Genomic DNA, 72,089 nt, shown 5'->3' on the forward strand with positions numbered 1-72,089 from the left:
TCCTTACACTTATTGCTTATGTACATGGAATAGAAATAATAGTAGATATGCTAGGACTAGCTATGAAAACTAATATTGTACTTACTAAAGGAATATTTACATAAATACCTAAAGAATCCAAAAGTGATGTTCTCAAAATTGAATTAGCCAACTTGATAAAAGAAGGAAGAGTCTCTAGCTCAGTAGATGAAGTGGATGTCACTTCTATCAATGATGTGTTGAAATGAGTGGGAGAAAAGAGTGATTGGATGCTTGGGTTGGAACTAGTGGTCACAATCAAACTTGCTAGGGCTAGCTCCATAATTGATGTTATCACTGTTTTTCTTGGAGAGTGAGGAAATGAGGCAATAATTATTACAACTATCTTAACTAGATCAGTTTCCTCATCATCTTGCTTTGCTTCCTTGGTAGCCTCTTGTCCTTATTCCTCTTCATCTTCTTCATTTGTCAAAATGAGTTGCTTCTTCAATATTCTCTTCTCCATCTTTCTACTTATCCTCTTCATCAGAATCATCATCATCATCACCTTTAACATCAACTAGAAAATCACTTGGTTTATGTAATAGATAGATATTCTTCCAAGTGTTTGTTGCATTCCTTACAACATGTTCAATATCCTTTATAAAAATCATATAGGTATTTAATTCTAGAGTCAAATTTTCTTCATTTTTCTTTAGTGACTTTTTACCTCTACATCTGATATGCTCAGTATAAGCTGCCTCAATATTTTCTCATTTATATCTTTGACAATTTGTGTGGAAAAATGCCATCTTGGCTTGGTTTTCTCCAATAAATTATTTGCAAGCTGAGAAGAAAGATGGTTTGATGAGTATTTCCATTTTCCCATTTTATCCATCATGAGGTCTTCAATTTGCTTCTACTCCTCTATGATTGTGATTTCACACTTTGGTGATTTAATGTTCGTTATTCTAGCTCCTGCTTTCATATCTTTCAATCTATCCTGGAAGGTGGGTGGTCATTTTCAAAATACAATATCTCCTCCTTCCTTGTTAGATTTTTTCCTTGAAGATCTCATTGTAAATACTATAGTGGATGGATTTTGTGGCTTGGTGATAATCAAATTTCCCTTTTTCCTTAATGGCTCTTCTTCCTCAGATTCTACCTCATCACCATATTTTCCCTTGGTCAACAAAAGGGTTGAAATGGATTTTAGTTTAGCAATTCTTTTCTTTCCTCTTTTTACTGCCTAAGGCAGCTTTATTTCAAGTTCAATCCTAGATTTTGCTTCATCATATATGCCAAAATATGTAGCCTTAGGATCAACTAGCTCATTCACAAGAGCTTCAATGATATCTCTAGTTTCATCAATATTAACCTCATAACCAAGAGGCTTTACCCATGTTACTCTAGGCTTAACTATCTAAATCTAAACTTTGTCACTATTCACCATGAAACATACATCATCCTTATAATCTTCAATAAGTTTCTTGGGGATTTGGTATCTATTGTTCATTTTCTCTTTGAATGTATCAAAATAATTGTCCATAATACTATTATAGTTTTCACCCATTTCAATAGTAAACTCATTTATCTAATATAGCATAGGCACATCTTTTCTCTAAACAATAGTACCTTTTGACAGGAAGAATTTATGAACATAAAAGAATATACAAGTTAATAAGGGACTGAACTTATATGGGTTATTCTTTGATGTCCTTATGCTTTCCATATTTTTGTTGAACTATATCAATAGAAGCTTGGCATGGTTGAATGATAAATTGTTCTTTACTACTTTGTATGCCAAGTCCACAACTTCACATGACACATTGTTCAACCTACTAGAGCTATAAATCTTATGCACAATGATGTCAATACCAAACTTCAATTCTATATTTGAAACACTACCAATTTTTATTCCTTTGCCATCCCATTCTGCTAGGGGTTTCTTTTCAAGTTTTGCAAGACCTAGGGTTTTTGTTGTTTTGGCTTTGGCTAGCATTAGGAGACCAATGATTTGATGAATCATCTTCTTTATGATCAATACTAGTTGTTCCAACCATAACTACCCATTATGCACCTAACTAAGGATAAACCTAATCCATTTAACTTGAAACTCACAAGGGATGTGAGGGATGTGAGTTAACCCTTTGGTTTCTAGATGTTGGTCATCAAGTTTCAAAACTCCATTCACACATAGCTTATCTAGGGCATCTTCCATTTCCAAAGTACCAATCTCTTGAATAACACATTTGAAATGAGTGTGAATATCATTGATCAGAATTACCTTTGGAGGGATTTGTGACTGTACTCCACTCAAATCTAGGGTTTCAATGATCACAAGAGTGAGCTTGAAATTTGTTGCTTTCCATTCCACTCCACAAATCAACATATCAGATCCTCGCTTAACCTTGCCATTTTTGGATGTCATCTTCACTTGGTACAGTTTGAGAGAATTCAAAAACTTTTGCTAAATTTTTTCTCAAATTGATTGAAAGCTTTGAAGATAGCACTTTCCAATAGCACTCAAAATCTCATTGTAAAAATGACTTCAATTTCATGTGTTTTTGTCAAAATTTCACCATGACTGCTTAGCATGAAGGGTAGGCTGAATGACATTATATTGATAGATTGTCATCTACTACTTCGCATTGAACACTCAGTAAAGTATTCATGACTCTGTAACCATATGCATCTTTATTACTCCCGACCTAACTCCATAAATTCTATGACTCAACCTTACTCAATAGAGAAGATAAGTTGGTAGACACTAATCCATTTGTATCCTAAATACATATTTGGATCATTTTGTTCTTTCATTTTGGAACTATTTTGGATGTCTTCTTTGATAGCATAGTTCCAGTTGCTCCCTTAAGAACTTAAGTAGAAATTGTAGAGTCACCCAATTCTTGAGTGACTTGATCACCATTTCTTGGCCTTGTATCCTTGGTAGTCTTTGGAACCCAAAGCCATCTCATCTATTTTTAGATGTTATCAGCCTTTTCCTTCTTCTCATCTTTAATTCTACCATTATTCATGTAGTTCTTGGCAATATGACCAAGTTCTATACAAATGAAACATCTTTTAGTAGTATCTCTTTTTCTCAAATGATGCTTTACACAATTCATTCCAATGTGTCCAAATTATCCAGAATAATGACATTGCACTAGGTGCTATAGTCCCAACCAAATATTGCTTTCACAATTTTCTCTACTAGATTTAGTATCTTGGTTTTGCATTATGATGACTTGTGTCCATGTTTCTTGCATTTGTGACATTTTCTTTCAAATCTTGGTTTCTCTTTGCATTCATTAGCCTTATGTCCATGTTGATTGCAATTATAACACTTTCCATTAAATTTTTCTTTTCCATTGCTCAAACATTTGTTTTATTTATGACCTATCTTACCACATTGATTGCAAGTAGGTCTTTGGTTCTTTTGAGCTCCTTTCTTAGATTATTCTCCTTCTTCTATATATCCAATTCCTACTTTGCCTTTTTGTCTATAGAGTTTTTTCTCATTCAATTGATTCATGTCTGCTTGTGATTTTATCATTCTTTCAGTGATTTACCTTTTAGAGTTTAGATCATTTTGTAATCTTTCATTAATTTGCCTTTCAGAATTTAGATAATTTCTTATTCTTTCATTTTCAAATCTTAGGCTCATGATTTCTTCATATTCATTAGACAGTTGATCAATAAGGTCTACTTGCTGAAGGGATTGGTTATGGATTTCATTGTTCCTTCCATCTATCTCTTCTTTTATCTTGTTCTTCTACTTTATGACTTCACATAGCCTTACTGATTAAATTTCTTGCTCTCTTCTTAGTTTTAATACTTCTTCTTGCAAGGAACCATTCTTTTCTAGGAGTTCTTTGATTACTTCATTAGCTTTATCTAAATTTCTTAATTGAAGGTCTTTAATGTAGAGATGATCATTCATTTGAATTACAAGTTCTTTTCTTCTTTTTAGGGATTGAGAGAGTTGCTCCATTTCTTTCTTGAGTTGGGAAATAGCCATTTCCAAATCTCACTTCTCATTGTCAATAGCTTTGTCAAGTCTGAATATCTCCATGGCCTTGATCTATGCTCAAGTTGTTAAACTTTCTCTTGAGAACCATAATGCTCTAATACCAATTGTTGGGAATATTATAGACTATGCTAAGTTACTAAGAGGGGAGGGATAAATCAGTAAGTTATAAAAATTTGACAATTTTAACTCTTAGCCCAACACATATAATTTGAACTAATTACATGCATAAGAAACTAAAAACATGAAAGCATTCATAACACTATGACACAGAGTTTTGGTGACCCAAAAACCTTCCAAATAGAAAGTAAAACTGGGGTGGGGATGATACTCACAAGTTTTAGTACTATAGTATAAAGTTAGCCTATTAAAGCTTACATTGATCACTTTTCATGATTAGCCCTCTTAGGAGAAATATGGACTGCTAGGTCCACCTTATGAAAGGAATTACAAACATACAATGAAGTATGCACTCAATAAAGAGATTTATAAAATACTGTTGTGTCTACATTATTAAAGGATTTGACTAATCCACTGTTTAGGATGAAACAATAGATGATCTTTGATCTACAACTTGGTTTTCTGAATGAGATTCCTTTATGTACAAATCACCTTGATATGATAGATATGACTTTTCTACTCCTTATACTATTGTAGCCTTTGTAACTCACTCTTTCTGCTCTTCTTTGATTAATTTCATGCATACACACCTTTATCATCATGCATGTATATGATATGATACATTACACATATATACCAATCCAATTATACAAACTACAAAGTTGGCCACAATACAAGTTAACACAAATATTGCAAAGTCGGCCCAAATGAAGACACTCAAGTTCTGAAGACTGACTTGATGAGGTTTTGACACTTAACATCGACTATTAATGCTTAGCATCATCATGCACTTAGTAGACATAGAAGCTTGGTCCATACTGATCACTTCCAAGTAGTCTTGAACTCAATCTACACTAGTGACTTGGTAGATATTGTGAAACCAATCATATAAACTAAATCACTTGTTTACCATGGCAAGACTCGGTAAAAAATATCACCTCAAGATTAGTATAAACTAAGTCACCTGGCTAACACTAAGTAGCTTGGTTAACATTAGAATCGCATCACATAAACTACAAACTTGGTGAACACTACATAGCTCGCTTGCACTAGTAAACTTGGCATATACTGAGATGCACAGTTTACACTACTAATCTTCACTGTAACTGTAACTACTTGCTAACCACTAGGATTTGTTCAAAGGACTCAGTAGAAACTCTAGAACTTGGTAATAATTGAAATGCTTGGGAAACACTGTGAATTGTAAAATAAGCTTGGTAGCTATATAAAATTTGAATAAGTGTGTGTCACTAATAACAAACTTGACCGATACATCAACATCTACATTTTCAAGGTAAACTACATTGGTCAGAGTGATAGATAATGCAGAGTTAGGGTTTCCATCATTAGATTTTATGGAAACTATCTTAAACTTAGGTTTTTCCTCATTCCCAACACTATGTACTAATGACATATCCATGATCTTTATCAATATAAACATTTAACAAACAAATTTTGTGGAAAAATGATAAAATACCTCTTTCCAAAAATAGGGTTTGCTTCAAAATTGCTATGACAAGTCACTTTTGAATGATCTTTGCTTCAAGTGTGTTTGCAATGAAGCAAAATCAATTATGTACTCCATTTATCCCTCAACATGAACTTGTATTAATTATCTACTTTCACAAATATGAAAAATCCATTACTTGCATTCTACAATTAGTTAACTACTCAAGATCATCTATTCGATCTTTGGATGTCACTCAAGGTTTACTATAGCCTCCTTTCATCATGAAAAATATCCTCAAGACTTTGCATCACAAAATTCTCTACAAAAATATACTTTTCATCTCTAGCTATAGAATTAATCTTTAGTGTAATATGAGAAACTCTACATTCCATTATAACTTCTTTAGATGAGCTCCAAATTACAAGCTAGCTTAGGTACCATATAAACATAACAAGATACATCTTTGCCCAAATTTGCCACTTCTAATTTGATTCTGACTGAAATTCTCAAACTCTGATGCTATGAACAAGCTCAATTCAACTTAATTCAATCAAACTCAATGATTGACTTTGATCTTCCTATTTCATTATTTTCTATCTTTTCTTTTGAGATATCTATTCCTTTCATGAATGCTTCATTAATTTTTTCTCAAAGTTCACTAATGATGTCTCTCTGTTCTTCATTGTCTTTGCTAGTTCTAGTGTTCCTTTCATGGTTCTTTCTATCATTCCTTCTATTTCCAAGGTTTCTTCTATCTCTAAATTTTCTATCCATTCTACAGTACTTTGTTGTGTGTTCAAAGTTGTTGCATAACTGACATATATGTGCTTTGCTTCTAGGATTTTTTTGATTATCAAGTGCATGAAAATTCTAAGCAATATATCCTAAGTTTTTATACTTATAATACATGATCTTTCTTCTATCTTCATAAGATCTTCCTTCTCTCAACATCCTTTCTTCTTCTATTTGAAGGGTTAGTATATTTAGACATTCTACTATTTCTCCTATAATTATCATACTTATGTTTCCTACAATCAATTGCATTGTGACCCATGCCATGACAATTATGACAATAAAAGTCCTTAACATGATTAAATGACTTATTAGTACAATCTCATTCCATATGACCTATTTCATTACATAAAAAAACACTTACCTCTAAATTCATACCCGGTTTCATTAGGAGTTTCCATATTCTTAGGTTCATCCAAGATTTCAACTTCCTTGTTTTGCTCAACTTCTTTTGGTTTTTTAGAAGATTGACTGGATTTAATCTTGTCATCAGATTTGTCTTTTTCTTTTAGATCTGATCTAATCTTAGGTTTATTTGTAGACATTTTAATTAGATAGCCAAGACTAGTCTTTTCATAACAAGGTCTCTATATAGACATTGAATCATCAAGCTTGTCTCTACTAAAATAAAGTTCTCAAGCTATTGTTTACACTTTGTTAATTCTCCTTTCACAATAGTATTGTACTTAAGGAGTTCTTCATGATCTTCTTTCAATGATTCAAACTCAAATGTTTTCTTTGCTAGGGTTACTCTTAGATCTTCATTTTCAGTCTTCAAATCAAATTCAATTTTGCTAGGATCATTTCTCAAAGTCAACTTCAGATTTGAAATCTTCAACTCATATTTCAAGATCTTGTATTTTGTCTTCAATTTTGAATAGTCATCAATAGTAGTTCCAGATTCAGTAGATTTAGGCTTGGATTTTAAATGTTCTATCTTTTCCTTCAATTGACCAATGTATACTTTGGAATATTCATATCTATCCTTTAGCTTATCTCTTTTTTCAGTAAGGAGATCAATTTGTTCAAGACCTTCTTTGAGGTTCTTCATCAACTGTTCCATATCCATAGGGATCTTACTTAAGCTATTAAGCCTTTTCAAAGTAACTATGCTCTAAAACCAATTGTTAGAAATAGGGATTACTGAAGGGGAGGGGGGGTGAATTAGTAATCTATGAACCTTAGTTTCCAACTAGATATTATTAATTACTTCAAACTATGCATAACAAAGCAATAAATTAATGTTGAACAGTAACAATAGCAATGCACAAAGATAGCTCATAGCACCATATTTTGTTAACTAGGGAAACTCTAGTGGGGATGATACCCACTAGATAATATAATATAATATAAGTTCCTTGTTAGAAGCTAGACCCTATTAGTATTCAATAAGGAAATTTAGTATAAGTAGTCCCGGATAGGAGACTTTGAATCCCTTTTAGAAGATTCCAATCTTGTTAGGAGTTGTAGTACAATGTATGCAAGAAGAGCCTACTACCCAAACATGTAATTTCAACTATAAGAAGAGCTCACTACTCAAACAAATAGTTTACTATTATTTTCTTCTTTCCTTGACTGATCTTTGATCATTAGCTCGATCTCAAATCACCAGATAGCTCATATGAAACTTCACATATAGTCATAATTCGTAATTCACAATTGCACTTCACTTCTAGATAATATCAAGATAGCACACTTCATATTGCATGAAGTCTTTTGCATAACTACCCTCTCTTTACAAAAAATACTACTGGGTTAGCTAAGACCACGATCCACTTTTACAAGTTAGAGTAAACATCCAGGATCTTAGTCCTAATTGGACAAGTAGTTGTTTTATAAACAAAACAATTATTTCTCTCAATTCCATTTTCATACTTCATCAAAACATGATTATCTCTATTCCATACAATCTGTACAAAATTTTGAGATTATACACATCATCACCAATGTGTATATTATCTCCATGTTGAAATCTAATTGAAAAGATCATTATTGAAGAAGGGAGATTTTTGATCAAGAATGTTTTCAATCATTGTTTTGTCACTAATGTCAAACTTGCTATTTTTTGGAATGAAAATTGCTTATAAGATCCAAGTACTATCACTTAGTTGATTGATGAAGAGGATTTAATCAATAAGATGTAACAAAATAACCTAAGGGAAAGGTTAAGTTATGGTTTTGTAATGAAGTAAAAGGATCAGTTAAGATAATGGTAAAATGATGTATTGATAATACACTTGAAGATATAGAGGATGGCTATACTTAGAAACTCTAGAAGAGTAACTTGTAATAAAGCTATTTGCAAAGCTTGACTAAATTCATTAGTGGGTGTCGAGAAAGTTAGTTCATGCCAAGCAAATTATCAGTAAGCATTGAGAAAATACAAAATCTATTGTGTGCCAAGTGAAACACAAGGTGCCAAGCATGTTTAGGTACTGAGCTAGACAAAATGTAATAGGTGTTGAGTATCAGTAAAACTTAGTTGATACTAAGTGAATCCACAGTAGGTGTCGAGTAACATAGTATGTTCCAAGCATTAGAAAGTCAATAGTTCCAAGCTACTACATTATTTGAAAAGTCAATGATATGCTAGATCTAAGTTGATAAGTTTGTTACATTGAATTTTGTGAACTAGATGGAAGACAAGGATGTTGAGCTAGTGGCAAAGAATTCTAGGTAAACCATTTTTAGAAAAATATAGGAGGATTCTAGAAGACATTTCTAGAAGAAACAAGATAAGGGGTAGATACATTATATCTTACCTAATCCATTTGAAACCAAAGTAAGAGCAAAAAATTAGAGTGGAAAAGTATTCCAAACTTCTATTTAAGGAGTTACAGGTCAAGAAGCAAGATTGTTTTGAGAGTGTGTGGTGTTGAAGATAAGGCATCGAAAGGAAAGAATAGAATATAGAGACTCTTCTTCATTAGGTGACCATAGAGGAGATTGTATTGGCACAATGAGCATGGAGACTCAAGGAGACAAAGCTTGAAAGGTGGGCAAGCTATTAGAGCTGCAAAGACTGAAACCTAAGAAAATTTGTGAACTGAGTTGAGATCTAAAATCTACAAGTTATGTTGTGAGTTATATCAGATCAAAAGCCCTTATTGTTACTCTTTAGCAATTGTATTAGTTAGGAAAATTCCTATGGACTTAGGTTGGTTTAACAATCATTTTATAAATCTTTTAACAAGGTGGCATTCCAAGTTGATGTTCTAAAGTTCTTTAACTAGGCCCACTTCTAATAGGGTGCTTGAAATCCCGTAATTGAGTCGCATTTAATAGTTTGTTTTGTAGCCTTTAATAAGGTAGGCCTTTCATAGTGCATCACTTCAAAAGAGTGAGAAAGGAGTAGCATGTTATTGGTGGCTTTTCCTAAATTGGGTTTTCATAGAAACCAATGTGTTATGTGTTGATCTTTCATGTCTTATTCTTACATGTTAATTTATTAGTAACTTGCTAAGAATAATGTTTAGCTTGGATGCATGGTTAGTTTAATGAGCTCACTATACTTAGTGAAAAATTTTTATCAGGACATTTGGACCAGTTGTATCAGAGCCATCTACTAATTTGGTTTAAAGGTACTAGAAGAAAAAAGATCAAGATGTCTAAGAGAGAAGTTTCCAAGCTCAAAAAAGGTAACTTTGTTGTGTGGAAAAATTTAATAAAGCTACAATTAGGATCAATAGGCGATCATGCACAAACCTCAATCAAAGTGGAACATGTTGATCCAATAGGTGTCCCTACTACAAAAGATATGAATACAAAGGAGGACAATCTGGCAATGTTGGAGATTGCCTATGCTCTTAGTTATGTAGAATTTGATGACATTAAGGGGTGTACCTTTGCATTCCAGATGCAGAAATCCTTGTCAGATATTTATGGAAGAGAACAAAATTTCTAAAGAGAAAAAAGAGAAATCCTCAAAGGAAAGTTTGATGACATGAGAATGGAGGAAGGTGAGAATATTGCTCAATATGTCTCTAGAATAAAGGAAATAGTAAGTGCAATAAGAAGTGCAACTGGTCATTTAGATGATGAAACTATTATTAGCAAAGTCTTAAGAACCTTCCTTCCCATCTATGCTATTAGAGTATCAACCATCCAAGAGTTGAGATGCTTACTAGGAAACAAACTAACTCTTGAAGGAATAGTTGGAAGACTTATTACACTTGAGTTATCCAACTTTGATAACTATAGACCTAAGAATCTTGAAACTACTTCCAAGGCCAAGTTGTTGTTGAAAGATACTGCAGAGGTGAAACTAAAGGAGAAGAAAAGGAAGATAAAATATGCATCCAGCGATAGCAACACATATAAAGAAGATGTGGAACAATTGGAAGCATCGCTGACCAGAAGATTTCATAGAGGCAAAGGTAAATTCAAAGGTAAGGTACCTATCATTTTTTTTAATTACAATGAAGTAGAACATATTACTACAAGGTGCACACAAAAAAAGAACTATAGAGAAGGAAACACGCACAAGAAAAGAAGAGAAGATGGTGAAAAAGATTACAAAGACAAAGGTAGAAAGTGCTTCATTGTTGAAGAAGAGAATTTTGATGAAAAAGATGAAGAGGTAGTCTATGTAGCTATGAAGGATGAGTGAGATGAAGATGAGGCAATAACACTAGTAACCTATGTAAACAAGAATGATAGGTGGATCATAAACAATGGATGCTCACATCACATGACAAGAGACAAAAGTAAGTTTTTTACCCTAACTTAGTATGATGGAAATAGTGTTAGATTTAGAAATGATGCTCCATGTTTGATCAAAGGAAAAGGTTCCATTAAGCTTACAGAGAAAATTTCATGTGACAATGCACATTATGTTGAAGGATTGAACTACAACCTATTGAGTGTGTCATAGTTAGGCAATGTTGCATGCAAAGTAGAATTTGGAAACAAAACTACCAAAATCTATGACTTTGATGGAAATCTAATAGGAAAAGGAGACCAAACTAGGAGTAATCTATTTTACCTAGATATGAAGGATGATATCTATCTTATTGTAAGATTTGATGATGTGTGGCTATGGCATAAAAGGCTATGTCATGTCAACTTTGATAATTTGATTAGCATCAAAAAAATGAAGATAGTCAGAGGTTTTCCTAAACTGAAGAAGCCTGACAATATAATGTGCAAATAGTGCCAGCTAGGAAAGATGACCAAGTCGAGTTTCAAAAGCAAAACATATACTTCAAAAGAAGTACTAGAGTTTGTCCATACTAATTTATGTGGCCAAATAGAAGTACAAAGCTAAAAAGGAGACATATATATATATATATATATATATATATATATATATATATATATATATATATATATATATATATATATATATATATATATATATATATATATATATATATATATATATATATATATATATATATATATATATATATATATATATATATATATATATATATAATGTTGTTTGTCAATGATTACTCTAGGATGATGACTATCATGTTCTTAAAGAAAAGATTTGATGCATTTCAAATATTTAAGTGGTATTTGCTAGGGTTAAGAAAGAAACAAGAAAGATTCTTAAGTGCCTAAGATTAGATAGAGGAGAAGAGTTTACATTAGAAGAATTTGAGACATTTTGCAATGATAAAGGAATTAAGAGATAAACATAAACACCTAGGACTCCCCCTAGAATGAAATTGTAGAGAGAAAGAATAGATCATTGATGGACTATGCCAGAACATTAATGATGGAGAAGAATGTTGCTCTAAAGTACTAGAGAGAAGTTGTAAGTACTACTGTCTATACCTTGAATCAAGTACAAATGCAAGACCTTTTGAATTATGGTATGGTCACTATGTTCACTCACCCAATGTTAAACATTTTAAAGTGTTTGGTTGTAAGTACTATATTCTTAAAGACTCTAGAAATGGAAAGTTTGATGCAAAGAGTGATGAATGTATATTCCTTAGATACTCCACTAGAAGTAAATCATATAAGTGTTTAAATACTAACACTAACAAAAATGTGGAGAGTGCCAATGTAAACTTTGATGAGCATGTAGAAGTTCAAGTTGATGAATCCATCAAGAAACCATAAGAATACATAGCCTTTGTAAATTTCTATGAAGGAATGCCTACTAAAGAAGAAGTTACCAATCAAGTTGGGAATCTAGAACAAGTTTTAGTATCTGCCAAGTCACAATTAGTAAATGTTGAGTTACATTCAGAAACTGAGTTGTAGAATGCAGAAAATGCACATTTTGATTCTGAAACCAGTACACATGAAAGAGATGATTAGCTATCTAAAAGAGAGGTGCATAGTGACTCTAAAGCTAAAAGACCAAACATGAAAATAAGGAAAGAACTAAGGCTATCCAAGTATGTGAGAAGAAATCACCCTACTAAACAAATCATTGGTGATAAGGAAGCCAGACCAATGACAAGAAATAGACTAAGAAATGAATCATGTCTACTAAGCAAGATTAAACCCAAAATAGTGAAAGATGCACTCCAAGATGATGATTGGTGTAAAGCTATGGAAGAGGAGATTGAGCAAATAAAAAAAGAACAAAACTTGGACCTTAGTTCTAAGACCAGTTGATAAGAATGTGATTGGTACCAAGTGGGTATTAAAGAACAAGCTAGATGAGAATGGTGAGATCACAAGAAATAAAGCCAGACTAGTCTATAAAGGTTATGCACAAGAAGAAGGGTTTGACTATGGGGAAAGATTTTCCCTTGTTGTACGGATGGAAGGAGTAAGAACTCTACTTGCATATGCTTCTTACAAAGGTTTTAAAGTCTATCAAATGGATGTAGAGTCTATTTTTGAATGGTATACTAGAAGAAGAAGTCTACATAGAACAACTAGAGGGATTTTTTGATGAAAATAACAAGGATATGGTTTGCAAACTACATAAAGCACTCTATTGGTTTGAAACAAGCAACTAGAGAATGGTATGAGAGGCTTCACAAATATCTTGTAAATATAGGATTTGAGAGAATAGATGACAAAATCAACCTATAAATCAAGACAAAAAAAGGTAAAGATATTCTGATATCAAAAATCCTTGTTGATGATATAATATTTGGAGGAAAGATGCACTATGCAAAGATTTTGTTGATTAGATGAAACATGAGTTTGAAATGTCAATGTTTGGGGAAATCAAATTCTTTTTTGGATTGTAGGTATATCAATTAAAACATGGCATATTTGTGACCCAACCAAAATATATCAAGGATATACTCAAAATATTTGGCTTAGAAGATTTCAAACTAGTCACTACACCAATGGTAACATGACACAAGTTATCCAAGAATGATGAGTTAATAGAAGTAAATCAGATAATGTATAGATCAATGATTGAAAATTTATGGTATGTTGTACACAGTAGACCAGACATTCCATTATTTGTTGGAATAGTGGCAAGATTTTTTGCAAATCCAAGAGAAAATCATCTTATGACAGTAAAAAGAATAATAAGGTACCTAAAAGATGTTAGGAATAAGGTGTCTCAACCTTTTCTAATTCCTATTCTTATTATTTGTTTTGTAAAATGTATTTCTTGCAAATAATGTTGATGTGTCGACATCTTGAATTGTGTGTAAGGAGATCATGACTAAAATGGTTATGATGGATTCCTATGACACGTAAGAGCTATGTTAGGAAGATTCAATGATAGGTGAAGACATGTGGAAACTAAGATATTTGAGTATTGTACACTCTACCCTAATACAGTTTACCTTTGGGAGTAGCCCTAAAGTGAAGCGCATGTTATAAGCATTTTTAGGGTTGCAAAGAGATGCGATGCAAAAAAGGTGTATTGTTGGTACTGCGAGTAGCTAATGGAGTCTTCTGTTGTTGATGTTGAACTTGCATTGCAAGTGTATTGTAACCTCATGTTGAAGATAATACATTGTGCAGATTCTGAAGGGGTGGCATTGTTTTACCGAAAGGTTTTTCCCCACCAAAAAATCCTTGTGTTATGTGTTCCTTTCTCTGTCTATTTTATGTATGCATGTTTGGCTGCAATATTGTTGCTTACATGATATTGAATCTGTAAGTGTAGAAGATTTTAATAGGATTTGCATCATACTTTCCTTATGAGATTAGTGTAGGAAGCTATTTTTGAACCTAAGTTTCCTTACAAGTGGTATCAGAGCTTGATCAACTTTTGATCCTAGTTGTAGGGTAGGGTTTTTTGAGGTAATCTCAAGTTGAGTGGGAGTCTTGTGTAGAGTATTCTAAATCTTATTTGCAGATTGAGATGTCGAGTTCATCATATGGATGAATGGAGGTGGAGAAATTTAATGGCACTAATTTTGTGTTGTGGAAACTCAAGATGGAAGACATGTTGGAAGATCATGACCTATGGGAAGTGACTAAAAGTGCTACAAGACCAGCAACTATAGCTCAAGCAGATTGGGATATCAAAGACTGTAAAGCTAAGAGTCTCATAAGACTCTATTTAATCGATGCAGTCCTTCTGAATGTTCTAGATGAGAAAACTGCATATAGTTTGTGGGAGAGACTTGGGGCCATGTATCAAGCCAAATATTTGGTGAACAAGTTGTTCCTAAGGAAGAAGTTGTATTCTTTGCGAATGGAGGAAGGTGGATCCTTAACGGATCATTTAAATGCATTTAATCTATTGGTTGCACAGTTGACATCAACTGGTGTCAAGTTAGAGGAGGAGGATCGTTTCTACACACTTTTGTGTTCTTTACCAGATTCATGGGACCATCTTGTCATGGCTCTCGGAAGCACATTAGTCACCTTCAAAATGGATGATGTGGTGTCTTCGCTGCTATCAGAGGAGATGCAAAGAAATGCTTCCATTTCAGAAAAAGAATCCCTTGCTATTCGTGGGAGATCCATGGAAAGAGGAAAGAAAAATGACAATAAGTCTGACAATAAGGGTAGATCCAAATCCTGTCGAAAGTCAAAGACTTCAAATAAGTCCAAGCGAAAATGTTAGAACTGTGTTAAGACTGGGCACTTCTGTAAAGATTGTAAAGATCCTAAGAAGAAGAAGAAAGCCTCAGACTCTAGTTCTGAAAAATCTCAAGAAGATGGCGATGCATTCATCGTAGCTTTGGCAGCCCATGTATCTGATGATGTGTGGTTGGTTGACTCGGGTGCATCTTTTCACATGACCTCTCATCAAAATTGGTTCTCAAAATATGAAGAGTTTGATGGTGGAAAGGTGTACTTGGGTGATGATTCTCACCTAAAGATAGTTGGATGCAGAAGGGTCACTATCAAATTTATTGATGGAGAGTAAAGGGAATCAATGGAGTTATGCACATTCTAGGTTTGGCATGAAACTTATTATCTATAAGTATGCTGAATGATGTAGGTGTGCAAGTTGTTTTTTCTAAAGATGGATGTAAGATGATGAGAGGAGCTATGGTGCTTGCTAAGGGTACTAGGAGAGGTACTTTGTTTAAGCTTGATGCACACATTTCTCAGTGTAATAGTTCTTCTGTTTCAAAGAAGAGAGAAGCTATCACTTCATCCCCACCATCTGAACTAGGAGTAAAGAAGACTATGGTTAGTGGTTCTGATGGTAGTGCAACAAGTGTACCTAAGGGTGAAAACACTTTGGAAGGAAAGCTTCCTATAGAAAAGACAATGTTGTGGCATTTGAGATTTGGTCACATTGGTGAGAAGGGTCTCAGAACCCTAAAAAATAAAAATTTTGTTGAGGGGTTCAATGATTGCAATCTTGAGTTCGACTTCTGTGAACACTATGTATATGGTAAACAAAATCGTGTTCAGTTTTACTCTAGTTCTCACAAATCTTCTGATGTTTTGGATCTTATTCATTTTTATGTATTTGGTCCTGTAAAAGTTCCTTCAGTCTCCAAGTCTGTATTTTTTGTATCTTTCATAGATGATTACAGTAGGACATGGATTTATTTCCTTAAAAGTAAGACACAAGTCTTTAGTCAATTCAAGGAATTTAAAGCCCTTGTAGAGAATCAGACTAGTAAGAAGATTAAGTGTGTGAGAACTGACAATGGTAGTGAGTTTTTCTCAACAGAGTTTGAATAGTTCTGTAAAGAACAAGGTATCGAGAGGCATAAGACAACTCCATATACCCCACAACAAAATGGAGTTGTAGAGAGAATGAATAGGACATTGATGGAGAAGGCTAGGAGTATGCTTAGTGGAGCTTGTTTAGAACAAAGGTTTTGGGCCAAAGCTATGGCCACTGCTTGCTATCTAGTTAGCAGATCTCCTACATCAGCCCTTTTTGGTAAGACACCCATGGAGGTGTGGTCTGGTAAGAAGCCTTCAATTAGACATCTTCGTGTTTTTGGTTGTGAAGCTTATGCACATGTTCCAATGGAGAAAAGATCTAAGTTGGAAAACAAAGCTATTAAATGTATTTTCATCGAGTACAGTGCTGGTGTGAAAGGATACAAGCTTTGGGATCCTGTGACTAGTAAGGTGTTGTATAGTAGAAATGTTATTTTTAGAGAGCTAACATCTTCTCCTATTGTGCTACAACTAGATGAAAAAGAAAATGAAAAAGATGTTGTTAAATTGCCTCCTACCCCTGAGAAGATTTAATAGAGAGACCATGTTGGATCTAATGATGAGGAGAGCTCTTGTAGCTCTGATAGTTCAGAAGAAGAGGAAGAAAAACCTCAACCTCAGCCCTTGAGGAGATCCACGAGAGAAAGAAAGCAACCAGAAAGGTTTGTTTATTCTATGTTAGATTCTAGTTGTGCTTTTGCTTTGATTACTAACATTGATGAGCCTAGATCTGTGAAAGAGGCTTTGGGCATGGAAGATGCAGGTTCCTAGATTGAGGCTATGGATGATGAGATGGCTTCTTTAGAGAAAAATAAAACTTGGGACCTTGTACCTTTGCCTAAAGTGAGAAAATTTGTTGGCTATAAATGGGTGTTCAAGAAGAAATTTTGTGCAGATGGAAATGTTGAAAGCTACAAAGCTAGATTGGTTGCAAAGGTGTATTCATAGGTAGAGGGAATAGATTATGGTGAAATATTCTCTCCTGTTGCAAATTTGACATCCATTAGATTTCTATTATCTCTTGCTGCATCATATGATTTAGAGATAGAACAGATGGATGTGAAGACAACTTTCCTTCATGGTGATTTGGAGGAAGAGATTTATATGTCATAGCCTAAGCACTACATTGTTAAAGGTAAAGAATCCTCAGTTTGCAGATTAAAGAAATCTCTATATGGTTTGAAGCAATCTCCTAGGATGTGGTACCTTAAGTTTGATGCCTTTCTGTTGTCAATTGGATTTGTAAGATCGAAATCAGATCATTGTGTTTATTTCAGAATTGAAAATGATCACCTTCTGATTGTTGCATTATATGCTGATGATATGTTCCTGTTTGGAAAGGGTAAGGGTATGATTTCTGATTTTAAATCTCAGTTGTCAGCACAGTTTGAGATGAAAGATCTTCGGGCAGCTAGGTACATCTTGGGTATGGAAATCAGTAGAGACAGGTCTAATAGAAAACTTTGGTTGAGTCAGAGTAAGTATGTGAAGTTTGTGTTGGACAGGTTCAGCATGGCAGATTATAGACCACTATGTGTTCCTATTCCTGTAGGAACAAAGTTATATGTAGATGATTTTTCAAAATCTCCTAGTGAGGTGGAGGACATGAGTAGAGTACCTAATGCTAGTGCAGTTGGCAGTCTTATGTATGCTATGGTCTATACTAGACTAGACATTTCCCAAGCAGTGGGAGTCTTGAGTCAATTTATGGCTAATCCTGGATGGATACATTGGGATGCAGTTAAGCGAGTATTCAAATATTTGAGGGGTACATCAAATTACTCCATATGTTATCGTGGTAACTCTTTTGGATCTCACCATTTAGTTTGTATTCATGGGTTTGTGGATTCAGATTGGGCAGGTGATATTTGTTGGCGCTCAAAATTGTAGCCCACATTTTGAGCACCATTTAGAATTTGAGGCCTATAAATGCTTTGTGAAGCCTATGTACTCGACTGTACCTTTGAACCCTATGAGGTGTTTTATGCTTCTAGCACCTTTCATTCAGCATGCCTAAGTGTTTCGTGAAGTTAAATTGAGTTTTTGAGTCATTTGACGAAGTCATGTTTCAAGCATTTGTCAAATTTGCAATTCTGCTCGTGTCAAATAGCGACATGAGGCTATGTTTGCCATTAAATATCTCAAACCCAGAAATGCGTCATGACTTTTCACTTTGAGATTATCTAGTGTCCATACCCAAGAACCTACGTTTCAAATTTTGAGTCATTTTGAGTTCGTCTAACTAGGTTTTGAATCCCTTGAATTTGGTCAGTTACTGTTTTCATGCTTTTGCACTTTGTACCTAATTTCGGGAAGCCCTATTTGACGTGCTATAACTTTGGCCCAATTGAGTGAAATGCTAAATTTCCTTTTGCATTGCATGGTAGATGTCAGAGACTTCCTATTTTTAAATTTTTAAGTCCTGACGAATCTGTTTGATCAATTTTCAAACGTGATTCCAAATGCAATTTATGACTTTTTACTGGTATCAGCACTTGTAGATTTATCAGTATCGCTGTTCGTGATGTTATAACTTGAAATTCATGATTGGCAAGATTGAACGGTTTGTTCCCCTACATTGTCCATTGAAAATACTACAAGTGTGCTAGTTTTTAGAACTTGATGAATCCATATGCATGCTTTTCCAGGTCAATTCCATTCACAAAAAATGCCTTTTGTCAGCATGTCCAGTTGCAAAATTTTGAGTAGCCTACTTTGAACGTTCGCCATTTTTGCCCACTTATTCATCATGAGCCTAAATCATAGATCTATAATGTCCTCATGATAGAGAACTAATGTCTCAATTTTTGTTTCCCCATGTGCTCATTTGCCCATTTTTCAAGGCCAAATTCGAACCCAGTTTGTTGTTTTCTAACGTGTTTACTTGCAGGTAAATCTAAGAAGGCAACTTTGACAGTGAATATCTTTTGATCATGGATTCGTCATGAGATGAGATTTGACAGGGTACAAGATTGTGGAACAAAGAATCAATGTGTTTAGTTTCAGAGCCTGGTCAGGTGTTCAGGTCAATTTTTATGGGCAGTCAACAAACCTTCTAGCACCAAATTGAAAATTTGCAGAACAGTGATAAAATGATTTTTTAACAATCAGTCAGTGATCAAAATTGACTCTAATCAATCTGAGAGGGTCAGTGGATCAGTTTGAAAGTTTAGTTGTTTGGGAACGAAATTTTTTTTGGCCGGACCCACTTTTGGGCCCAACTAATTCTATCAGATTGATAAGCTATTGGGAAGTGAAATAATTTAGAGAATGTTCTGATCACTATAATCATTAAATGATTATGATAGGAAGTTGGATAAAATGGATCAAATTATTTGAAGTAATAAGGAGAAAATGGCTCTATAGGCATATGAACTATGAGTTACAATCTTATGCACAAAAGGGTTGTCAATTTGGAGGATCATTGTAAACGATCGAAAGAATAAAAAGATTGACAAGTTTAGGGATTTGTGACAAAGTTTTGTTTTGAAAAGAAGCATGAAGGACAGTTATCAGCACACAGATCCCAAGCTATTAGCAATGCTACCCTTCATCGTTTAGCTATTTTTCGTGACTTACCGAAATACATTCAAGATGAACCATTTGATGGTTGTTGATGGGTTGCTCCTGGTATGATATGCCAGAAATCATAATAATCTTGTAATCAATGAAAATCCTTCTATTCAGAAAGAAGAAAAAATGGTCAGAATTAGGAAAACTTATGATGAAGGACATTGATAGATGTGCTCTAAGACAATATCAGATGTTGTGGAGTCTCTTATAGGTGCATATTTAGTTGGAGGTGGTCCAGTGGCTGCTCTTGAGTTTATGAAGTGGATGAATATGGAAGTTGAATTTGAAGCTAAACTACTAGATACAACCTTAGATCATGCTTTTTTTTATCCTTGTGTGCTAAGGAGTACAAATTTGCATGGCTTGGAAATGTTTTTGATAAGGTAAACAGGTTTTAAGGGGCCCTGAAACCCATAAGTTTAACAACAAGAAAGGCTGAAAATAAGCGAAAAAATGCCCAGCGAAAACATAATCCTTACGGCTGAAAATAAGCCCAAAAGCCCAGCCCGAAACAACTGCCCACAAAAAAGGCCAGAGAACCAACCAGAAAAACAGAGACCAGACAAAAAGCCAAAGCCAGGAGAAACAAAAACCAAAGGACAGAGACCCAACCTAGCAGACTACTTCTCCATCTCGAGTATGGTCTGGGAAGCTTCGGCGCACTCTTGTTGCTCTTCTTCCTTATGATCCTGGGCATTCGTCAAATCCTGCTCCATAGTGTTGTCCTTGGCTTTATCCACATCCAGCCTATCTTTGTCTCTGTTCTATTTATCATCTTGCTCCATCTGGTTCCTGTCTTTGAGATTTTCCAAGAGAGAGAGGATGTTGTCGTTGATCGAAGTGAGGAGGGAGATCATTTGACTTGACAGGTTGTGATTGTAGTTCTCAATATTTTTTACTCTCCTCTCCATCAGAGTCTCCCAGCTGTTCCGGTCACCTTGGCTTTCTGCACCTGTCTTGCTCTTGATTTTTTCCATTTGGGAAACCCTATCTCTGACATCCTCAAGCTCATGGAAAAGCCATTTAATTGATCTGAAGTTGTCGATCATGCTATTGCGGGCATTGTTCAACAGATTCATGCCCGTTTCTCTTACATTATCAGAAATAGCCACCATAGCCGGGTCAATTATCTCATTGAGTCTAGGCTTCTCGAGGTCATCCACCAGGAGTTGGGGGTTCATCGCCTCTCTGTAGATTCCCATAGTGGCCGTTCTCACATTGAAGTTCTTCCAAGCCTTCCTTCTGTTATTAACTTGCACTTCCCCCTCAATCTGTCCAGAGTTATCATTTTCCTCCAAAGGAGGCTGAGGATGTATAGGGGAGAGGGGAATGGGCAGAGAATCCTTTCCCTAACTACTGGAGTGCTCCATGCTCTCTCCCTCCCTCTTCTGTCTTTTTCTCAGTTTCTCCTCATCCAGCTCCTCCTTCGAAACCTTGTCAGAATCATCAGTATCCATTTCCTCCTCCACCTTAGCAGAGCCAGTTTTAGCTGGGGTATGACCTCTAGGGCTCTTTCTGCTGGGTAATTTGATAGAGGGGTAATCCTTCTTATGGCTTGGAAATGTTATTAAAATATGAATTCAGGAATAAGGCCCTTCTAGTAGAGGCTCTAACGCATGCATCACAACAAGATCCTGAAGGAGGTTGTTGTTACTAGCGCTTAGAATTCCTTGGCGATTCTCTACTTGATTTTCTCATTACATGGCATCTCTATTCTACATACCCAAGACTGTCACCTAGAATTTTAACAAATCTGTGCTCAGCAGCTATTAACAATCATAATTTTGCTCGGGTTTCTATGAAACATAATATTCAAAAATATCTTCATCATGAGTCAAGTGCTCTTTTAAATCAAATAAAAAAGTTTGTCAAGGCTATTGGAAAATGTAAGGTAGGCCAACACTGATTCATTTCATTTGAAGGAGAATACCGTGCCAAGGAAATTCAAAGTGCAGTTAATGCCCAGGGAGCTCGCATCAAAGCACAGAGACTCACGCTGGGAAATGCAGCTCGTAGCAGGTAACGTTGGAGGAGACCAAGGCAAGATAAAAGGCCCCCACATCTCAAGCATAGGATATCTCCATGCCCATTAGTCCATACAATGTGGAGGTAGCTCACGCTTAGAGACAGAAAAGCCGCAGTCAAGTGCTAAACGATGGGCATGACAACAAACTTATATAATAGTTGTAGCTTGCAAACTTAAGAGCATCCCATGCTCAATAGGAAGGGTAGCCCATGCAAGCTGCTCAGTAGAAAGATGCCTACAAAGCAAAGCCACTCAGGTTAAAAATTATCAACCCCAATGCATTAAAAGCATGGAAAGAGCAGAAGTTCATGCCAACACAACAGAAAATTGAACACACGCATTGATAGAAAGAAGGCATTTTTTATTGAAATTGTAGCAGGGGCATGTAAAAGAAAAAGACCATGCCACATATCAACAAAATCTACAGTCAAAGCCATGACTTATGGTGAAATCTGTCCATAAAGAGTAGCAACATACGATTAGTATGTAAAGGCAAGGGATGTGTCAGTCGAGGCTGAGGACTATTGCAAAAAAAATTTGATGCCATGACATAAAAAATACAACAAAGAAAGAACACAGTCAATAAAAGAGATGACAATGTAGTAAGAAATCATGTGAGATGGTGGGAAACAACTCTAGATGTATTAGAAGATGCATGTAGCAGCACAATGGTATGTTCCCCACCTATGGATGCACCCTCAGATTGATGGAGTTCATGTAGCAGAAATGCCTTATATCCCACATTCTTTGTGGAAATTCTTTCTGAGTTGTTTAAATATGATACAACACTAAAAATAGTGTGAAATGGAATCAGAGGCTTTTAAAAGCCGCAAGCTGGGGTTGCGATAGGGTCCCATGAGTGATGTTAGCGTAATGCAAGCATTATTTTGAATGATATTAAGTAGGAGCTGATGTGGCACCAAAGGACAGAGATTGAATGAGAATGTGACATGTGGATGGTCGTCGCCATTTCACCAAATAGGACTTGCATGATGATTCACCATAGTGAGGTGGCGAGGGTTGTTGAGTTCGTGCCACGTGGCATGTCATCACTATCTCGCCAAGTGAAAGTTGCAGGGAAGATAATATAGCAAGTTAGTGAGAAAAGGACATGTGGCATCCATTGTACAGGGCTGGACTAATCATAGTACGTCACATGGCATTGGTCAAACCTAGAGTTGACTCAAATTTGGAGGGGCTAGGAAAAATAAAATGATTTTAAAATTTTCATTTTAAAATTATTTTTCCAACAAACTGACATGTAGGGCCTTTTAAATTGAAAATTTGATTTCCTAAAGTTTAAAGTTTAAACTTTTTAAAATTATTTTAATACAGACCTGAACACTCTTAGCAGAGGAGTGATTTTCAAAATGTGATTCAAGGTGTTTTCGAAAAGAAAAATACATGATGTTATATATCGCCGGAATCAACAAGAGATGAACTTTTCGATTCTGAAGTTTGTTTCTACACAGAATGCCACTGGTTCAAGCTATAATGGGATTTGTCTCAGGTACCTGAATTGCAACTGTATTTAGACTAGGAAGTTCAGATTTGATTTTTGACATGATATTGATTTGAATATGGTTAAAAAATAGTTGAAAAGTAGTATGGGTTAAAATTTGAGCAATTTCATTCAGTGAAAACTCATTTTCACTGGCTTTTCAATGGGTAAATCAGATATTTTGGTGACTCGGCAAGTTTTCATCATTCAGAAACGGACATTTGCAAATTAGTTACAAAAAATGATGAAACAAGATCAGATCAAGATGAGTAAAGAAATGAAAGAAGCTTTCAGTTGCAAGAGATTGAATTCCTAGTGGACAAATGTCGGTGTCAGATTCAGATCCGAGAATTCACCCTTGTCTATATCATTCTTTCTTTCTATCATTTGAGGGGTTCTAGTCTTTGGAGAAAAACCAGTCACTACGGAGATACCAAATTTTGGATCCAATTTTGATATGTTCCCATACTGTGATACCACATATTTCTTCAGCAATTTCTTTCTTGTATTGAACAACATTTTGAGTTTTATGCAAATAGTTCATGTCTGTTAGGTGATTTATGAAGTATTATGTACATCTTTCATGTATTTGATTTCAAAGAAAGCAAATAAAGAGCGGCAATGGTTTCAAATTCAGCCTGAATCTTATCTCCTGTTTGTGGTTCTATAATCTTTTCTAGTTTATGATCAAAGACCATAGATTAGGTTGCATCTCATTTAGTGATGTATGTGATTGAAATACCTTGCTTATGGAACCAAGAGCCATGTAACTGCTTGGTGTTTATCATAGGGTTTACTGATTTCATGATGGGATATTTTGAGTATGAGATTCATTTTGATGCAGATGTCATTTCACAAAGTGAAAGATAGATCAAAGATCTAGATGTAGTAATATGTTTGAGATTTCCAGGAGATGTATGGTTATAATTCATTTAATTTCCCAACAGATAAGGCACTGATCACAGATAGGATCATTAAATTTTGTTGCTCATACCTAGGTCTTGTTGTTATCAATCTATTAAATTGTTTTCATTTTATGTTGAAAGGTATTCAAAGTATAACTCGCACTTAGCTTTCTAGTTTCATGAGTCATGTCCTTAGCTATTTCATGCTTGTGATCTCCTGGTTAAGCATAGAAAAATTAGGGGTTTTTATCTGCTTTTATAGATCCTGAATATGGTTATTTCACTGGTCACATAGTCAGATCTAAAGAGGCTCACCCACCTAGGTTTTGCAGAGCTTGAAGTACAGAAGGAGTATAGCCTTATAGTTGGCCTGGTGTCTGAATGGGCATGTTGAAAATGGGAGTTAGCTGCCCCTAGATGTTCTTTGTTCTCATTAGGGTAATTGGAAATGGGTAACATTTTCAAACACCAACAATATTGACTACAGGAGATCCACCAGTGCTTATGTGTTCACTGTGTTTGGTGGTGCCATCAGTTGGATGAGCAAGCAACAACCTATGGTTGCTTTGTCCACTACAGAAGCTTAGTACATGACTACTACTCATGCTTGTAAGGAAGCCATTTGTCTTAAGAGATTGTGTTCTGATGTTGGTGTTGATGCAAAATAGATTACTATTTGGTGTGACAGTTAGAGTTCTATTTGCCTTGCAAAGAATCCAACTTTCCATGCCAGAACGAAGCACATTGATGTGCAGTATCACTTTGTGAGAGATATGGTGGAAGATGGAAAGGTAAATTTGGAAAAGGTAGATACTATGAAGAATGTTGCAGATGCATTAACGAAACCAGTGGGCACTGAGAAGTTCAGATGGTGTTTAGAGTCTATGGGCCTTTCGGCCTATAGCGGTTAGTTCCTGTTATGTTCCTGTTGCTCTTACAAGGTGTTTGACAAGTGGGAGAATGTTAGGAATAAGATGTCTCAACCTTGTATAATTCCTATTCTTATTATTTGTTTTGTAAAATGTATTTCTTGCAAATAATGTTGATGTGTCGACATCTTGAATTGTGTGTAAGGAGATCATGACTAAAACAGTTATGACAGATTCCTATGACATGTAAGAGCTATGTTAGGAAGATTCAATGACAAGTGAAGACATGTGGCAACTAAGATATTTGAGTACCTTTTGGAGTAGCCCTAAAATGAAGTGCATGTTATAAGCATTTTTAGGGTTGCAAAGAGATGTGATGCAAAAAAGGTGTATTGTTAGTACTGCAAGTAGCTACTGGAGTCTTCTATTGTTGATGTTGAACTTGCATTGCAAGTGTATTGTAACCTTGTGTTGAAGATAATACATTCTGCAGGTTCTGAAGGGGTGGGGTTGTTTTACCGAAAGGTTTTTCCCCATCGAAAAATCCTTGTGTTATGTGTTCCTTTCTCTGTCTATTTTCTATATGCATGTTTGGCTGTAATATTATTGTTTACATGATATTGAATCTATAAGTGTAGAAGATTTTAATAGGATTTGCATCATACTTTCCTTATGAGATTAGTGTAGGAAGTTGTTTCGGCACCTGAGTTTCCTTACAAAAGAAACAGATGACTTTGGCTTATACTACAAGAGGACTAAAAAGTCTGAGTTGAAAACCTACACCAATGCAAATTGGGGAGGTAATATAGATGAAAGAAAAAGTAGCAATGTAGGAGCACTCTTCTTAGGTAAAAGATTAGTCACTTGGACTAGAAAATAGAAAAGTTGTACCTCATAGTCCACAGTTAAAGCTGAGTATGTTGTTGTTTCCATCAACTACACCAATAATGTATGGATTAAGCATCTTTTGAAGGGTATGAAAGAAGAGACAACTGAACTTTTGATACTCTATTGTGATAACACAAGTGCCATCAACATATCAAAGAATCCTATGATGCATGCCAAAACAAAGCACATTGCAATTAAGTATCACTATGTAAGAGAACTAGTGGAAGACAAACAAGTGAAGATGGAATATGTCAACTCAAAGGAACAAATTGTTGACATCTTCAAAAATCCATTACCTAAAGATGCATTTGAGTATCTTAGAGGTAAGTTAGGGGTGATACCCCTATCCAAGGTTGTTTAAAGTAACAATAAGACTACTCTGCATCAAATGAATTGATTGTTGAAATGATATAAACTAATGTAGAGGATACTTACTTTGGGTTTTTCCTAAAGTAATGAACATACTAAAATTCCAAACAAGTCACAGACAAGGTGAAAGAGGGAGAAATTGGAGTTCGTACAAATGCTACACTTGCATGATAAGATGCTAAAATAATATGTCTTTGGCATTGTTGTCAAAGAGGGAGAAATAGTAGAAATTGATCAAATCAATAGGATCAAATGTGTAAAGGCAAAAATATTAACTAAGAGAAGAGAAAGTAGCAGAAGTAGAAATAAATTAGGATGACAAGATCAAAGAGGAAGTAGAACAAAAAAAATAGAAGATAGTGTATCAGCAAAAGGGATATCCCTAATACTTTGAAAGAGGGAGTTACAGAATTTAGATGGAGTCATAAGAAATTCAAAGTTGCTGATAGAATGAATAATTTTGGATACAAAGTTTTCTTCTTGGCATTTGACTTACTATTTTAACCTAGTTAGCATTTTGATAACTTGGTTGATCAGTTTGGCTTGCCATCAATGCCAAAAAGGAAGATTGTTGAAATATGATTGAAAAGATCATTATTGAAGAAGGGAGATTGTTGATAAAGAATGTTTTTAATCATTTTTTTGTCACTAATGTCAAACATACTATTTACTAGAATGATAATTTCTTATAAGATTCAAATACTATCACTTAGTTGATTGATGAAGAGGATTTAATCAATAAGATGTAACAAAAACACCTAAGGGAAGGGAAAGGTTGAGTTATGGTTTTGTAATGAAGTATAAGGATTAGTTAAGAAAATGGTAAAATGATGTATTTATAATACACTTGAAGATATAGAGGATGTCTACACTTAGAAACTGTAGAAGAATAAGTTGTAACAAAGTTGTCTACAAAGCTTGACTAAATTCATTAGTGGGTGCCGAGCAAGTTCAAGTGCTGAGCTAGATAAAATGTAATAGGTGTTGAGCATCAATAAAATATAGTTAATGCTGACTATATCCATATTAGGTTCCAAGTAACATAGTATGTGCCAAGCATCAGAAAGTCAATAGTGTCAAGCTACTACATTGTTTGAAAAGTAAAAGATTCATAAGATCTAAGTTGATAAGTTTATTACCTTGAATTTTGTGAGCCAGATGGAAGATAAGAATGTTGAGCTGGTGGCATAGAATTCTAGGTAAACCATTTTTAGGAAAATACATGAGGATTCTACAAAATGTTTCTAGAAGAAACAAGATAAGGGGTAGATACATCCTATCTTACCTAATCCATTTGAACCCAAAATAAGAGTAGTAAGTTAGAGCGGAAAAGTATTCCAAACTTCTATTTAAGGAGTTATAGGTCAAGAAGCAAGATTGGTTGGAAAGCACGTGTGGTGTCAAAGATAAGGCATCAAAAGGAAATAACATAGTATAGAGACTTTGCTTTGATATGTGACCATAGAGGAGATTGCATTGGCACAACAAGCATGGAGACTCAAGGAGACAAAGCTTGAAAGATGGACAAGTTGTCAGAGCTGTAGAGACTGAAAGCTAGGAAAATTTGTGAACTAAATTGAGATCTAATATATATAAGTTATAGAGTGGATGAAGTAGATAGTGATAAAATGTCCAAAATGACAAAGGTAATGATGTATTTTGGAGTTGTAGTTATTGAAAAATATTTAAAAAAATTCCTTGACTTCAATGCCAAGTTTGAACAAATACTTAAAGCATATGATGAAAGAGGAAACAAGATACATTAGCTAGAAGCTCAAGTGGCCTAGATGGACAAACAATTTTGAAAGAGAAAGTAGGAGAATATAGTTGACCTAGGATTGCTTATCCTCATCCTCCAGTTGAGCCATTTAAGTCAACTCCTATTACAGAATTACTAGATACCCCACAAAGGCTAGAATTTAATATTGCTGAGGAATTTGAAAAAGAAAATAATAAACTCTAGGCCTTACATGTAGAGTTAAATGATTTATATGAAGATAAAATCAAGAAAAAAATCTTATAACTGGTAGATAAGATTGAATGGCCAACATTATATGAAAAATTAATAAAAATAATGAATATGTAGAATGAAATAAAAGATGGTGAGGATACTCTAAAGCTCATTATGAGTAAATGGGGAAGTAGAGATAAGGATGTCAACCTTTTGTGTGTTTCAATTATTAGTCTATCTTGTGAGCAGATAGAAAATACATTTGATATGACTAGTAATTTATTTTAGTTTGATGATAAGAGGGTTGGAATGCAAAAAATGATGATAATTTGTTTTTCAAAATATCTTGCACTTAGGAAAATAGATAAACTAAAAGAAAAGGAGGAATGGGGCAAAGAATTAGATGACTTATTGTGTCTTAGAATAAATGGTGTTATAAGTGAAAAAGGGCATGTGGTATGGGCAGCAACAACTGAGGAAGTTGTTAAAGTGCAATAATTCTATAATTCCATTAGAGAACAATTTGTTGAAATCAATATGTTAGGAGATTTTTTGATCAAGAAACAGTAGGAAGTTTTGATTTTTGAAACTAAAGAAGATGAGGTGGACCAAGATGAGAGGCAAGAAACTAATACATTAGTTTAATAGAAAGAAGACAAAGAGAAAACAATCAACTATAGTGACGAGAACAAAGGTCCAAACTAATGGTGCAATAGTAGGAGAACTAGATGTAACTCTTGTTTTGACAGTACATGATGATGCATGTGGAGATCCTCAAGTTGAAGTGAGTCTAAACAAATCAAAATTAGGTCTATCACAAGAAACTCTATTTGTTACACCTTCTTAGGATCAACAACAGCATCAAAGACAATCATGTAAGCCTTAGTAGTGGAAATTGTTGCAGAAGTGGTCCCACAAAAGAATATTCATAATGTAAAATCATTCTATTGCACTAAATTTTAGCTTTTTTTGTGACATTAAGCTTGTAAATATTTTTTTGTCTAAAGGATAGATGTTGGTACTCTCTAGACTTGAATCTTGTTGCATCTCACACTATATAAGTGAGATTCCAAGGCTAGGGAAAGGGTTTGATTATTGTATAACTTTTAGTTTTGCTTGTTTATTTTGGTCTAGTTTTTCTTGATGTTAACTTTGTGATGTATTTTCTCTACAATTCTAAGAATACATTAATTTTTCAAGATCATGGTGTCTTTTTTTTGAGTTATTTTGAGTATTATCCAATGTTACATAGTTTTCAAGAGAATTAATACAAAGATGAACTATCCCCATATCTTTTTTCTCTTAGTCTTGTCTCCATTTTTATCAGTTAGTTATTTTGAGATTGAATGATCAAACCTTGTTCAGTTTAATGCAACTAGGATAAGTTGTATGTTAATTCATTATTGCTTTTGATTCAAGGAATTGAGTAAATGCTTTAGTGAATATGATAGGATCTCTAGGTAGTAAGTAAGAGTTGTATAAGAATAAATTTTAGTGAGAATTATTGATAATATTGATTGTAATATAGGCAAATAGATCAAGAAATTGGATAGACTCTGAATCCCAATGAATGATGCACTAACCAATTATTTTAGTTAGCATATGAAAATATCATAGATAGATCTTAAGAAAAATATCTAAAAAATCAATATCAATTTTATTTTAAATGTATGAAGAATGTCATAGTTGGTCAATACTTGTTTACATTTAACCTCTAAGTTTAGTTAGTTGCTATTGCCTAGAATTATTTGTAGATATAAGAAGAATTATGACCAATCTACTATAAGGGATAAATATTGTAATTAAATCTCATAGAATGAACCAAATGTGAAAGTAATATCAAGTTTTGAATCTCTTTATCCCTCAGGTGCATCCACCTTGGTTTTGCATAGCCGAATGTATAGAAAATCTTTTATGATTTTGTTGATTTGGGTCCAAATCTAAAGGTCATCTAGTTGATCATGGAAATAGCTAATCCTTAGGTTATTTTGATCTTTACCAACTTTGTATTACGTATTTTTTTTCTCAGTATTGTATAAAAACCAACATCTCCCTTGTGGAACCTATGTGGATGCAACATAGATGTCACCTCCCCAAGGCCTCTCTCAAACCTATAAATAGATCCCTTGTCTCATGCATTTTCCATCTCCCTCCTTTGCATTGTTATTAGGCTAGTTTAGTCTTAGAGATTTTAGATTTTTTATGCTTAGATCTAAGTGGTATTTTTTTGCATTATTTAAGTTTCTATACTTTTCATAGTTTCATGGTAGCATAACATTGTTAGGTTTCTTTCTTCATTTCATTTCATTTCCATTCATATCAATGGAATCCTTTAAGGATGGCTTACCCATAGCCATTGCTTGAAGGCATTTCACATACATCTTTAGTGTATATTTATATTTGGATATTTGGATTCATTTCATTATTTTTGAAGGGATTCATTCAATAGTTGTGTTTGAGAGGGCACACTCACAACCCACAACCTAGAGCACACCAACAAGGCCTCTTATGGGTGCCCTTGTTGAGATACTTTGAGGTTGCATGGGGAATCTTTCTTTATAGTTATATTAAGTTGTAAAACTCATGTCTAACATTAGTTATATTTCAATTTATTTTGAATCTTTGATATGTACATGTATAACTAACAATTTCTTGTTTACACATGCTCCTGACAAGTTAGGTTTTCATGTATACATTTTCACACAACCAATGAGACCAACATCCCTATTCCACTTTCAAATTTCATGGAAACTTGTAACTTATTGTCAAAACCTATGCACTTTCATCTCTGTTAGGATGCAGTGTCAGTTGTGAAGATGCTTTGTCATCTTTGTAGATTAGCATCTTCGTATATTAGCATCTCTACTCATATCTTTTTTTCAAAACTAGTTAATCTTGCAACATAAATAATTTTTCCATTTGTAATAAGTTTTGACATCTACCAACATTAGATTTTCATCTACAAATTTTACCATTTTTTTGTTTGCATAGCAGGTGGCTTGAAAACTAGTGCTTTTGTCAAACTATCATCTGAGATATTTAGTCAAAACTATCATCTGCACTAGTGCCAGACTAAACCCTGAGGTATCATTAAATTTTTTTCTTTGATTCAGTACACTATCATTTCACCAGTTAATACTTCTAGTACTCTATTCTCTACATTTTCTATCTTCTGGGAAGTTTTGGCATCTTTGAGATTGTTTTGTCGTCTGCAACTATAAAGTGTTAGAGAAAAAGTAAACCGTACTCCTCTATGTTCTATCATCTACAACCTTTTTCATCTCAAACATTTTGTCATCTACACCTAGTGTCTATCATCTTTGAGTACTGATAGATTGACTTATGTTTTTTAATGCTCAACTCATTATTTGTTTGATATGTAGAGATTTCTAATCTAGTTTTTATTGTAGGAGACAAACTCTGGAGTATTTTTAGTGATTTTAATCACTTGTAGGATTTAAAATGGTAAATTAACTTTCATAAGTTAATCATTTATCATTGGAATGAATGTTACAACTTATATCAAAAGGTCAAAAAAACTCTTGAATGCATTAAGGTAACATTACACATACACTCTTGAATGATTTAAAGAAATTTACACACATTTCATTAGAATGAATAATGTTTAAACACACTCTTGAATGCCTTAATGAATGAGAAATTTTCTCATTGGAATACATGTCTAGAGTAACCAAATAGAATCTTGAGTGCCTTAAGGAAATTGACATTCTTTTCATTTGAATGAATGGTTATATAGTGAATACATTCTTAAATGCCTAAGGTCAAAAAAGAATGCAATGAAAAATTTTGATTTTTTATTTAAAATACTCTCATACAATCTTGAATGACTAAGGGACAAAGAAACTTGCTATGAAACATTTGAACTTGGTGCTTAAAATGAATACAATCAATCTTGAATGAATTAAGAGAACTTGTTCATTTCTAGCAATTTTCTTATGTTGAAGATGATTGATTTACTTTATGTTGATGAATCCTCACTTTTTTATTATGTTGACAATGTTGTCAAGTTGGAAAGAATAATGCATGCTTATACAAAAGTATCTTGAAAAGTAGACAGAAAATCTAAGCTTCATTGGAAAAGAACAAGTGTCTTTTAAAGCCTAAGGCCACTTATGTATTCTGCCCTCTCACACCTTCAAGTGATCTTGAGTGCACAAGAAATAAGTGTTCTTTTTTTCATTTTTTTAGGAGGCCTGCTTGGATATTTCATCACCCCTTGGGACAACCTCAACTCTAGCATTCTAGTGGATTATAAATATCGAGAGGTGAATTGAAAGACACCTCTCTTGGAAGAAATTTTTTGTCACTCTTGGCTAAGCCCTAAAGAACTTTATGCCTTTTGAAAGTGAAGGTGGAGATTTGTGTTATTGTCTCCTCTTGACTATGTGGTACTATTTTCTTTTATCTATAGATTTGGGCCTCATGTAACTTGTGTATATCAAGGACACCCTCTATATAATCTTTGTACATCCTAGTGGTAGCCTTATTAGGATTGTTGATGCATTCAACATACTTGAGTGTTTAAACATCTAACCAATACCAAACATCAAACAAGTCCAGAATGAGTGAAATAGTTGTAAGTGGATCCTCTTGACCTATGGTTATTTTCATGAGTTCTTATATTTGGTCTAGTATTTTAAATTCATTGGGTCTTTTAGTCACAAACCTTTTTTGAAATTTTTTTGTGTTTGGTATTGTAACTAAAATTATTTTTTCCTACCATGACCAAAAAAGTCAAACCTAAGAAGGTGAAATTATCAAAACCATTTTCCCACAAGGAAAGGAAACGCCAAGCACATGGTGATAAAATTTTTTGATACACTATCAAAGACATCAAGAAAGAATAAGTTGAATACGATAGTTATGATAGAATTTTATAAAATGGTAAACTTCAAAATTGGTCTACTTTCCTTGGAGTATACTTGATATTTTTGTTTTCAGTGAGAGAAGATTGAGTTATTTGCATAGTGAGCATATCACCCTCATTTTCCACATCAATCCATTTTCAAAATTTCTAGTCTTCTTTTTGTAAAATTTCCTCTAGAGAGCTTGATCATTTGAACATTAATCTTTTGACCTAAGAGCATCTTAGTTATAGAACTTTTGAGATTACAACACTAGACCTTTATCCACAAGAAAACATTTATCATACTTGCACTCACTCATTTGAGATCACAAGTCCATCTCCAAATAATGAGTAATCTATTTGGTGTCCTATCTTGGCCACATCAACAAGGTCTTTTTTAAATAGGGTGAAAGCAGAAACTTGTGTCACCCTTTTGTAAAGGAAAAGGCTAACAAAAGTATAATTGTTCACCTTTAATGACATAAAATTGGTATTATTATTTTGAATTTGTAAATGAAGTAAACTAATGAAATGTGTAGAAATGGATGAAGTTTAGGATTATAATTTTTAATAATTATTTGGAATAAAAATTGATATATTTTCCTAATATTTAAAGACAATATTTTAGCTGCTAAAAAATGTTGAAAATTGGGGGTCTAGTTGCCACCACAAAACCATAGGGAAATAAATTTATTTCCTTTTGATCTCAAACTATGTTATACATAACATATATAGCTAGAACAATCAAAAATAAAAATTAGCTTTAGACCTACATTTTCTCTTTTATAATTATTTAAATTTCAACTCATCATCTAAAATTGTTATTTTTCATCCCCCACCACATTTTTCAAAACAAATCTATTCTAATAAAGAGAAAAATTATATATTCTAGAAGAGGAATCTCTACTCTAGAACATCATATAATTTTAAAAAAATTTAATATGATTTAATATTTTTTTCTCAAAACTATTATCTTTTCGAGTGTTAAAATATGTGCTTGTAGATTTTTTTAATTACAATATATTATTTTTAATTAAAACACTATAAACTCTATATGAGACTACTCTTTACTCTAAGCTCTATAAAATGGTGTTTATATGTTATTAAAAAAAATCATAAAAAATAGTAGGAGTTATTGAAACACCACATTTTTAAAATAATTTTATTTCTTCAATAATTGAATACAAACTAGTATTAAACATGCATTTAATAGCCATTTCCAATAGAAAAGTGTAAGACGATATATAACTTAGCTAGAATAAATTTATCTAGATCATATGTTTTAACAAAGTTGATTTTTAGATAGAAATACTCAAATTCAGTCATTCTAATAAGTTAGCCTAAAAAGTGACACAACTTTGTACTTTTACCCATTTACATTTAGGTTATTTGCCCCTTTATCATAGAAGGTTTAGTTTCTCTCTCACATCTTCTCCTTCTTCCACAATCTTCCACCCATTAGTTTGGTCATAATTGTATGGTACAAATAAGATCAGGTAGACTCACATTTAACCCTATGTCTTGTTTATTGGAATCACTAAGACAACAAGAGATGGAGAATCCTTTTCCTCCATGACCAACCTCATTGGGGAGCACATTTCTCCCTAGTATGAATGATGAAGAAGTGTACCAAGATGATGATCACATTAACAATAATAACATCCCTAGTGATGTCCAAACATTTCTTGTAGATGATATTCTAGGAAAATATAAGACATGTGATTCCCACATTTTTGTTCTTACCACCATATTTGAGAGATTGGAGAAATACAAAGTGTGCCTAAATCTAAAGAAGTGTGTTTTTGGGGTCCAATTAGGAAAGTTGTTAGGTTACATAGTGTCAAGAAGAGGTATTGAGGTAGATCCCACCAAAGTGAAAGCCATCATGGAAATGTCTCCACCTACTACATTGAAATAATTCCATAATTTTCAAGGGCAGTTATAGTCCATTAGATGGTTTATGTCCCAATTAGTAGATAAAGTTAATCCACTTCAACAGTTTCTTTGAAAAGACACAAAATTTCAATGGGATTGCCCATGTCAGAAATAATTTGAGAAAGTTAAAGTATACTTGGCTAATCCACCAATTCTAGTCCCTCCAATCATAGGATGACCATTGATTTTCTACATTTCTACCACTTTAGTTGTCCTATGTCCTCTTTTAGCACAATGAAAAAGGTAATCAACTAGCTATAAACTATCTTAGTCAAACATTAGTTGTCTATAAGTTGAACTACACTACTATTGAGCAAGCTTGTTTGGCAATAGTCTTTTGCATGCAAAAAATGCACCATTATATACTTTATCATACTGCATATCTCATTTCCAAGATAGATCCCCTCAAGTATTTGCTATCAAAAGCATCCCTCACTAGTTGTAATTCAAAATGGGTTTTGATCTTAAGTGAATTTGACATTATCTATAAAGATCACAAGGCTATTAAGGGACAAGTAATTGTAGACCAACTTGTTGCAGCTCCTATTCAAGGAGATCATCCTATTATAGTAGATTTCCAAATGGCACAATTATGACTGTTACCCCTAATACACAATGGAAATTATATTTTGATGGTTACTTTACACAAAAGAGATCAAGGGCAAGAATTTTGTTTGTTACACCGCAAGGAGACCTTATTCCTCAATCTTATAAAATTTCATTCCCTTGCACAAACAACATAGATGAGTATGAAGAATTAGAAATAGGGCTCTATCAAGCTATTAAATGGAATATTAAGAGCCTAATTGTCTTTGGAGATACCAAATTGGTCATTAGGCAAGTCACCAATGAATACCAAACAAAGGATGAAAAGTTGTTGCCATATCATTGGATAGTTGAAGATCTTAAACAACACTTCACTCAGATAGTCTTTTAGTAGATACCAAGGGCTAATAAAAAAGTAGTAGATGCTATGGCCACCATTGCCTCCATGACTTCCATTTCTAAGTACAACCCTAAGTGTGAGTTTCTTGTTGAGAATCTTTTTCTTCCTACTTACAAGAAACCCAAATTAGAGCCGATGTGTGAGATTGTTGGTCCTAAGTCTCTATGGTACTCTAACATTTTTTCCTACCTTCATTGCAAAATGATCTCAATAGACCTTTCCACAAACCAAAGAAAAACCTTCATCCATCGCACTATTTGATATACTATTCTAGGTGATATACTTTATTGGTTTGATTTTTCATAGTGTAGAAAAATTCTGAAATTTTGGGTGAAAAATAATTTAAGTCTTTGAATTAAGCAGATTAGGGTTTTCATTCCTCATATTTTTCAAAATTTTAGGTTGCTCTAGTTGTGCCATGTTTCATGTGCTATCAAATTTTATAAAATTCTCAAGGTTTGTCCCTTAACACAACCATGAAAATATCCTAAGTCTGCAAACCCTAGGTTTCTCTTCAAATTTTTGAAAGGGATTTGTAAAGTGCTTAAAGTTCACCCTTTGCAGTCTTATAGTGTAGGTTTGCACATAAGAGCAAGATACCTTATTCTTTTGCTCCCTTGATCGCATTTCATAATGTAGTGAAGAAGTGTAAAGGATTTCATGTTCTACAGGGATACGCTTTTGTTTTTTGTAGTAGCAGAATGGTTTGGCCAGAGGCTTCCCAATCATATGAATGGTTTTGTAAGAAAAAAAAGCGTAAAGGTTTGTTGCGCTTTGAAAAATCTTGTTACAGGGTTACGAGTAAGCAATTTGAGTGAAAAAGCAGAGAGGTATTGAGTTTTGATCTACACATATACATTTCAATGGATAGCATAAGGGCATAATACCCTGGCATGGCTTAAAGCTTGATCTGAAAGGGTGCATAAAAGGTTTTACGATTCTACAGGTAAAAGGATTTTGTAAGAACAAAAGTAGGGTTCAATTGTGTTTACGAGCATACGTTCTTGAGTTTGCAAACCATCGTAAAGACTTATTTTAGCAGTAAAGGTGTTGAGTGCGACCTGTTGAATTGTTAGATGGACCCTAGAGCAAGTGAATTAGATGAAGACATGACATCCATGACAGATGGGCCCATCCCTTGTGGCATATAACTTAAAGTGTGAATTTTGCATGTGCATGAAAATAATGGCGATGTTATTTTTAATTTTTCTAGAGATCAAAGCCAGGTTGTTGATATTTGAAAAGGGCAATTTTGTCATTATGCCCTTATGCTTGCAAGGCAAGTGTATGAATGAAGGGCTATTTTATCCTTTCTCCATGGTTATGAGTTTTGTCTTAGCGTATAAGCATAAAATGGTAAATAGAGGAAGATAAAGATAAGGGCTTTACGTTTTTACGAGAAAGGGTAAACGTAAGAGTGGGATATCAGTTGAGAAGGCTCTCCAAGCATACGAGGTAAAGGTAACCTGTAAAGGTGTAAAGGATTAATAAAAGAAAGCTAGAAGGTACTTTGATGCTATGGGTAAAGTTAAAACATATGAGCAGAAGATAAATTTTGAAGTCTTACGGTGTCTTGAGTAATGAAGTAAGTAGAGGAACATTGAAGAAATTTTCAAGGTTTTGGTAGATACGTGCATGTGTGAACATAAAGGGTAGAAGGAAAACCTTGGAAATGGTTTTATGCTCATATGAAGAATGGTTGAATCATGAGAAAAAAGAGGTCAGTAGAAAGGTTTCTGATGATGCAGTGTGAAGGGTTGTGTATAAGCATAAAAGTGAAGAAGGTAATGATAAGGGTTTTACGCTTATACAACAAAAGCTTTAATCATAAAAATGGAATTATCAAATGACAAGGTTTGAGGCCATACAGGTTAAAGGGCATCATAAGAACGTAAAAGGGATTTTCAATACAGTGCCCAGGCATCATTGCATTCTTATGACTAGGGTATGCTGAAGTGTCTCTGAGAGATCGTAGAGATCCATCAAGGGCATTTTTGGTGTTACAAATATTGAAGGTTTGACTTAGCGTAAGAATGGGAGACCATAATTTGAAAGAAAATAGCTTATGTGTCATGCCAAGTAAGCAAAAAAGGACAAAATTGCCATAGCCAAGTAAAATAAAGCATTGAAAAGTACACCTAGATAAAAATTTGCAGTTGATATGCCTTGCTGACAACTTGGATTAATAGTTTTAAAGCTCGTGTATGCTTAAATTTATTAAAAATTTGGTAGTTATATGATTAAAACATCAAAGATTTGATTGAATTTCAATGTATTTTCCACTATGAAGAAGCTTATTTTTTGGTCCATTCTAAAATTTGAAAGTTGTAGAGCTTTGTGCATTTTGTGCTACTATGAAAGAATTCAAAATATAATTTAAAGAGAACATGGCTGACAAAGAAATTGAAGAGATGCATGAAGAAGAAGTCAAAGTCAAAGAAGAGGGTGACGATGTTGTAGACATCACACCTAAAGGGAAAAGGAAAAAATCTTTTGCTAAGACTGAGAAGAAGACAAGGGTCTGAAAACCAAACAAGCATGCAAAAGACTGGCTGAAACTCCTTCCAGGGTCATCAAATGCTATTTTTGCAAATGACCATATTTTCAGAGACCCTTATGTTTTTGTTCAAGATGTTTAATGCCCTAGAGTGATTGTTTATGATCTTTTTATGTACTTTTATCAAAATAGAACAGAAAATATGCCAGTGTGTAACCCATGGAACAGAAACATGGCAAGATTAATATTTCCAAAATTATTCATTGATGCTGATTTGTTGAAGGCCTAATGAATTCCTACAATCCAATAACCAAGACTTTCCATAGGCATAATGGGAGTGTATTATGCACATTAGACAACTTCTTTTGTTGAGGCCTTTGGATTAATGGGACAAATGGATGTACCTATTGACATTGCAGATTTGCAGGGAAAGTTTGATAGAAATAAAACCTATTTTTTCAACAATGTTATGCTACCACATATTCCTTATAGGGTAAAAAAGGCAGGGTTACTTCCAAAAAAGCTGGGATACTTTCTACCTTTGTGTAGGTTCAAGAATTATTTCAAAAACATAGTGTATGGGTTGCACAAAGTGTTGGGAAGTGATGGTGCAAAAGATCGTGTGTATGGTTCTCTTTTTTTTATGGCATGTGATATACAAGACCCTTTCCACCATAAGGAGTATGATTATGTGGCTTTCATCATTGATAGTATACGCATGCAAATTTGTGATGCAAAGAAGGGAGAGTTGAAAGACTTCAAGTTCCACCATTATTCATTACTGATGCACCTTATCCTATATAACAACATTGGATACATCAGTGGGGACTTCATTGATCAAACTTTTGATGAATTTGGTGAGTTACCTATACAAATCTGGACTCATATTTGGCATAAGGATATCTATTATTCAAATTCCCTTGTGTTCTTTAATTTGTTTAGTTCTACTATCATGAGGCAATTAGATCATACTTTCTTTAGGGCACCTAATGTTTTGAGGACTTTTCTTAGGCCCTCATTCTTAGATGAAAAAACCAAATTAGATCATAATTGGGGTAGTATCTTTTTGTTTAAGGAGTGCACTTTAATCAGAGTGTTTGCATTCCACAACCTCCTCATCTTCTACCTAAATATTTACCCCCTGGATTGGCCATTATTGAATTCTTCTGGCAATTTTTATTGATGAATAAAGAAATGATTCCCTCCTCTTTGCACAAGCCTACTTTTTTCTATAGAAACTTTAAAGTAGGATATTTTGAAATAGGCAAGAATGCCTTTGAGGAATTAAGTGAATATTTAGGCCAGTACAAATTTGCTACTAGGCCCTATAGGATGTATGACCCTGACAATTACATTACCAGTGAGGTCAAGGCCATTAGGGATACATTCTGCCTCCAAGAAAACCAATCCCTATAGAGGAATTAATTGCTAATATTGTAGCACCAGGGGAGGCTAATGAGTTATTGAGGAAATATGAGGAGACAAGGAGACTAGAGGAGGCTTTGAAGATGACCAACTATGATTTTAAGGGCTTCTATACAGAGATTCCATATCCTAATAACTTGAGAAGAGTGGTGGATAATTTTGATGACATTATGTCACAAATGCCACATGATCAAGAGGGAGAGGAAGCCACTATAAATAGAGAATTCCCTAAGCTAGATACACAATTGGAGATTGAGTTAGAAGAGGAGCAACCATCAACTTCAACTTGGGTACCACGCAAAAATAAGAGACAAAAGACAATGCACATCCCTGAAAAGGTGGTAAGTAGAGCCCTACAAGTAATGCCAGGGAATAGTGAGTATTTCACTAATATTAGGCAAAATTATATACACCAAAGGGCTACAAAAGCAAGGAAGGCCTCTATTGATCTTCAAGTTATAGCATCAAGATTGGATGATAGGCTCATTCAATCTGAAAAGTTGATGGAAGATGATGATTTCATTAAATCATTACAGTTTAAAAGTTTTCTTTATAAAATCAAACAAAATGAGCTCACATTGAGTCTCATGCCAAGAGAGGATCCAAAGAAGAATAAGGAATTAGTTGAAAAACTATTGGCTTATGATCCTGAGAGTGAAACAATTACTGTTGTAGAAGCCAAGGAGTTGGTACATAGGAGTGGTATGATTCTAATACCACATTGGGATATTGAGAATGCCTTTTTCCTAGATCAAATGAGAAGACAAGACAAGGCCATTAGTTATGAAGCCACTAGTAGTGAAGGTTTTAAAAGAGGGTCAGGTTTTAATGTAGACACAAAAACCCTACTAGTATGGAGTGTAGCCCCTGACACTAAGAAGCCCAAAATGATGGATATAGAGGAGACTGTGCAGGACAATATGATTGTGTGGACATTGGAGAGCACTACTAGGAAAGAGATGTCTAGTTTGGTCAAACACTTTGCCCTCATGAATGAGGAAAAGGTTGATGAAATTGAGGATAAGCTAGTTGTAATGTGCAATGAGTGCCTTGACATTAGAAGAATGTATGAAGAAGAGCTGAAAATGAGCCATGTACAGAAGCAAAGAATAGAAGAGTTGGAGGAGAAAATTAAAATTTTGGAAACAAAAGTAATATCCCTCAAGGAACAACTCAAGACAATAGCAGAGGCAGAACATGCACCAAGGCAAGAGGAAGAAAGAAGGCACAATGTAGAAGCAGAGGTCCAAACAGAAGAAATACCTATAGGGGTAACAATGCCAGTGCCTGTGGTCAACATGGAATCAGGAGTTTCTCAATCTAACAGTGCCACCAAGAAAAATTCTTTGATAAATGTATTAAATCATAGAATAAGCATTCTAAAAAGAATATCTCAAGATGCTTATAATGCATTCATTAATCTACAATTTGTAGAACAGGTATGCAAGGATGCAATTGGATGGCTTGAGCCAATTTTTCAACAATGGGGGGCATATATGCAATTCTTTGACAGGTTGATACCCTTGTTAGCCAAGAAGCCAAATCTCTCAGATAAAGTTATTACTATGAAGGAAGGTATGGATAAAGTGAAAGACTTATTGAAAATTTTCATAGGGAAGCTGGCAATAATTCAAAGCAAAATGAAAGTGCTGACAAGTGGCATCTATTTTCTTGACTGATGTTGATGAGTGTGCTTTCAACAAACTAATTGATACCCTATTCAAGGTTGAAGCTGAAATGAATAGGTTTATCATAGAAGGGAAAGTGATTGCTGATGTCAAGTGGCAGAAAACTATTAGTGAATGGACAACAGTCAAGGAATGTGAATGGCCCACCAAAAGAGAAATATTTGTCTGTGAAGCAATCACAAAAATCAAAGCTTTACCAACAATGAGTAGTTACAGAAAAAGACAAAATTAAAGATCTTATGCTCCAGCTGTCATCTGCAACTATTTTCTATTTCTTTTTGATTGAGGGTGTCTAGATATTTTTGTAAAAGGTTGATGTGATTATTTCTGTAAAAGGACACCTGTCAATCACAATTTCCCTTTGCTTGTTGCAACTCATGCCTATATAAATGAGTTTTCAAAGCATTTTGAGGGTCTGAAACTTGTAGAATTTTTGTGTTTCTCAAGAAAAGTACATTCAGTCGGTCCAATAGTATTTAGGTGTTTTAAGTTTACCTCCAATTTTACTCTCTAATAACATACTGAAATGACAAAAAAGGCAATCATTTCTAGGTTTTCAATTGGTTTCTATTGTCATTGTATTAGTCATCTGAAAGGATAATACAAAGGAATATTTATAGTATATTTGTGTCATCAATTTTTGTCTCCTTTTTATGGGTTTATCTACTTTGAAGTCATTTTAAATAAGGTTTAATTTGGTTGAATGCAATCTGGATGGGTTGTATGTTGATATCACTATTTCTTTTAATTCAAGGAACTATAGAAATGCTTCAATGAGTTAGTAGGGTTTTTGAGTTTATAGAAAGGATATCTCATAAGAATGGAAATGGGTGATTACAACTGATTAATTCATTTACAAGTTATTTGAATTAGATCTCCCACCAATAGTCAATTTTCTGCCCAATGGATAAGGCACTGGTCATATAAGTCAGAAGTGTACAAGGATAAAATTTTTTGCTACATATCAAAACATTTTTAAAAATCAAAATCATTTTTCATTCAATATTTGTTCAAAGTTATAAGTGCTGGTCAATACTCGTTTATATCTATTCTCTAAGTCTTAGGTAGCTACTATTATCAAGAATATTTGTAAATTCAAAGAGAAAGATGACCAGATCTACCAATAAGGGATGCATATAAGTTTGAGAACATAAGTAAACTACTCATGTGATAGTGGGTAATAGATGAGAATCAGAATGAAACTAAAAGAATCTTTACACAACAGTTTACATTAGAATCATCCCTAGGTATACTCACCTTGGTTCTGCAGAGCCTAAAGAGTAGGGAACCACCAATTTTTTTGTTGAAGTTGGGTCCAAATGGTTTACTTATGTAGTTGATAATAGGAATTAGTTGATCTTTAGGTTATATGAGTGTTATCATTCTGGTATTGAACATTTTTTTGTTCAGTAGTTTGAAACACAAACATACTTTTCTAAAAACACTTCAATGGAACCCTCCTTTGATGTCTTAATTCAGATGAATCTAGAACAATGTTAGAAGAGGTTCACTAAGGAATTTTTAGTTCCCATTCTAGTGACCTTACATTAGCAAGAAAGCTCCTTAGAATGGGTTACTATTGGCCTATGATGAAAGTTGATGCCTATCATTTTGTGAAATGATGTGTTCCTTGTCAGCAACATGGAGATTTGATACACATTCTTGCCCAAGACCTTCAATGCACCATCACACCATGGCCCTTTTCCTACTAGGGATTCAATCTTGTTGGTCAAATATATCCAAATTCTACAAATGGCCACAAGTATATTATTGGTGCCATTGAATACTTCACATAATGGGTCAAGGCTTTTCCATTAACCTACACCACTAGAAAATAGGTTTCAAAGTTCATCTTGAACTATGTTATCTATTATTTTAGTATCCCTCAAGACATCATGATTGATAATGAAACTCCTTTCAAAAATTAGGAAGTTTCCATATTGAGTAGGAAATTTAGAATCACCCAACATTTTTCCACCAAATACTTCCCCCAGGGTAATGGCCAAGTTAAAGCCACCAATAAAACCATTTTGAAAATCCTAAAGAAAATTGTTAATGCCACTGGTCATGATTAGAACCTCCAAATTGCTCCTGTAAATTGGGTCTACCACAGCTCCATTAATATGGCCATAGGAGCCACCCCATTTTTCCTTATTTATGGTTTTGAAGTTATTTTAACCATCAAAATTGAGCTCCCTTCCCTCAAAATCTCCCAAGCATCTAATGTCCAAAGAAGAATACCAAGTTGCATACTTGCAAGAGCTACAACTCTTTGATGAGAGATGCCTCAATGCCCTAAACCACCTTTGCATGTATGAAAATCATCTTCAACTCTAGTTTCACAAAAATTCAAACCTCAAGAATTTGAGGTGAGTGACTTAGTTTTGTAACATAACATGAGAAATCTCCAAAATCATGAAAAGAAAGGAAAATTTGAAGCTAATTGGCTTGGTTTGTTTATCATTACAACCAAATATGGTTTTGGGGTATATTAGTTTGCTACTTCAGAGGGAGATCCACTACCTGATCCTATAAATATCCAACACCTCAAGCGGTTCTATGCTTGAGTTTTATAGTTCCTATATAATGTTACTGAAGTTTCATAAAAATCCAAAAAAATCAAAAAATCAAAAACTCCAAAAAAATTTGTAAAATGCTCCTAAAGAAATATCTGAAAAGAGAAAAAAGTTACTAAAAAGTATTTGTTGTTCCATTATCTACAAGGCTCATCTAACTTCACCACATTCCACCATTCCATCCTACCTTTGTGTAGAAGTTCTATCTAACTTACATTTTTCATGCATCAAATAAAAGACCTCTTTTCTGTGAGTCATTCATTCACCTTCACCTTTCAAAATACCTCTAGTTTGTGAGGAACTTTCTTGTCGAATGTTTGTCCTAGCCCCATTACACTGAGCTTTTTCCCACAATAGCTAGTGGCACAAAACTTAAACCAATCACCATTTGAGACTTAACGATTCAAGAAATTGTTCTTTTCATAGTCGTTGCCAATGAACATTTGTAATAACAAAATTAGACAAATAAATTTTCATAGGATGAATCCTTCATACACATGGCACTATAACCTTAAATTTTGGGACTTAATGTTCTTGGTAGGAACTATGGACTGATTGACTACTTGGTCATGCAATTTCTTTTGGTCGATTTAATCTTTTTGTGTTAGTAATGGCCTTTTATAGTGTACTTCAATCTTCCATATTTTGGTATCGCCTAAATTTTTCAAATTGACTACATGTGTCATTTGTAGTATCATTTTTTTTCATTATTCTTTAGTGCATCTTTGTCAATTCTAAGTTATGGTTATGCATTGCTCATTGGGGGCAACAAGTTGGCACACTTTCCACCAAAGATCCCTAAAAAGACTTTGGGTGTGCCTAGACCTCTCCAATGCACATATGTTATTTGTTCCATCATGACTATGAAAAATGCATCTATCATCCTAAAGTATCTATTGTGTTGAGATTCTAGTCCACATAAAGGAATATTGTCATCTATGTTTCTATAGCATATGGTACATAAATCCTTTTGCAAAATCAAACTAGGGTGTGCTCTCCCATATAAATATAACTGAATCCCTCAGTATCATGTAGCTAGGATTCATGTGACATAGGGTTTCATTGCACTCTACTTGAGACAAGGGTTCTATTTATTCCTCCCTCCTATGCTAAGCTACTTGATTCCTACAAGTGAAAAGTTTGACACATGTCCATTCATTAGATTCATTCATATTACAACTTCATATTTCACATTTACAATATAATTTTGCATCATTTCACTTTGCCTTCATGGTTAGTGTGTCCTTTTCTATTATTGACATCGTTATTTAGGATACATTTATTTTCATATTGGTACATTCATTGCATTATGCATTTCATTCATTGTAAGATCCCATTATTTGTTCAATACATTATAACCATTAGATTTAGTGACATATACATCATGATACATCTCACAAAACATCTATTAAATCCATACATATAACATAAAAAAGTGCATACATCTCATATCTCACCAGAGGACCTACATCATCACCACATTCATCATCATATAGGCATCATAAAAAACATAACAGCACACACATCCTGCATCACAATGTCAGTAACAATATCATAACACTATGCATAGTACTCATAAACCACCATAAACATCACATGCATAAGATCCATATACATCTAGGCTCATTCAATCATGTCATATATATCAAAGTAATAAGTGTCCATGTATAATCCATATATAAAAAATCATGTGGTACATCACACATAACGCATCATCAAAAACTCACTACATCTACATCACTGTGTCAAAAATACTCACTGTAAAGGGCATGTCATTGGCTATGAGGGCCATGCCCGTCATGTACCCCCTCCTCATGGAGGCCTTCTCTATCCAACTGATGGTTGTAATCTCTGATGGCCCCCTATGGCCCATAAGCTAGATGCCTCCTAAAACTTTGGCTATCACTGATCTGTCAGGCATGGCATCATGATACAAAGACCTATAGTAGGCCACCTCTTGCATGGCTCAAGCCTCATGCTAGCATGTAGTCAAAGCCTCCTCGATCACCATCAGCATCCTCCCAACCTATACCATTTGTATAGTGATATCTAGTTGGTTTGAATACTCATCCACTTGCCTCTAATGAGTCTCCCTCTCTACCTGTAAGGTTTCCACCTCCTACTAAGTAGTGTCTATCTTAGCTAGCTCATTCATCTCCACCTACATGATGAAGTCACTAAACTCTCCTACATCTACCCTACCCTCTAGTGTTGCCAAGGCCTCTTGGTCATTGTCGTCACTCACTCACTCTACTACTACATCTGCCTATAGATGGGCCACCTCTATTTGGAGGTTATCCCACTTAGCCCTCACTATCTCTGTATCATCTTTCTAAGGTGCCCCTATGGTACCTATACCTTTGGCCCTAACTATGGACCCTACACAAATGGTGGCCCCAATTGTACTAGTCGTCTCTTTTGATAGACTTTTTACACTCAAGGACCCTACTGTACTCCCTACTCTAGTGAAGGCACCACTACTACCTGTCCCCCATCTCCTAACCCTTCCCCTCTACTCTATGCCTACTCTACTACTACTGGCACTCCTAATACTACTAGTCACACTAGATGATGGGACATCCACCACTATGTATATGCAAGATTCATCGCTACATCTCCCTAGTCCTATCCATGTACCTAGGGTACTGGATGCATACCACGCCTTGACATCCTCATCAATATCAAAGTGGTCCCATGACCCCATAATCTACCATACTCCTAGAATACCACTGGGTATAGGAATTTTTCAAGCACAACATCTTGAACCAGCTTGAACTATTACCACACCATAGAGGGCATATAATGCATAACGATGTGAATAGTCTGGCTAATCAGCCAATAGTCTATTTGCACATAAGGAAGGTAGAGCTAATCCTTGCTATCATCCTCTCCCCTTGCTATTAGTATAGCTCCCCACTACTTAGCACCATCTTATGGTGTCTAGTCAAACATGATAATATCATCCAAACCTCTCCTTCAAAATCCAACTGACTCAATTGAGGTGTACTAGATTGATTGCCTATACCAACATATATAATGCTCACTAGGCTATCAAGTCTCTTGCCTTGTAATAGGCCATGTCATACCTATGTGCTCCCATGACCACACCATCAACAATGTCAATCCTAGACCTATGGTTCATTATGTCTTTTATACTCACATGTGGAGATCATGGTATAGTTGGGCCAAGATATTATGACCCTAGTAGAAGAACACATTCTCATCCTATAAAAAAGTGCGTAGAACTTGTGTCTAGCCAATCAAAAACCCATGCCTAGCATGGTTTGATACCATTCTCCATATAAGTGAGGCAAGATAGAGAGCAAGCTATGGTAACCTCTTCTCTAATTCCTCCCTCCATGTCAACCATTATCTCTAAATAGGTAGCCTCTGTCATTGTCATCTAAAGCACTCTTGTAGATAGGGATCTACACCCTCTAGTACATACTCAAGATATCTCTCATGGAATACCACTCAAAGAATCCACCACACACCAAGAAGAGTAATTTTCATCTCTCCAGTAGGCAGATGGAAGCTAGAGGTCAGTGTATGCCATCACTCTATAAGTTTAAAAATTTGCATTGAGTGCGCCCTTAGAATGAGCCATTTTTCAACATGTTCCAAACTGCATAGCCTCACATGACCCCACTCTACCTCCATAAGTGTATCTTCTATCACCATCATTGCTAGGTAGTGTTCTCACGACTAAAATGTCACCATCTCGATCTATAGCATAGACATGCAATGGTCAATATATCATTTATTTCCTACTCTTTATGCTTATCTATAGCATAGGAAATTATACTTTGTTCACCCCCTAGTCATCCCCATCACCCAATTTTTCCAATTTGTCCAAATTGGAGAAGACACCAATCCACATAGATGTAGATCAATGGAAACAAAAAACCATGAAGATTCCACTTTGGCCTCTTTGGTGACTATGTAGACATTGGTTTTCCTATTGATGGTTGCTAAACTATCATCTTCAAAGATGATGACATGAAGATCATTGTCTCTAACCCCATATTTGCCTTTTTTTTTTCCCCCTTTGGCATTTATGTAGATGACAAGATGAACCTTGTCATCTATAGAGACAACAAGACGAATTATGTCATCTTTGAAGTACCCCTAACCCTAGTTTTTCATCTCTGTAGATGATGGAGTGAACTGTCATCTTTGCCTTGACCCCATTTGTCCCCATTTAATGCACAATAAATGCTCAAACTAAATGTGCAAATAAAACTTTTATAAAAAGGGATAGTCAACTTATTGTTGGTTCCATGTTGGCTAACCTATGGTGCTCCTGGATGCACTTACCAAGCTATAGTTCTCTCAATTAGATCCATCCTTCACTCTAGTTCTATGCTCTCTAGGTTTGCAAATTACTCTTCCATGTGCCCCTTGGAGGCTTTTATAGGCTCTCCAAGGTCCCCTTTTGAGCTTGTACCCTTTCCTTGGCCATATCTACCTTGTTTTATCACCAAGTCATGTAATATGTTCATTTATGCCTTTTCCTACCCTTTCTTTTCTTTTAAAGTCCTTTTTGCTAAAATTGCCCAAATTTTTTCCTCCATTTTTGTGAGGGGGCACCCTCCTCCCCTATTGTCACTATGATGAAACTCCTAGGATTCCTATCCTTTTTGGGGCAACCTATATTTTTTTTCTTTGATATAATGTCATCCTGACATCACATCATAGAGCGATACAATGTAGACACTTAAAATTGTCCTAAACATTATATTAATTTATTTAATATTTCCTATGACATTATAATCAATTATTTATTAATTAATTATATATATTATATTCTTCTACTTATTTAATCAAATAGGTTCACTTTCCTAATGTATTTAAATTTAATTTAAATACATCCCCTATAATGTATTAAATTTATTTAATGCATAATGCTCCATTAAATTTCCTTTAAATAAATTGCAATTTATTTAATTCCTTCCACTTTATTAAAATTCCTTAATCATATGATTATGTTAAATCCTATTTAATTTAATCCTAATCCCTTCCTAAAACCTAGTCTACCACCCATCACTCATCCTTCTAACCCTACCCATTGATTAATCTCACTAAATTATCCTAAACACATTTTAGCTCCTAAGTGTTTGCTCACATGTGTGAGAAACTCAAGACCCAATAAAGCTTCCATTTTATTAGTTTATCCACACCTCTTACATATTTTTCCCCCTTTCCTTTCTCTAAGGTTCCTCACACATGTGTGAGCAAACCTTGAGCCATCACTTTCACTAAAAAGGCTTTTGTTAACCTTTGCATGGCTTGTCTCCTTAGCCCATGTGTCTTCCTTGTGGCACCTATCTGGATGCCACATTGATGCTAGCTCTCCAAGGCCTCTCTAAAACCTATAAATAAAGCCCTTGTCTCAAGTATTTTCCATCTCCCTCATTTGCATTGTTATCATGCTAGTTTAATCTTAGTGATTTTAGAGATTTTATGTTTAGAGCTAATCTTTGGTAGTTGTTTGCATTGTTTAAGTTTCTATATTTTCCATAGTTTCATGGTAGCATAACATTGTTATGTTTCTTTATTCATTGCATTTCATTTCCATTTACATCCATGGAATCCTTTGAGGATGGCTCACTCATAGCCATTGCTTGAAGGAATTTCACATACATCTTTAGTGTAGATTTATATTTTCATATTTGCATTCATTCAACTCAATTTGAAGGGATTCATTTAATAGTTGTGCTTAGGAGAGCACACTCACATCCCACAATTTAAAACACACCAACAAGGCCTCTTATGGTGCCCTTGTTGAGGTTCTTTATGGTTGTGTGGAGACTCTTTCTTTTTGGTTGTATTAAGTTGTAAAACTCAAGACTTATATTAGTTTTATTTCAATTTTTTTTAAACTTTCATATGCACATTTATAAATAATGTTTGCTTCTTTACACATGCTCTTGACAAGTTAGGTTTTTAGGCATACACTTGTCTCACACTTGGGGGGGAAGGCCTTTGTATATCCCTTCTGCCTAAGGATCGACTTTCCTTAAAAAGTGGAATTTATTTATTATGGATGTTTGTGCTCTTGATAAAAAATTTTCAAGGATGTCTTCTCATTTGTGACATATCCTTTCATAACTTATCTATTTTTTTAGCTTATAATAGTTCAAGATCTTTTTCTAAGTTTATGGCATACATTTTTTATAAAGGATATCTCCTTGCTGATAGAGGTAATTGTCCTTTATTTTTCTTCCTTACGATGTCTATCAATATATAGTCATCATAACGAAGGTGGAATATATATACCCTCTTTGCATGTAGTTTTCATGAAGCACAAACATGGATCCTGAGTATGTCTTGGAGTAATTTAAACATAATCACTTGGTATGATTTCTAGGTCACCTTTAAATCTATAAATTGTAGCTTTATTTCTCTTTCACACACACAAGAACATATGCTAAATCTCATACATATGGGTAATGCATAAAATTTTCTAAATCCTTTACAAGCATAAGTGACACTTCTCCATCCTGAAGATATGCATCTTTTTTATTTTTGTTTTTACTAAATCCCTCTTAGGGTAATGCACAGACATTTCTCACTCTATGGTGATACTAGGAGATTAAGCCATGGGTGGACACACATATACATAGATACATGCATAATCTGCCAATGGAGACACAAACTTTCTTGACTATTGGTTCCTAGTTTTAATTTTAATTTTTTAGGATTGACTATCAAGCACAGAAATATTTTATACTATTTGATCCTTCCTCATTGTAATTCACTATAAGAAATAAAACCCATACTAATAATCCATTTTTTCTCTCTTCATACTTTCATGTTGGTAGGGAAAAAGCATGAGGGATGTAGTCCTTTGTGGTGCCTTTAACATTCCTATATGGTCTCTTATATTTTGTAATAGCCTTCCAATTATGATATTAGTGAGTGAGAAATTTTCTTAGCCAAGGTCTCATTCACTAGTTGATTTGGGCTTTAGTACTAACCTTTTTTTATGTCTTTTGGTTTTTTTTTCTTTGGTTTACTTTTTCTTTGTTTTCATGCCCTTATATAGGAGAATGGAGTTTGGATCCTAGGTTTTGGGGATTATTTCGTTAAGCTTAGCGATTCTCTACCTTAATGTGGCATTGTCTCTCTTCTCTTCCTTCCTTTACCAAGAGTATGACATGGCTCATAATCTAACTAAAATGGGGAATGAATGTAACATCTTAAAATGGACACTTCATTTTGAGACCTTTTTATCCTCTCTTCTTGCATTTCATGATCCTCCATCATCTCTTGCTTCCTAACATGGTCTTTTAGGTACTGTCTTGATAAATTTCTAGCCATATCTCTTGTTTAACTTGTTATCCATTTTTCACATCCACACCACATTCTAGAGCTTTCTATGGCACCTAGGACCTTTCCTCCTAAATTAGGTTGACTCAAGTTGACCTAATCTAGACTAGATTGACCTAGGTCAACCTAGTCCTCTTAGGTCAACATAGTCTTGGACTAGTTTGACCCAACTCAACCTAGTCCCTGATAGATCTAGAGCTCATGGCCGAAAAGGCCTTGGAGCTAGGTTTAATTCATTTGTGATGTTACCCAATTAGCGTAGCTTGTTTTCCTACTCAAGAACTAGACTAGAGGGAGGCTTGGGGACATCATTTTCATATCTCATTCTCAAGTTATCTTCTTTGAATAAATTAAGCATTCAAGGAATTTTTCTTCAAGCATTCAAGTCCAAGCATCTCCTGCTTGCATCAAGCTTCTTCCTTCAATGTGGTAGTGGAGTTTGGCTCTAATGAGAAGATCAATATTTCCAATACATTTAATCTCTTCTATTATTCATCCATGACATGTCACATACATTTCCATACATGAGGTTTAGTCTTCTTTAATTTCCTTGTGGTTTCTTTGAGTCAAGGCTATTACATTTACATACTTGATCACATATAAAATGTAATTGCATCTTTGGAGGTAATTGTATCTTTCACTTGATATGTTTTAGATCTATTACATGTAATAATTTCATTTACATTTACCTTTCTCAATTACATTGATTCCTTTATCAAGGGCTTGACCAAGGCAAGCCCTCATAAAACCCCAACCCAAAACATTTCATTTATGTGTTGATTTGAAGGTTGGGGGAAAAAAGGATTAAAAATATAGAATGTACATTTTACAAGCTTTTGGAGTTATCAGTTTTGGTTTCATAGACTATGTCAACCTAGTTATAGGACATCCTTTCAATTTGACCTAGTGCTTTGGTCTAAAAATCAAGGAGATTTCTAGGTTTTGTTCCTTTCATCATTTTATTCTAAGATACATGGTTAGAAGTTTAGAAAAGATTTAGATCTGAAAGTTCTTGAGAAAAAATTCAGCTTCATCTATGCATTTCAAGGCAATTTTTTTTTTGTTTCACTTCAATTCATATCTTACATTAGATTTGTATCTTAATTGAGCTAATCATCTTTATATAACATCTAGATTTAAATTTCCTATGCAATTATTTCAATTTCACCTTCAAATTGTCCTATTAAGGGCCTAAGAGTACATTTCCGTGTATTGTATTTCCCTTATAATTCATATTTAGTATTAGCACCCTTTATCTTTTGGGTCCTTTATAATATTATATGGGCTAGCAGTGGAATCATACTTATAAATTTCCCTCTTTCCCTTTGACATTGCAATTGAATGGCTTAGTGTCCCCATAAAGTGGAAGTCTGCATCTTATTTAAATTGCTTCCATTTTACAACTAAACTATTACTATTATTATATATTTCGTTCATGTTAGTTATCTATATTGCACAATTATAATTTGATCAAGACTCTATTCTAAAATGTGTCTATCAAAAATTTTGTTCATTTTTTTTTTGGTATAGGTAGTAGTTTGGGCATAATGAAATGGGTAAGATATAATCTTAGAGAATTCAAGTTTAGCTACACTCCATCTTAGTTGCATATCATAAGTGTTTGTTTGTTTTATAATCAATTTTTATGCGTGTGTATGCTCTTTACAAAATTGTTAAAGTTTAATTGCATCTCTAAACCAATTATTCAATTTAATCAAGCTTATGTTACCATTCAATTAAGCTAAAAATATTATTCATATTTATAGGTTTTCATTATTGGGGTCTATGCTTTAGGTTTTTTATGGTTATAAGTAGTGCCTAAATAGTGGGGATATTATTTGTTGATGACTATTTTGAGGAATAGTAGTGGGAAATCATTGGTTTTTATGATGCTTGGGGTGTCTAATAGGGTTTCCATATGTAAGTCTATTTGGGGATTAAACAAAGTGATAGGATATAAGATAAAAATTAGTTGTGGGATGAATTAATTTTTGTGGAATTTTGTTAAAATTAGGTTTTGCATAGATAAGGTCTTAGAGCAAAAGATAGATTGGGAACTACAAAGGATACTTAGAGCATGAAATTAGAGATTGGGGTAATGAGCACTATGGGATCCCTAATATTATAGCACTAAAGGTGGTTTTTGAGGAAGAGGCATGTGTGTGTTTGCTCATGGAGATATTTTCTAGTATAGATATATTGGATCAATTATAGAAGCAAGGTGGATATTATAAGGCTAATGCAACTCAATTATTTCAACATCTAATGGAAGTGGTCAACTATTTCAATGTCAATGGTGTAGTACCCAAGGATTTAAAGTTGGAAAATATTCTTTTTTCCACCAAGTATCATTCTTCTCCAATATAGCTAGAATAAAAAGTGAAGGGAATCATTTATGATTGTCTCCAATCTATTTCATTACACACAAACAACCTTCCTTTAAATATATCTTCAAAGGTCTTAAAAGAGAAAGAAATCATGTTTAGTTGTCTCCAATCCATTTCAATCTACATAGATAACTCTTATGAGAACATAATCCTCAAAAAATAAGTATTGATAGATTTCATATATTGTTTTAAGACTTCCCATGTCTCCACGCCATTTTAGTGAGCATAGTTTCAAAAGTTTTTTCTAACTATCTTCAATACATTATAACCCTTGGAAAACCTTTACAACACAAATGCTCAAAAAGAGAAGAAAAAGAAATCACTTCATTTATGAGTACACCAGGCCACTTAAACCCCCACAATAGCCTTTCATATTTTTCTTTTAGTTTTCAAGGAATTTAACTATGTGCTTCATTGGTAACAGGTTGTTTTAGCAGTGAAGAAACAAACTTTCTCAATACAATCAATCTTAAAAGAAAGAAACCAAACACACTAGACTAAATAGATTTTATTTTTTATTTTTTATAAAAAGATAACTTTGAACAATATATTTTACATAGCCAACATCTAACCCATCAATACACATTTATTAATAATGTCAAATAATTCATTATCTACATCATCTTACTTGAGAAAAAGATATCAATGTCAGACAATCCAATTTTCTCGTAATTGAATCATTTGCAACATTTATCACTAATTCTTATCCATAATATTTGTAAAAATCACAAGAAGAGTAGTAAAAACAACAATCACTATGTTAGAAATAGGTAATAGTGGGGGGGAGGGGGGTGTGGTGTGGTGGGGGTGTGAAACAATATTCTACAAAAAAATTCCCACAACTGAATATTGTTAATTAATTTATAACATGCATATGAAAGTGAACTAACAATGCTAAATAATAATAATAACCATATAGAAAGAGAACTCATAACACCATATTTTTTTAACTAGGGAAACCTTGGCCAAGGGAAAACCCTAGTGGGAATAGTACCCACAAAATTATCCACTAAGAAAAAGTATCATGTTAAGGATGTTGACCCTAAAAGAAGTCTATTAAGTACATATAGTGCTTTGTCCTTGTTAGAGGACTAGGCCCTATTAAAATCTTCAACCCTATTAGGAGTTGTTTCAACCTTATTAGGAGTTGGTATATACAATTACAAAATGTATGCAAAATGAGCCCACTACTTGAACATGCAATTGTACAATACAACTACTTTACACAAAGAGATAAATATAAAAACTTCTTTCCTATTGTTTGGTATTCTTAACAATGTTCTAATCATACATCAGATTTTGCATCACATTTGGTTCACGTAACATGTATATAGTTTGCACATAATTTTGTATATTGCTTTCAACACTTACATAAATTTGCATGTCATGATCTTTCCTTTATACCTTGCACTTTAACAAAACTGTCCTATCAACCTTTGAGCTTCCTCATGCTTGGTAAAATATAAAAATAATTATTGCTAATTAGGGTTAACATATACAATGTCTTCCCTAATAAGTTAAGTAATTATTTCATAACCAAAATATTTCCTTAACCTATAATTTTCCATTTTCAATTATGGTCAATTCTTTCCTATACATTGTCTATCTAGTAATTAATTCATATCTTGATCCGTACCAAACATACTCACTTGCACACTTATCCACATCATCATGACACTATGTACTTTTTGTACCTAATTTGTGTGTGCTAATATCACCTCTACTAATCATGCATTTCAAAAACTATCTCTGTGCTTCAAATGAAACTTTTTGATACTTAGGCAATTTTCATGTCTAACTATCAAATACTTATCTGTAAAATGTGCCTCCTTATCCTAAGATATATCTTTCCATAAATGACAAACCAATCATTATATTAAATTTTCTTACTTATCCATATTTCCAAGAATCTCCCCTTTTGGCATTAAATGGAAACATATGGGAAAATTGGCTAAGTCCCAAATGTTGATCAAAACTTTTAAAATTGTGGCCTTACAAAATTTCAAATTTCAAATTTCAAAACTATGGATCATCAAATTTATAACCATCTTTTTCCTTAGTTACTTCTCCCCCTTTTTATATAATATAACTTTTCTTATACTACTTCTCCCCATTCCATAACACTATACAATTCTATACATTTTATACTTCTTCTCCCCCTTTGATAATACTATACAATTTTCTTCATACTTCTCTCCCTTCGACATCAATGACAAAGGTGTCAAAATTTTTATACAAAAAAAAAAAAATTTATTACCTCTGATTAATTTGAAAATCTAGAAAAACAATCTGCAAAAATTTTCTTCAACAACACAAATCCCTTTTGCCATGTGTCCCTAGTTGCCTCTTTTGTGTTGAGAAGTTCACACAAGCCATAAGAGGCTACTTCTACTACATTTAGGTTTGTGTACACAAATTTCTCATATGAAGCCATTGTTGTAAGGAATTCATCCAACTTCTTCTATACAGTGTTGACCATAGTTTTTAGATGTTCTCTAAGTAGAGAGAAACTTTTGATCACTCTTTCTTTTTGAAGTGCAATGATTTTGATCTCATCATGAATTTTAGATACCATGGCCTAGAGATCTTCAATCATAGTACTATGTTGTTGCAATGTCATTATTAGTCTCTAAATTTCATTCATATTTGAACTTATCTCATCATTTATTACCTTTACGTAATTGTATAGCATGGTGCACTAACCATACAACTTCCTTCCTTATTCAAGACATTGTTTTCAATTCCTTGATGCTAGTATCAAGGGTTTGTAAATAATTTCTCACATTGTTGAAAATTGTAGAAAATAACTATGAAAAATGACTTATCTTTTCTTGTACTAATGTAATATTGGATAGAGTGGTGAGTTCTTTATCAAACTTCTAAACTGACTCATCTATCTTTTGTTGCAAATCATTTTCTATCACCTTAATTGTGACTATCATTTCCAGTTTCTCACCACTTCTCCCAAGGACTTTTCCAAATTTATGACCTTCTTGTTCTTCTCTAATAGTTTTCTAAAGGATGATAAGAATCATTTTTGATCATCCCCATCATCTAATGCAATGGAAAACTTTATTATCATAAGTGATCTATCTTTTACTAGTGTTGGTACTAGAATATCTACCTCATGTTGAAATTCAACCTTTTCAACATCTATCTCAATATGCTTCAACTATAGTATGAATGTTGGCTTCTACATTATAACTTGCGAATTGTGCTTTAATCTTTTAGCTTTAGCATTCCTTCTCTATTCTACCTTTCTTCTTTCCTCTTCTTACTTTCTTTTCTCCTTTTCTTCCCTTATTTTCTCCTCTTCTTCTTTTCTTTTCTACTATTTTTCTTCATTTTCCTTCATTTTCTTTCTTTCTTCTTCTTCTTTGTCTTTCTTGTTTTGGAATGCTTTAGAATAACTAAGAGCGGGGTGAATCAGTTATCTAAGGTCCAAATGTATAGATATGTGCATACATTGATCATCCATATATCAAACCATAGTATATTACTATCCTAGGTCAAATGAACTTTGCAAAAATGTAAACATGAGATACCAAAAAATCATTCACACAATTTGACACAAGTAGTTTAGGTGGAACCCCAATTTGGGAAAAATCACTAGTAACTTGTTACCAATTTTCACTCTTCTAAAGTGAGCTCTATGAGGAGTTAACCCTATTAAAGGATACAATGTAAACTCTTAAATTTGACCTTGATTAATGGATTTTTTAGAACATTCCATTACAATATCACTCTATTAAAGGATTTACTCATGACTTTTAGGTCAACCTTAATCCAAAGGATTTATCTAGACTAATATAGTTGTTAGATAGTAATAAAAGGACTTGATCTGATACAAAACAACTCACTTGTAGATTATAGATCTCTTATTTAATCCTCCATACTACTTGACATTCAAACTTCTACATCTCTAATAACTTGTTCGCCCTTCAAGCCTTCACCTTCTTAAGCCTTCTTTCTTAGGATGCCAACTATAGATTCATCTCTTTGGCAACCAAATGAAGCAAACCAAAAGATACCTTGTCTCTCTATAGTTCATACTATGGCACTTTGTTTTTGACTTTTTATCTCCTTCTATAGAGAATTTAGATCTTTTATTGCTTAATCACAATCACCCATCTTAGGGTTATGTCAAATTCATTGAATCTACCCTCTTTTCCATTTTTTCCCTTCTAGAAACTTCCCTTACAATCCTCTTAAAATTTATCTCAAAATGGTTTATCTTAAATTATGTAGCACCAGCTCACCATACTTATCTTCCACATGCTTCAAAAAATTCAAGAAATCAACTTTGTTGGCTCAAATTTGTCAAATGTTTGATCAAACTTATTTTTTAGCACTTGGAAATAACATGATGTTTTCTCAACAATGACTATCTTCTGATGCTTAGTCAACACTAGGTTACTTGACATACTCTAAGATCAACCAGTCCTAGACATACATTAAACTTCCTTTGCTTGGCACCTACTAAATTTTTCTTTTCTTGACACATACTTAATTTTCTTCATTTAGCTTTAACTAACTTTCTTCTCGGCCTGCACTAACTTTCTCAACTTCCAATATTTGCTTGGTCATGCTTGGTAGAGACATTTCCTTGCTTAGCCTTCTTCTTATCTTTGTTCAAATATTCTTTCATTATAGCCTTAAGTAGATAAATAATACATTATATCATCAAATTTTTACTTGGTCTTAGTGCTTCTTTTATACACCATAGAACTAGAGCTTTCTCTAGGTACTCTTGTTATCCTTTCTTTTCAAATCCTCTTCATCAATCAATCAAATGATAGCATTAAGACCAAATTATCAATTGTCTCACTAGCAAGTAGTAGGTTTGACATTCGTGATAAAATAATGATTGTTCTATGATTTCTATGCTTCAACAATCTTCTCCAATTCAATAATCTCCCTCTTTGGCATTGATGTCAAACCAATACCAAAAATAAAGTTAATACATTGTGTCTAAATCTCTTCCTCTATTAATGTCTATCCTTCTTCTGTGTAGGCTACAATCTCTCCTCTTCTTCAAATATTTGGTGTAACTCTTCTTATTTCCAATCTCTATACTAACTCTCCCTCATACTTGCTAATGAAAATCTCTCTATATATTCTCCCTCAATCTATTATCCCTCTTTGAAAATAATGCCAAAGAATTGACATATTCTCATATATATATTAAAAATTTAGGTTATCCTTCTATCACCTTGCATTTGACTATAAATATTTTGTTTGATCTTCTTCCTTACTTTAGACACTTCCTAAAGTACGATCCACTATACCAAGTTGTAAAGTATGCCATTCAACTTAGTTGATGCAGGGCACTACTCTTTCTTCATAAGTATCTTTGGATAGGGGTATCACCTCTAGCTTACCTCTAATATATTCATGTGCATCCTTAGGTAAAGATTTTGTGAATATATTAGCTATCTATTCCTTTGTATTCACTTATTCCATTCTCACTTCTTTGCATTGAACCAAATCTCTCAAGTAATGATACTTGATTGCAATGTGCTTTGTCTTTGTATGCATCATAGGGTTCTTAGATATGCTTATAGCACTTGTATTATCACAGTAAATTACCACAGGTTTAGTGATTTAATCCTTCATTCCTTTGAGCAACTATTTGATCCACAACACATTTTTGGAATTTATAGTAGTAGCCACATATTCAACTTTAGCAATAGATTGTGAAATACAATTCTATTTCTTGCTAGTCTAGGTAACCAATCTTTTTCCTAAGAAAAATGCTCCTCCACTTGTACTTTTTCTATCATCAATGTTTCCAACCCAATCATTGCATATATAGGCTCTCAATTTAGACTTGTCATTTTTCTTATAGTATAGACCATAGTCTTATGAACCTTTCAAGTATCTCATAATCCTTTTTCTTGGAATAATCAAATGGGAAGAATAATTTTGAGAGGGGTGGATGAATCATAAGTATCAAACTTTTAACCTTAAAAACTATTAACTGAAAATAAACTTCATGCATGTAAACATATTAAACAACCATAAAGTAAAAACATGCATCCAAATACATAACACCAAATTTGGTAACCTAGAAACCCTCCAAAATGAGAAGGTAAAACTGGGGTGGGGATGATACCCACAAAATCACTACGACAATAATGTTTGACCACTTCTGATGGTCTACCCTATTAAAGGCTTTACACTGTATCAATAGTGACTTGTTTAAAGGATTTAAAAAAACTTTACATGAAGTGTCACCCTATTAAACAATTTGATCACCTTTTCAAAGGATCTACAACCTAGCTATTAAGCTAACCTTTCAACATAGGATTTTCCTTCTAATACAATTGCTAGAGAGTATTAGACTAATAAACTTGATAGCTAACAATCCTTGATTGCTGAATTCAAGCACTTGATCTACTCTCTCTAATCTTGATCCTCTGAGATCTGATATCTATTCGATGCCCTTGCTCTATTCTAATCTATTGAATACTACAATGTTGCTCTGATCCTCTAAGTTTTTTCACACTTCCCTCTAAATTTTTCTATAGTTTACCCATAAATTACTCTCATCCATGCATACACTGGGTTTTTTTCCTCCTTTTAAAGATATCAAATACTTAGAGTTAGGTAATATTGAATCTTTAATTCCCACTTATTCCTTGCACCTTTCTTATTGGTTGCATGCCTTCTCCATTTTGCTTATTAGGTACATGTTGATTGCATAGGAAATATAAAAGATGCTTTCTTATCTTTAATATCCCTTGAGATTCTTCTATGTCAGCTCAAAAAATGGTTTACATAGGTGTTTGTGCAATTACAAACAACTATGTACAATCTGTGTTACTCGGCAATTGTTACCTCTGATGCTTGGCTCATATAGAGAAATTGGATCACTCGGCACCTATAGCAATTTTGGCTTGCTTGGCACCTATTGCATTCTGGCTTTCTTGGCATCAACTATGACTCAACACCTACATATCACTCAGCTCATATGGTTCACTTGGCATCTAGTGGAATTTTGGCTCAACACATACTATAGCTCAACATATATAGTGTACTCGACTTCTATGTGAAAATTGGTTAAGTGTGTTGACACTCAATTGTCAGAACCATTCTGAGACCAATAATCTCTCCCTTTGACATGAGTGTCAAAAACACTTAACTAAGCATTATGCTTGATCTTATGAGTACATTATTTGATCTATTCAGCATATATACAAAATTTCAAAAAAACATGTTCAAAATTTTTTAAAGAACAATATACCTCAAAATTCTTATAACTCCCCCTAAGTTGATGTAGCATTTCTATTCCTGTAACCAAAATTCTTGTGCTAAATTTGTCTCATGCTAATGTATATAATACTCTTTTCCTTTTCCCTGTTTCTATTTCTTGTGCTTGCTTGCCGACCTATTCTATCTATTCTATTTTCACTTATTTTGCACTTGCAAATTTTTATTCATATCTTCCACTTTTATATGTCCCCATCTCCTTTTTTTGACTACCATGAGGTATGTATAATATTTCCCCCTTTATTCTCCAAAAGAATGAAAAAATGTAATTATTTAGTATTCTCCCCCTTAGTTATTAATCTTTAATCTCCCCTTTATTTCATATCTCCCCCTTTTTGACACTAATGTCAAAGGGTGATAAGGTTTAAGACCATATTTTGTCAAAAATGTACTATTTACCTCCATAATCATCTTAAGAGTTGCATCCCAATTCACCAAAGAAATTTCCAATGACTAGTATTGGATGGCAATCTCTATAGCAAGATGGACAAGTCCTTCCATAGTAAAAATATTAGGATCTTTCTTTAGCACATTCTCGGCATAAGCTTGTTCTTTATGGAGTACTTCCAAGTCTGGGGTTACAGAAGACTATATCTGCATCAATTTGGCCTTAATATTGGCCTCCTTAGCTATCAACATAGCTAGTTCTTTCTGAGTGTGAAGCATTTGAGAAAAATTCTTCTCACTCTAAGCTGGATCATTTGGAAGCTGAGTGCTAGATATCTTTAAATTTCTTTCCAACCTTAGGATTCTTTGGCTCATCTCTTGTGTGAAGTATGAAAAATCACACAACTCTTTGTACAATGAGAATACATTCTCAAGTACCTCTTTCACTTTGTCAATTTTCTTTTCCAATTCAACATAGGACAATGCTATTTCACTGGATATTTTCTCATTGACTTTTCCTTGGAATTTATTCTTAGACCATTCCATGAGTTTTACATTGGTTTCTTGGTCTCCTATTCTACAATATCTGACAATTGTTCCATTATTGTCTTGGTCTCATCTAGTGACTACAAGCTAAAGGCATCTAAAAAAATGTCCTTGATCTCATGTAATTCTTGTTTTTGTTTATACTCCTTCCTGAGTATCTCTTTCCTTTTTCTCCTATTCAAGGCTTCCTGCATCTCAGTCATTTGCTCAATGCTTATTATTTTTGAGTCATAACTAGGTATGGCTATCTCCTCATCTAACTCAAGGTCTCCATAGTGAAGTACCCTTGTCACTTTTTTTGAGCTTGAGCCTAGCGTAGAAATTTGCAATGGCATTGCATCAATGCTTGACTTTTGAAGGACTTTTGTAGGAGTGCTAGTAGTTGTTAGTTCTACCAATGTCTATATGGCAGCCTACTCCTCTTCTTTTGATGTGTCCTTTTCCTCATCTGATCTCCCTTGATCAATTACAAATAGTTGGGGTGTACCTTGTGTTTGAACTATAGGATCAAATGTAGCAATCTATCCTATTCACCCTATTGTTATTTCTTTATCTGCTTCTGTTGCATGGTATCACTTGCTCTAGATGTGTCAACTATTGAAAATGGTGATGGAAGAATTAGGAGTTGACCACTAGTAGTTGTAGAGATGGTAGAAGGTGGTTCTTTTGGATTCACCTTGTCTCTAATTGGATCTACTACTATTTTCTATAACTCATCCACACTCACCAATACTAGATTTGTGCATAATTGTGCTTGTAGTGTTGATTGGTGAAGGATCATCTTGAGATCCTCTAAAGTTAAAGGATTGATGTTCTAACAAGATTTTTCAGTAGCATCCTTCATAGTTATAGTATCTGTAGATGTGGTGATGACATGAGGAGGGCTAGGAGGTGGCAATTGTGTGTCTTGCACACTCTAATCTATTTGTTGCTCATTAGCTATTGCCATTTCATCTTGTTTCTCTATCTCCTCCTCTTCACCTTTTTCTTTCTCCTCTTGCTCTTTCTTCTCTTCTTCTTCTTTCTCTTCTTCTTTCTTCTCTTCTCCTTTTTCTATTTCCTTTTCCTCCTTTTTTTTCCTCTTCCTTCTCCTTCTCCCTACCCTCAGCTTTATTTGCTTCTGCATCCTTCTCTTCTTCTCCATCCTTGTCATCTGTCAAGTTATATATTTACTTCCACAATCTTGTGGACTTATTGACAACTTCTTCAATTTTATTTTGTAAAATTCTAAAGGCTCTATACTTTAGTAAAAACTTTCCCCCATGTTTCTTATTAGCCCTAGCAATTTGAGCTCTAGTCAATTCTGGCATCACTTGTTCTAATGTGGATTCTCTTATTTCTTTTTCCATCTTCAAGAAATAGTGCCAATTATTTTCAACAATTTCATATAAATCCTTGTGCATAGTGTTATCTAATTTAAGAGGTGTGTTCTTGAATTCTACCATCATGGCATATACCTCTTCTTCTACCTTATTTTGATCTTCTCTACTTAATTTATTAAAATTAATACTTTTCAAATCAGAGAAGTATGCATTCTTAACATTTTCACAAATTTTATCAATATGTGACTTGGGAGGATGACTTACCACTCTAAACTGGCTGATGTCCTTTGAGTCTATTCTTTCCTCATCCTCAGATTCTGGTTGTGCAACATATTTTCCTCTTGGTTTCTTTTGCACTTGACCAGCCTACTCAGTAGGCTTCTTCTTCTCTTTCATTTTCTCCTTAGCCTTTTGAGTTGAGGCTCTTGTAGTGGCTCTTGTCACTAGTGTTGGCTTGGCTTAGGTTGTCTTCGTAACCTTCTTGGCTTTGGGTTGGGCTATAGGCTGAGTTTTAGCTTTTCTTTTCTTGAGCTTAGCTTGAGCTAGTGCTTACTTGGCTTAGTCTTCCTCTACACCTTCTTCCTTTTCTGTATCCTCACCTAAGCCTTGTGTCAATTCTAGTGGGCCTTGCCCCTATTCATCTTCTTCACTCTCATCATCTTCTTCTTCTTCTTCAACTGCCCATTCAATACCTTCAAAAAATTTCTTCTTTAGTTTCCTCACCAATTTATCTTTCTTCTTTAAGGTAGAAGCAGTTTTTAGCTCCATATCTACCTTGGCACGTACGTCATATGTTCCAAAATGGGGTGCCTCCTTATCAATTTCCTCTGCAAGCAATGCTATGATTTGTGTTGATGCTTCATCAATGTTTATCTCATATCCTAATGGTCTTAGCCATCTAACTCTTGGAACTACTGCTTGGATATAAGTGTAATCAATATCGACTAAGAAGAAAATATCATTGATGTGCTATTCGACTAGGGAAACTAGTATCCTCAGTCTTTGCTTCATGGATTTCTTGAAATCCTCAAAGTAACTAGCTATAAGAGAGTCAAAGTTGTCTCCCATTTGCTCAATATACTCATTAATTTGAGTAACAACTGACTTATCTAATTTTCAATTAACTTTGCCAAAAGATGGGAATTCTTCCAAAACATAGAAGAATATGCAAACAAGAACTGATCCAAACTTACATTGAGCACCTTTAGATCTTCTAATTGCTCCTAGATTCTCCATGATTTGTTGCAACAACAATTCTGCTAGATCATATGTATGATGTTTCTTGACAAGTTTATATGCCACATCCATAGCAATAGATGATACACTATTCAATTTGCTTGACTGATAGAACTTGTAAGAAATGATTCTCACTACCAAATCCAAAAGTGGATCTATGATTGTATTAGTGATCATGCCCTTTTTGTTCCATTTTTCCCTGATGTTGTTTTCAATAGCTTCCTTTGAATCACTATGCAGAGTCTTGTGTCAATCTAGGGTTGGAAAGCCTGTAACCCTATGCACTATCCTATTCGTTATTTTGATAGGTCCTCCTTCCAACCATAAACAACCATTATGTATCCTACGTAAAACAATTCTTATTCATTTAGTTTTAAAAACTATGGGGAAAACTAGGGAATGGGTTAAACCCTTTTTCTCAACAATTTGAAATTCATCCTTAAGAACTCAATTTTCACATAGTTTATCATATGCTTGAAAAATCTCAAGGTCTTCTATTTGCACTTATTTTGCAATTATAACAGTTCCTCAAATCCTATACCATCACAACTTTGGGTGGAATCATGGATAATGCACCAACAGGGTCATTTCTATAAGCTACCTTTGGAATTGGCCTAAACTCTAGTCATTTAACCTCATTACTAACTAACTAAAATTTGAAACCTTCCTTTTCCTTAGGGTTTTTAGAACTAGATGCCATTTTGTAAATCTAGGGTTTAAAAAGATATAAAACAATGTTGGATCTTGTCTAAATCCATGTGAAAGGATTCAATGCTACTCTTCAATCACTTTTTCACTCTTCTCATTCTTGCTCTACATTTGAATGATGAGAAATGATCAAAAATTGACCTTATGCTCTTTCTGAACCTAGCATTGAATGCTTAGTGTGTATACAATGGTAGACTCAGCTCCTTAAGATTTCAACATAACTCAGCTTTTTTTGGTTTTCCATCACTCAAATTCAACTAGATTTACTCTTCACTTGGCTTCCATTGAAATTCCCCAACTCAGCATCAACTATCAACTCCATTGCAACTGACTACTTGGCATGCACTGGAACTTTACTCGACATCCAAGGGAAACTAGTCATTATTTGTAGAAATTTTAAGTTTTGACTTTGCATCTTTTCTCATGCTATTTTATCATTTTCAATGCTTGTTTGTCTTGAGACTGATGTTTGATATAGCTTTGTATATCATTCCCATCATGCCTTCTTTTGCTTAGTTAGATGAAGTGTGACCACTTTACCTATTAGGTGAAGTGATCCCTTCATTTGATGAGGTACATTCATCTTTCTTCTTCCATGTATTCTTCATTTGTCCTCTAATGTGTTCAACATCTACCTTCTCTTTTCCTTTGTTGACTTCTAACTTGGGTGACTTTGACTTTATTGGGAAATTCCTATTGATATGACCAATCTTCAAGCAACTAAAACATGTAGTTTGACATAACCATCTATTGTAGTTCCCTCTAAAATGTATCCTTATGCAATTTTTAGGAATGTGTCCATATTCTTGACAGTAATGATAGTTATACCTAGTGTTGTTGTCCCAATTGTGGTGATGACCATGTTTACCTTCTCTTGTTGCCTAATTTCATGTCCACATAGGCTTTGATCTACACTCAAAAGCTCTATGTCCATACTTCTTGCAATTGTAGTAGTGACCTTCAAATTTTGGTGTACTAATAGTCCTAGTCATACATTCATATGCTTGATGTCCTTGCTTTGTGCACTTATAAAAGTAGTTTACATTCTTAGGCTTATCATGTTGATAGGCATTCTTGCTCCTACATACATTAGTAATGTGTCCCTTTTTACCATAGAAATGACAAGTGGGTTTAGTGTTCTTACCTTTGTTACTCCTTTCTTCTGCAATCTTGGAAGACTCTCCTTGTTCAGTACTGGTGTAACCAACTCCTAGAGTATCATTGTTGGCCCTTGGTGATTTTAGTAGCTGCTCAAAGTACTTGATAGCCTCATTTGGTTTGTTGAAATTTTTTGCAAATTCCTTCTCTCTTTTTAGTTCATTTTGTAGTTGTTCATTCTATATCTTCAGTGTAGAGATCTCAATGTCCTTCATATTTAGCTCATGATGTGCATTCATCATCTAACTTAAGGTGTCTAGCTACATGTTTGAGATTCTTTCAAACTCAATTGTCTTCTCTTCTAGTCTATTGGTAAGATTTGTCTTGTTGTCTTCTATCATAGCCTTGTCTTCAATGGCTCTTTTCTTTTGTTCAATTATTTCACAAAGCATTATGGCTTGTGATTCTTGTTCAAGCTTGAGTATTTTGATTTCATCTACTTGAGCTCTCTTCTTCTCCATCAATTTTGTTATTGCTGCATCAAACTCTTTGGAATCTCCATTGGAAAACACTTTTGTGGTATAAATCTCCATTTAGTGTGTGTTATTTTCAGCTATGGCTATATCCTTCCTTCTTTTCAAGGATTTTCTCAATTCTTTTCTGGCTTCCTCTAAGTTTTGTAGAGCGAGGTGCACATCAATCACTTGATTCTCTATAATCTTCTCAAGTTTGAAGACTTCCATCTTTAGATCTTTTCTCTAAGATGATAGGCTTCTTGTTGTGAGAACCTTGCTCTGATACCAATTGTTGGAATAATCAAATGGGAAGAATACTTCTTGGGGGGTGGGGGGGGTGGTGGTGAATTAGAAGTATCACACTTTTAACATTAAAAACTTTTAACTAAAAATAAACTTCATGCATGTGAACATATCAAACAACCATAAAGTAAACACATGCATCAAAATACATAACACCAAATTTGGTAACCCACCCTCCAAAATGAGAAGGTAAAATTGAGGTGGGGATGATACCCACAAAATCACTATAGCAATAATGTTTGACAACTTCTGATGGTCTGCCCTATTAAAGGCTTTACACTATATCAATAATGACCTGTTTAAAGGATTTAAAAACACTTTACATGAAGTATCACTCTATTAAATAATTTTATCACCTTTTCAAAGGATCTACAACCTAGTTGTTAAGCTAACCTATCAACATAAGATTTTCCTTCTAATGCAATCGCTAGAGAGAATTAGACTAATAAACCTAATGGATTACAATCCTTGATTGCTAAATTTAAGCACTTTATTTGCTCTCTTTAATCTTGATCCTCTAAGATCTGATATATGTTCGATGCCCTTTCTCTATTCTAATCAACTAAATACTACAATATTGCTCTGACCCTCTAAGACTTTTTACACTTCCCTCTAAGTTTTGCTATAGTTTACCCATACACTTCTCTCATCCATACATACAGTGGGTTTTCATCCTCCTTTTAAAGATATCAAAGACATAGGGTTAGGTATGGTAATCTTTAATTTTTTCTCATTTCTTGCACTTTTCTTATTGGTTGCATACCTTCTCCATGATTGCATTTGGAAATATAAAAGATTCATTGTTATCCTTAATATTCCTCAATATTCGTCTATGTTGGCTCAAAGAATAGTTTACATAGGTGTTGTGCAATTACAAACAACTATGTCCAATTTGTGTTACTCAAGACTTTTTGTCTAATGCTTGGCTCATAGGGAAACTAGATCGCTTGAAACCTATAGCAATTTTTGCTTGCTTGGCACCTATTACATTCTAGCTTGCTTGGCATCAACTGTGACTCAGTACCTACATATCACTTGGTTCATATTGTTCACTCGGCACCTAAAGTCACTCGACACCTATTGGAATTTTAGCTTGACACATATTATAGCTTAGCATATATAGTGTACTCAGCTTCTATGTGAAAATTGATTAAGTGTGTTGACACTCAATTGTTAAAACCATTCTAAGACCAACACCTTTTAACATCCATTAAGTGATTCTCCTTAGGATTTGCAAAAAATATTACAACAATACCAACAACTAGTACAATATTAGGTCCTCTATGAACTACATATTACAATTTTCTAATCATAGACCTATACAATGTTTGATTTACCTCAGTAGAATCGTCAATTTTGGATAGTTTATGTCATATCACCAGAGGAGTACTAACTAATATTGAATCTTCCATACCAAAAGTTTTCAATATTTCCTTTTCATATTTGGACTAAATAATCTTAATACCATATTTCATTTGATAAACTTGTAATCCAATGAAGAAATTTATTTCTCCGAACATTAACATCTCAAATTATCTCATCTTTTCATTTGCGAATGTCTTGCACAATGCATTTTTCCCTCCAAATATGGTATCATCAACAAGTATTTCAGCTAGTAAAATTCCTTTGCCTCCTTTTATCTTCAAGTACAGATCATTGTTGTCATCAATCTTCTCAAAATCAATCTTCACAAGATAGTTGTGTAGTCTTTGATATCATGCTCTAGGAGCTTATTTGAAACCATATAAAGATTTTTGTAGTCTACACACCATGTTATTATTGTTTGGATAAAAAAATCCTTTAGGTTTTTCAACATAAACTTGCTCTTCTAGTAGACCATTCAGAAATGATGAATTAACATCCATTTGATAAAATTTGAATTCTTTATAGGAAGAATAAGCAAGCAGAGTTCTTACTCCTTCCAATCTTGCAACTAGGGTAAATATCTCTCCATAGTCAATTCCCTCTTATGCATATCCTTTGTAGAATAATCTTGGCTTATTCCTTGTTACTTCACCATTCCCATCCAATTTTTTTATGTACAACCACTTGCTTCCAATAACATTATTGTCCTCTAGTCTTGGTAGTAGTTTCCATATTTTGTTCTTCTCAATCTCATCAATTTCTTCTTTCATGGCTTGAATCTGGTCTCCATTCTCTAATGCATCCTTCACTGATTTAGGTTCATGAATGCTTAATAAATATGTCTCATTCCTTAATCTATTCCTTATCATTGGTCCAACCTTTTTCTCTCCAATGATTTGTTCAATAGGATGATGTCTTCTAAATTTTTTTGATAATCTTGGCTCTACTCTTCTTTCAATAATAGGTCATCCATGAAGTTTAAATTTCTCAAGTTCACTATGTACTTCTCTATTAGGTAAGTCAAAATTCCTCTCATGTAAACTGATCTCATCATCAGAATTTACCTTGGCTTTTGATTGCAACTCAACATCCATTGTATGTGACTTGACAGTTGTTGATTCTTGTTAATTAACAACTATAGTATCATTAGTATTAGTAGATATGCTTCAAAGTAGTACATAAAGGTTTTTAATTCTCAATTTCCTTCTTTTTTTCATTTTGATGTATTTCTATAAATTCATCAAATTTTACATTTTGAATTTCCACAACTTTGTTAGTGTTATTATTTAAATGCTAATAATCTTTACTTCTTGTGGAGAAACCTAGGAATATACCTTCTTCAAATTTTTCAACAAGTTTACCATTTATGTTGCCCTTAAGAATGTAATACTTGCTTCCAAATACATTAAAATATTTGACATTGGGTGAATAGGCATACCATAATTCATAAGGTGTGAAATTTGTACCTTTCTTGACTTGTACTCAGTTCAAGGTATAGACAACTATGTGGATATCTTCTCTCGAGTATTTTAAAGTAACACTCTTCACCATCATCAATGTTCTAGCACAATCCATCATAGATATGTTCCTCCTTCCAGTTATCCCATTTTGTAGAAGAGACTTAGGTGCAAAATTTGTCTCTTGATTCCTCAATCATTCCTAAAGTTATTGAATTCATTTGATGTAAACTCTTTACCTCTATTAGATCTCATACATTTGAAGATTTTTTTAGTTTCCTTTTCAATTTGTTCTAGATACTGCTTAAACATTTGAAAAATATCTATTTTTTTAATAAAAAAACATAACTTTCATCATTCATGAGTAATCATCAAAAAATAGAATAAAATACATGTCACCTTTGTAGCTTTGCACATCAATTGGTCCACATAGGTTAGTATGAACTAATTCAAAGTTTCTTTTAAATTATGAGTCTAACACTTAAAAAGTAGACTTAGTCATCTTGCCCAATTGACATTGTTTGCAAATAACATTATCAGCTTTCTTTAGTTTTGGCAAAACTCCAACTCTTTTCATCTTACTAATACTAACCAAGTTGTCAAAATTTACATGACATAATCTTTTGTTCCATAGTGACACATCATAAAATTGTACAAAAAGATGAGTAGCTTAATTCATGTCAAGATAAAACATATTACCCCTTCTCTAATCTCCACTCCCAGTGAGTCATCCATCAACATCATATATCTTATTTTTCTTATGTTCAAATTTAACTTTAAATCCTAAACTTTTCAATTGTGACACACTCAATAGATTATAGTTAACTCTTCCACATCGTAAGAATTGTCACACATGATCTTGTTTCTCAATCTTATTAATCCTTTACCTTTCACTGGATAGGGTGTATCATTACCAAAACTAAGACTATTTCCATTGTAACGATCAAGGATAATGAACTTAATTTTATTACCAGTCATGTGATGAAAACATCCATTGTTAATGATGCATCTTTCACCTCTTGTTATATACGATACTAATGCAGTTTCTTCATCTTCATCTGAATCATCTTTCATAGAACCATATACAACTTCATCATCATGATCATTTGATTCTTCATTATATTCTTCTTCAACAATGTAACAACTTTCTTTCCCTTTTGTTTTTAGCCTTTGTTACTCTCATCTTTTCTACCTCTGAATTTGTCTTCATTTTTATCTTTTTCTTATCAAGACACCTTTCTGCAATATGACCAACCTCATTACAAGTAAAACATATGATGGGTGACTTACCTTTGTATTTTTCTTTGTCTCTATGAAATCTCCTATCCAATAGTGCTTCTAATTCTTCTAGATCTTCATAATCTATATCACTATCACTAGCAACATGCTTGACTTTTTTCTTTCCTTTAGGTTCCTTCAGTGTGAGCTTAGCTTTGAAAGAAAAACCAATATTCTCAAATTCAAAATTATTAAAATTTGAAAGTTTAAAAGCAATGAGTCTACCAACCATTCCTTCAAGGGTTAAAGCACTACCAGGAGTACACCTTAGTTCTTGCATAGTAGAGACTCTAACAGCATAGATAATAAATAGGGTTCTTAACACTTTTTTGATCACAGTCTCATCTTCAATAATTCTATTTTATCCTCTAATTGCATTTACAACATCTTTGATTCTTGCACAATACTGGACTATAGTCTCACCTTCTTGCATTCTCATTTCATCAAATTTTCCTCTTAGACTTTCTTCTTTGGCTATCAACATATTCTTGTCT

Source organism: Cupressus sempervirens, chromosome 7, assembly GCF_028749045.1.
Source record: "Cupressus sempervirens isolate cs-2001-9-10 chromosome 7, ASM2874904v1, whole genome shotgun sequence".
NCBI classification, from domain to species: domain Eukaryota; kingdom Viridiplantae; phylum Streptophyta; class Pinopsida; order Cupressales; family Cupressaceae; genus Cupressus; species Cupressus sempervirens.